Raw genomic sequence first — 72089 nt, forward strand, 5'->3', positions numbered from 1 at the left:
TTTAGGGATTTTGTCTATTTACTTGCACCGTTTGTGTGGATTGTGTTCATATTTTGACAATTTCATGACCAAAGTATTTTCATTCACAGTCAATTTTTAATTAAAATGTTTAAACAGTTGGAACATCTGACTTCTTAACTGCTTTGATGAAAAAAAAAAAAAACCCAGTATTTTAATGAAAAACTAATGTAGTTTTGATTTTGCTGCAAAACTATCAAGTGGTTGTACTGTTCAACCAGATGGTGGTGCCAAAGCCATAAAAACTCCCCCCCAGCAGGTATCAGCAATTGTTCTCTGTTGGTTTTCTGTATCATTCATTATCATTTCCTGTGCAGGACTGTGTCTAAATCACTAAAATATTCGAGCACTAAAAACTGAGCCATTCAATCAAAAACAGGGTTGTGACAAGGAAAGAGAAGGGGGGATGTTGTTTCTCCAACAAGCCACTGTAATACTGTAACATAAACAGATGTATATCTCAAATCCTTTCCTTGTTTATCTCAAATTTCAAGCAGCAAGTCCAGTTACTTCTGTTTTACAGTATTGTTGATTATTAGGTGAGAGGAACTATAGAAACAAACCTCTTTTTTCATCTGGGTTGATTAGACAGCAAACAACCAGTGTGTGTATTAATCAGTTATACAATGTTATCATGTAATTGGATCACATCGGTCCTTACAGCAGTGTTTAACTCCTGCTGGCTGAGATCCAGCTCATATGTAAGGTCGCTGGCAGCCTCATATCAGTGTATAGAGTTCAGGACGGTGGGTGTTGCTCTACATGTTGTCAGTTGTAAGCCTGGCTGTGCAAATATATGTTCCTGTGAAATAAAAGACTGTGGGATAGTGTTTGCTGTTTACAGATGGTGCGTTTTCAACATTTGTGCTAGGAAGAAGAATAAGTTGATGAGTCTGATGTGTGCACATAGCAAGCAGTGTGCACATTCTCCCTTTTCTGTCTCCTCCGGCATCACCTCAACTATGTCAGATTAAACGTGGGCGGCTCTCTGATGGGTACAGTTAAGAGCCATTCCACAAAAACACTTTGCCTCGGTGTATTTGTAGTTCTACCATCAACAAGGGCCAATCAAAGCACACACTGTCGTATGAGAGGGTCACTTAATGAAGCAATGTATAACATAACTTTTTGATTATGTATCGTGTGTAAATGTACTTCAGATTTAAATGGTCACAGAAAATTACTAAGTGGGCCTGTGACTCAAATAAACCACATAAAGTGTATGCAGTTAATGAAATAAAATTCATGGCAACTCCCAGCACATGAGACAGGACAGACACTGAAGAAGCTGATCTCTGATCCATTGGGAACGAATCAGAGAACAACTTTCAATTGATTTGGCATCGAACAGACTCCCACATATGGGACAAGATGGCCGAGACTGCAATAAACCACAATCATAACACTTTACTTTAAGTCCTCCTATTTAGCATTAATAGCAGTGCATAAATATGTCGTCTTCTACTATATTGTCATTCATTATCATTTTATAAACTGGCATCCAGTTACTTTTCCCCATAGGAGGAGTTAACAAACACATTGATAAACACTTACAGCTACACTGTAGTGTGTTAATGCTAAACAGTAAAGTGTTGCTTGTGGCAGAGAAAAGAAACTGATACTGGCTCAGAGGTTAACTCAGCCACAGCCTGAGCTCTTCTTTTGTGTTTCATTGTTTCACATTTATACTTGGCCTGTGATGCATCATTGACATACTTCTGTCACACTTAAAGAGAAAGTTCACACTGATTACTCTTTACAGACATTCGGAGCATGATGTAAATAAATCTGTTTAAACTGCAGGATAGCCTATAAACTGAAGCTTTAAGCATCTGGATTGGCAACTAATTAAAACTCAGACAGACAACTCGAGTAACAAATTAAGGATGCCACTTGGCTTTCTGTTTAGGAACATGTCCTGTCTCCCACCGTGGAGCGGGAGACGGATTGTGGAGGCGACCTTTCTCTCTGTATTGGATTATGGAGATGTTATTTATAGACATGTTCCCATTTCCGACCTTAAACATCTGGATGCAGTCTATCACCCCAGCTTTACGATTTATCAGTAACGATCCACATGGCGCCCATCACTGTGCCTTTACCAGAAAGTGGGCTGGCCCTTCTTCTCTATTTAAATATACACTGCGATTGTTGTTTATATAGATACATATTGTATGTATGTTTCATCACTGAAATTTTGTATCTCTGCTACACCAACTGTATCTGCCCTGTCTTCTCTGTATGGTGACACTTTTGACTGTAACCACATGGTGGTGCCAAAGTCACGTGGATCCATCAACAACATGTCTTGTCCACAGTAGAAAATCCTGTTGCCTTTGTACAGCCATAGTCAGCGTTTGACCTTTTAGCTGTCTGCACTGTGTGGTCAAGACTGCTGTGTCAGCCGGTTCTCAGATGAATAAATACTACTCACCACTGTGTTTTTACTTGCGTGATTCAAACAGCCCTGCCAACATGACCGTGTTTGCAAGCTGGAAGTCACTAATGCATAAATTCAAATATTAAAAAGTGTTGCTTCAAAGTTTTTTTTATATATATTGTACAGACTTTTAAGAACATGTCACAAGGTGCAGAGCAGCCGTGGTTACATTTCCCTTCATGAGACTGGACTTGGAGGCTCGCTCATCCATTCATCGCCTTGCAGAAAAAAAAAAACACAGTGAAAACTAGTTGTAGGCTACACGTCGAAACCTTTAAAGGGTTAAACATGTGGACGTGTTGCTGAACAAAACCTGATAACAGTGACATCGAGGCTCTTACTTGTCTTCAAGATGGAGAGAGTAAGACTTCAGAGGTAGATCTTCAGGTCTGACTCTCTGCACGGATGCGCGCCGACCTTGGAGTCTTCAGACGCACAGCGGAGGATTTTGCGCACTGAAGTAGAGCTGAAGAGAGCGCACAGCGAGCGGACAGCTGTCTGACCGGCTGCAGTCCTGTCACCAGGATACAGGCTCACTTGGCTGCACTTTGCCGCGTGCGTCGACATCTTATTAAAAACATTTACTCCGGAGTGAGTAAGGGGAAATAAAGCCCACAGTTTATCTCGGTTTGGTTTTGATTCACAACTTAGAGGAGTGTTGTTTCAACTGAGCCAAGAGTCCCAGCTGCTCAGGGAGAATTCACTCAGCATCCTGAGAGGCGGAGGCGTTTTGAGAGGATTTTAGGACTCTTTGCCGAAAGTGGATTGAACAATGCTCATTCCAGTCTCCTTACTCAACTAAGTGAGGTATTGCCTTTGCAAAACGGTAAGAAAAAGTTCATCATTTTCTCATACGATAAGATTTAAATGTCCCGTCTTTGCGGCCCTTCCAAAATTAACCACGGGGTTTTTTTTTTTATTATGTGATTTAACATCGTGAATCTTTCTCGCAGGTGATCACAGCGATGTTTCAGCGACATGTGCGTCTGCCTCTCCCCAAATCTTCCAGAGAGGGTGTAAGCGCCGCTCATCTTGAATAAGTCGAGAAGTCATTGAAGATGAGTGCTCTGCAAACGCTCCTGTTTCTTTTCCTCCTGCACCAGGTGAGGCTTGAGATGACTGAATGGTAGCTGATAAAACATGGACAAGTGTGCCTAAAGGCGTTCAGGAGGCTTTCATGCAACAGCAGATTTATCAATCACCACATCATAACAAGGGACTAAAAAAAAAAAAAACATTCCTGGCATGTAATTTTAGTTGACGCAGTCATCAGCAGCAAATTTGTTAGTACTCTTGTCTCAGTTTCACAGCAGGGTAAGCATATTGCTTTTAAATGATCTGAACTTGCAGAGTATTCAGTGCAATACTGTTTATCTTAATGGACCTGAATTCTTTCTAAAACACAGCTTTCCTCAGCACCTCCACAATTAGGCTGATGTGTATAATTTCTGGAGCCTTTTTCAAATATTGTAGAAACAAACACAAAATTTTTCATTTCATTTTTCAGAGTAGGTTCTAGCTTTGTCAACAGCCACAATATATATTTTTTTATACAGAATGCAGTTAATTTCCTTAATAGCATCTGAATTATTCTTATTACTCCTATTTGGCTGTTTTGTTTCTTTTCTCAGGATGTTCAACTTTCTCATTCAGATATAGAAAAGAAATGTGTATTTGTACAGTGTACATCATATTTACATTACATTCTTGGTTAATGAGCATTATTATTATTTATAATTGACATTTCTGCAGTATATCTTAATTGAGAACGTGAGTTAATGTGGTTAAATCAATCAATTTACTATACTGGATAAAAAACAGGATTTACTGATGTGGCAGCTTGAAAAGTTTATAGTTTATTTCCACAGTGGTGGTTTTTTAAAATCTTTTACAGACTGGACTTGGTGTCTTGCGCCCGTCACTTATGGCGCAACAAAACCAGCAATATACGCCCTTCTCTATTCAGCTGTAACACAGGCATATATGTAGTAAAGGATCATTGTAATTTATTTTGCTTCCATTCGTGAACCAGATTAACCTCTGTGTTGAACCCTGGCACCTGTGAGGTGTTGGTACCATACAAAAATTGAGGCCAGAGTATAAAAAATTAAATATATAAATGAAATAAAATGAAAATGACAAATGAGAATAATAGGTGAAAATTGCAGCACTCAGGTTTTCAAGGCCTGCGCGCTTCCTCCTTTATAACTTATACAATGTGATGAAATCATAAATCCCTGTGAGTACATGAGAAATTATTTAGGATTGACCAGAGACTGATTGTCGTAAGCTTTTTGGCATAATCTTTCTGCAGTCTAATTCTGTTTTTATTGCGGGAATAAGCTGGCCAAAGAAAGATCATGAGGTTTAGGGAAACATAAAGTTTTCGTTTTTTTTTTGTTTTTTTTTTTCCAGCAGCTGCTCATGTTGTCCTCTAGTTGAAACCAGTGGGGGTTTGATCACGATCATCCTTGCTTTACGGGCTCATGCCGTGATCAGACCTGAAGAGAAAATGCCATGTGACTGAGGAGGTTCCTCACATCTGTGCTGTCCTCAAACAGGGCTTCTTTAAAGATAGCCTTGAACTGTGCAGATGAAGCGGCAAACTGCTGTCTGCTCTGGCTGCTGTTGTAATCAGCCTTGTGCCTATTGGGAGCTCTGCCTCCAGAGAGAGAGAGAGAGAGAGAGAGAGGGACAGGCTGCCTCCCTGGAGAGGCTCTCTTCATATGCCTCAGTGGCTTCCCTCCCAGTAGACCCGCCACTGTCTGACTGGGGACATATTGGCCCTTATCAATATTCCTCCACCTTTCCTGGGGTAAAGAATGCTTAAATACCAGGCTGACGCTCAGTGAAAGCATGAAATATGCGCACCTAAACTCCTTGAGCTGAAACAATCTTTGTTTTTTCTTAGTATGTCTGCTTCATAGGATAGTTTAAGAGGCACTGGAAGGATGCTTAAGGATGACGTGGGACAAAGTTTCAAGGCCAGATTTCAACCGGGGGAATCATTTGGCATCACAGGATCCACCTCAGACCACTGAACCAGCTGGATAGCTTTGATTTCTTGTTTTAATCAGAGCTTCAGTGTCTGGAGCAACTGTCCAAAATAAGAAACCAAATCACAAACACATTTCTCCCTCTTGCGTCTTTATCCACACTCATACAGAAGACACCCGGAGCATGAATCAAATGGTGAAAATGTAACCCCAGCCCCAGCATCTGTGCCATACCCCAGGGACAAATAAGAGGGTCAAAGCCATCCTGGGAGAATCCATTCTTCCTCATGACATCTGCTGCAGTTATCCTCTGTGCAATGACAGCAGAACAATGTAGATGACTTGAGAGCCCTGCTCTCTGCCTGTCCTGCCCTGCCTCAGTTCCACAGATTGCATGCAGTGAAAGTGGGTTTTTCAAACCCTGGTTGGGATTAAGTGTGAGAAGACGCTGACAAAGTCTATTACACCTTTGTATCTTATAGTCGGGGTAAGAGCTCTTTGGCAATATTATGTCATGACAAAACGTTTACGTGGCCCATGCCAACAGGCTCGGTATTAAAAGTATAGCTACCTTCCCTGTTACTGTAAACGCCGTCCGGGGTCGAACTGTGAAAAGGAAGGAGCAAGCATCCTGACAGAAGGGTGTGACGCATTAAAGAGACAAAGCTTAGCTGGCTACGAGTAAGCTGAACGTGTCTCGTCCTCGGGATCCGCTACATGCTTGCATTTCATCTCTGCAACTTTGATGTGCGCTGATTTAAGGGATTACAAGTCATTCCTCAAAGGATGGGGCATTAATTTCAAAAGTTATTTATTTATTTATTAAAATCTAGTTACTTCATAATTTATCTCGATATCCATCAGTGAAAATACTTAGAACAAGAGAGTTTGAATGTGAATTTGAATTGGTTCATTTTTAGCTGCTAATATTGTTGTAAAATTCCGGCAGAGGATTTTTTTTTTCCCGCTTGCGTTTTTTCTGCTGCAGTGCTGGAGTGAGACAGTGAGGCTCTATTCAAAGTCAAAAAGGGCTCTGGCAAGGACAACAGTTTTATCCCTGTCTTAATAACAAAACACAAATTCTACATAAATTCCCTCTCTAAGGGCTCTTTAACCCTTTTCCCCTTCCCCATGCTCAATTAGGTTTGGTTTTATTATTTATTTATTGTGTATTTAAAGGCAACTAACACTGGGAAGTGTAATAAAATGTACAGTGGGGGGATTAGGAGCAGCGCTTTAATCTCACGCTTCTGATAATACTGCATGGGCTGATTGATTAGTTTTTCAGGAAGCTTATGTCAGAAAAACCTAATCCGTCTTTGGATTGTGCCAGCCTTGTAAGGTTTTCCGCGCTGCCACTTTATCATGGCGGCGAATTACAGAGCTGCTGGGCTGTGATAAGGTCCTCGTCTCTTTTACAGACCCCACCGCCCAACCCCCTGCACCCTCCCTTTTCCTCTGGACAATAAAAAAAAATTGTGTTTATATTCTTCACATCCCTGCTCTGCCTGGTCTTCACATCAACCTCGCCCAGGATTTGCCTTGTAAGAAAGAGAGGGGGGAAAAAAAGAGTGGAACTTAAGTCTTCAAAAACCCACCAGAGAAATTGGGTAGGGAGGGAGAAAAATATGAGAGAAAATGTCAGCCAGACCAGTGGAAATTTCTGTGGAAGTGATTAAACATGGATTGACAGAGTGAAGGGGCCTTGTATGCATGTGCTGCCTTCCAGGAATCATTTTGGAGCTTACATGGTGCTGATGTGTATCTGTGCTCGTATTGGGGTCACAATCTTTCGAGCCAGAAGGCTTGACTAGATAATCCCTCATAAACAATACTGTCTGTGGCATTTGAAGTCCTCCGCCTGTGTGTTGTCTCAGACCTCTGAAGGAAAGGTTGTTGTTTCTTCGGGTTAAATCCCTCAATTGTAACTTGCAGCTACTACAGGTGGTGTTGACTGTATTGAGCCCTGGAACCTGTTCCTTTTCTTATCATCGATCATAATTGTGTACATACTGGCAATAAATCCATGGTAAAGGTCCTGAAATGAAGAGAAAGAAGCTCCTAATGATTGATAGGTGTGACACAATTGCCCTTTGCATTGACAATAACCCTAATCTGTCGGCTGGATGGAGCATTAATGATTTAAGTCGAGCAGTTATGAACAGCATGATTACTTTCCCCAAGCTTCTCTTGTGATGTGTACTGTTGAGAATGGAGTGGAGAGCTGAGCAGCTCTCTCAGAAGATGTCGCACCCACTCTGGTGGCTGCGGTGCAGGGAACATTATGTTTAATATGATGTTGAGTCTCCTGATCTTGGTCCACTGCTATGAATTTTTATGGGCGATGTGCAGCCCGAGGCGGTGTTAGATCTAGAGGCTCGGCTACCTTATAGCATTGTCATTACCGCTCTGCAGGGTCAGAAACATCCAGCACTCTCTGATGCACAACCTCGATGTTTAGCAGCTCCTTTACTGTCTGCATTGCTCTTTACTGCTGCGCTGCAACAAAACATAATGTGGACATCAGCTCATATACTGGCAGGTATTTTGTCTAAATTGTGCGTGGATGATAGAATATCGCCTGAGGAATTGTGGTGTCACGTTTTCTTTTATTCAATCAAATATTGCAATAGTTGTCTTGTTGCTGTCACAGCCGTGAGCTCTCCATTTATGTTTGAACTACCAAACTCATAATAAGCTCCGTAATCACACAAAACCACCACTCCAGCAGGCACAGCAGCAAAGTTTCTGCCTTTGAACACTTTCATATTTCCCAAACACTCTGACATATAAAGTTCTTAATTACCACCTGGTTGGTTCTTGGAGAAGGCAATCACACTACATGTCAGAGAGCAGGAGAATGATTGACCTCTTTAATTAAAACAGCCTTGCTTTCCTGTAAAAGGCAAGGTGTGACAGCTTTAGAATAAGTACAATAAATCTCCTTTCTGATTATTCTCAGTTTTGCATTTCCTCCTCTGCCTCCGGGCTTTGAGGCCTCTCTTTTCAGCTTGTCATTTTCAGCTCTAACAAAGCACTGTCAGCTCCGCTCTGTCTTTGTATATTTCTTGTGAAGTACCTGTCTTCAGAGCTACTCAGAGAAAAAGGAAGCAACGTCTTTCCAACTCTTGTTTCTTCTTCAAAGGGAGCTGTTTCTGTGAAATCAGTCGCAGCGCAATCTGCTTTCAGAACAGAAACATTTGCTCTGTCAAATTCAGTGGACGTATGTTTGAGCAAATCAAGCAAAAACATTTTTGAATAAAAAACCCGTAACGTTTTCAGCATGGATTTGAGGAGGCGAAAACATAAAAATTGACAAAAGGTTGTCAATACAGGAAAAAGAAAATCTCAGTGAGAGAAAAATTTAGATTATGTCGTCCTGGAATGAAAGAAAAAAAAGACTAAAACCAGAACCATTAAGTATTAATTTAAGAATAACATGCCGTTCCTCTTCAAGTATTATCTGTGGAGTTTTACACGCACATATGCCATTGTTGTACAAAGTAGAAGGTGTTAGAAATTAGTCAAGAGAATGATAATTACACTGAGTCCAACGCGCTTTGTGGTATTATCCTCCTGAATCCCTGCTATCAGACATACGGAGGTGCGCTGCAGGTGTCAGGAGCCAGCACAAGAGATGGCGCTTTGACCATGTAAGGGGATTATGAAACTGATGATGCGTTGAAAGGTAACGCCTGCCTAAAAGTGAAGTGTTCAGGGCTTTGCTGCTGTCACATGTGGCAGGTGCTGAGATAACACAAGTATCCAGATTACCTGGAGGCTCTCGTCCCAGAGCCTCCACCCGCTCTGCTTCCTCTCTCCTGGTGGGATCTTTGTTAACACTTTTTGAACATCTGACATCATCGCTGCATTTAAATTTCCCACACCGAGCCATGTTCACTAACTTCCCACTTTCACCTCCAGGGCCATGCCGGCAATGTGGGTGTAAAATAAAATATCAGTTATCTCCTGCCGTTAATTCACAAACTGTCAAGAGACACATTCTTTTAAATTGCGACAACGTTAATGCAGAAATACAATTCAGATTTTTTTGTAGATTTTCGTGCAAGGAGAGGATTTGGATAAACGGGAAATAATCACAAAAATTCTTTCTTCATCTTGTGATTTATGTAATTTATTATTTTCTCAGCGTTACTGATGTGTCTAAATAAATTCTTCATTTACAGGTCTATTGCAGCCTAGAATTTCTGCAACTGTTAAAGAGATATTGTGGCCTTCCTTACATTAAACAGCTGCAAACAGCTGTGGAATGTACTTGCATTTACATATACCTATATAAAAAATATAAAATTATAATTCCAATTATAATAATAATTGGAATTATAAAATGAGATGCATGGCTATAGATCAAACTACCCAACAGAACACATAGCTAACAGTTAATTAGCTCCCTAAAATGCTGCTTACATGTCCATCAGCCTGCAATAGTGATCTAATAATACATTTTAGTAAAGAAAATGTACAGGGGCAGTTGTGAGGCATAAACTCACCATGAAGTGTTTTTTAATGTTAAGTATTTTACTTTTGCTTAATTAAAGGATTTGAATACGTCCATGTAACTTCATTACTGTTCAGTAATAAGCTGACAGTAGAGTCCTATAGGCTAGATGCTGTTTTAGAGGCTTTTTCTATCCTGATACGTGAACTATAGGGGAAACACCTTGGGAGCATATGAGTGGTCCCATTTAGAATTTAATTTAAAGATGCTGCAGTTCAGCAGCGTGACTATTGGCAGCTTCGATATAAAAACTCTTATTTTGATATCCGCCTTTAAAAACCCTTTTACCACAATAAAGGGAAAAAAGTTGATGTTTTTATTCATTTTTGGAGATAAACATGACAAAACACACTCAAGAGCTTGTAGCAATTACTGTTTAAAGAAATACTACAATCACCTTTCACTTCCAGCTGCCTGACAGTGAATTGGGGGCAATCTGGCTTTAATACTGAAGCAATAATACAAAAACAGCCATGCCGTGTTGTGTGATAATGACACTGGTTTGCTGCATCAGATTCCAGCACAGTTCCCTGTCAGTTGTAGTTGGCTTAATGAGAGATGAAGTGGTTTCCTTGAAAGATTGCATTTCTGTCACCTGCTCTGCACTGATGGAAATTTGGAGTCCAACAGATTTCTGTTCACCACTGTCATTTATTCCTGATCAACAGAATAAAACATAAATAATACAGATTACATGTAGCCTTGCAGGTGACTTTAAACTAGTTGCTGCCCCGGCCACTACATCGATGTGATTGTTTGAATGCTCTTGAATGCTCTAACACGAGACTCTGCCACTCATAAGAATCCAAACAAAGTGTGTCAGCAAGGTCAGAGCTAACTGTGTTATAATTAGGAAACACTGAAGCACGGTGTTGGCAGCTTCCACACTACAGGAGAGCCAATTGTGTACAATTGGTTGGTGGTTTAGTGTATTGCTTCCTGTAGGGAAATGCTCTAATATTACCAAATGCTTCATATGAAGACCCATACAAACACGAACAAAAAGAAAAGTCCGTCAAAGTGCAAAAAAGGTCAGGTGAGCTGTCGTGTCAGTCAGTGTCAGTTGTTGGGAGCAGAGGAAAACAGGAGCTTGTGTGACTGAGCAAGAACAGAAAAACACTGACAGTATAAACATGACTAATGACTCACATTATATGATTTATGCTAGCCACAGGAGGGTTATGTTCTGTGTTATAATTTATGCTAATCATGACATGCGAGCAGCCTCGAGTGACATCATGAGCAGTCAGATAATATTTTGCCACAACATGTGTGCAAAAACAGGTTCATCTTCGTCTAATACACTTTAAGATACTATTATAACTGTAATAGCTCAATAGGAGCAAATTTGATTCGTTTGAGTCAGAAGAATCTAGGCTTGAATGGACAGTGACTCTCCACTGAGAACTCGAGTAGTCTGCATATTTGTAATTTCTTGAAGCGGGAAGAAGTTTCTCTATATTTCTCCATGTGAGAGGTCAGAGGTCAGGGACAGCATCAGATCAACAGCACTACAAGTGGTAGAGATACAGCGTCTGAAGGACACAACTGTATGATGAATACTTGATGTCACTCGATGTACAACTCATCACCGGGTAATATTGCTGAAAGAAATCAATAATTTCTTACATTTAAAAATGTCCTTACGTTGTACTGTGTTATGAAGCATTTGTTGTTTGTAAAACACTAAATAGCGGGACTTAAAGTAAAGCTGTAGTATCTGCTTTTAATTTACACAACATATTTCCATATGCCTGTTTAATTTTTATGCTTGCATTAGACCGTAACAAACATTACACAGCTCAGGGAGCGTGAAGGTTCAGGTTACGTTTCCTAAGTGGCGGGATCCCTGTACTGTTGTGGTGCTGTAGGAAAATCTAGTTCTCATCATTGAACAACATGAGAAAAGCAGCCACAGAAGTAACCAGGTTCAGCAGCGCATCGTTTCATAATTTGCACAGTCACGTGCATTGTGCTTTTGTCTTACCATTAAATAATTTTGGCCACAGTTTCCAGTGCATATTTAATGTGAAGCAAGAGACCAAATTTGCACTATTATTATTCAGTGTCTGCTCAAACACCAAAGTTGATGCAGCAATGTAGTGTGGAGATAGAGAACTGTTGATGCTGCTGGGATTATACTAATGAAATCATCAGCATCCTGTTTTCTTAAGCGTGTCATCCCCTCTCCTGTCTCCATCAACACTCAGGCAGTCAGAGTCTGGTCTGGTGTAAATTTAGGGAGGTGATGACAGGAGCTTTTAGGCCTTTGGAGGTTGTATTAAAACATGTAGTAAGTAAGAAAAGAAATACATTACACTCATAGTAGGCTCCAATGATCTGCTCTCAATGTCCACCAGAAATACTCTCAAGTATGTAGATGATGAATTAAGCCACAAATTCAATATGGGATCTTGAGCAGGAGTGTTAAGATATTAGACGCTGTAGCCTGTCTCATTCTCACAGAGGTCAGGGGGTAATGGCCTAAAGGATTATACTGGAGGGGAGTAGATATGCTATATGCACACACACACCCTAACCATAGCCTTCTGTGATTGGTAAGGTGCCCCTGGTGTGGATTTGCTGTTGCGATCCACCACAGTGCTGAAGTGCCTGCCATGTGTTTCCCTGGACAGCCTCTGATTAAAAGTGATGGCTCTGGAGCGTGAAGCTGTTCCAGCGATCAGAGCACCAATCTATTCTTCAGCAGCGTGTAGACTCTCGCTCTGTGCTGCCTATGCGCCTCCAGGGCCTTCTCTCCTGGAACCGGCTCTGGGTGTGAATCATTACAAATGATATGCCCTGTAACATCAGGTGGATGGCTGGGGAAGGACGCGGGGCAGGGGATTGCAGGGTGAGAATGGTTTTAATGTGAGTGGAGCGGCTTGTCATGTTAGATGCTTGAAAGCAAGAAGCTGCAGTCAATCCAGCTCTGCAACAATCTGCGGCCTAATGCTAGCAGCATCGGCTGAGCAGCTCTAATATAGCAGGTGTTGTGTTGCAATGGTGCCGGGGAAGGCGGTGGTGAAGCCGGTGTCATTTCCGTGGGACGTCCAGATTTTTACTACGTAGAAGCGCATCAAGTTAATGAAGCTTCAGACACAGAAAATTAGCAGAGAAATGAATTGCACCACCAAAGTGAGGTCAATTTGCACAGATAAATCCATGAAGAACAGTGGAGTGCATCATTGGAACTGCTCTGCTTGCACTGATGAGCAGGTTAATTGCCCATTTTGTTTATTGTGAGAAAGATGCCTGAAACCAATTTTCCCCAGACGCATATCCCAACCTTATGTGCTGGAAAAAAACCAAGTATGGAAAGCTGAAAAACAGATTATTTTAGCTCACACATACAAGGAAGTTGGTAATGAAGATGATGCAGAGGCTCTCGCACAGAACCAGAAAAGAGAGAGAAAGAAACAGATCGTAGGTGGGGGGCCCCAAAAGTCAACTGCGATCGTTTTAGAGAAACCAAATCAGATTCCATCGTCGCCATCAAAACAGTACTGTAGCCCTGCCTGCGGCCCAGAACCCATCATGGCTGAGCACAATGTCGCCGGCTGCTCGCTGCAAATGCATTTTAACGGCATCTCTTCAGATGATCCAGAAGCCAGATGTCACTGGCTTCTTAATAACTTTCTAGAGGCTAGTTCTGGTCACTGTGGCAATTACCTTTATGTCAGGCCTCTAAAAGATATGTCTACCCACGGGACAAGCAGACAGCCAGCTCCATAATGCTCATTACAGATGAATGTTGAGGCTGATTCATCCTGACTCAGTGTGTGGCTCGCTGCTGCTCAGGCCACTGTCAGTATTTAAGTTCCACTATAACCTCTGGTTAAGTATTGATTTACACGCCATTCAATCAAATATATAGTACATGTGTCGCAAAGATGGAGCATTCAGAAATGATCAATGATCACAATGCATTTGTGCAGAGACGACAGTAAAAATGTTGAAAATTTTAAAAAGTAAATACGATCAGTTTCACACAAACACATACTGTAGAAACACAAGAAATACAAACATGCTCATGAAACAAGAGAGTAGTATTTTAAAGGAGAAACATGCAGCCCATACAATTTAATACCTCACTGTAAAACCTTCAGTCAAATTTCATGCAACATTAAGAGGTTTCCTTCAAGGTAGCTTGTGAAAACACTTAAAAAAGTAAAGGAAGCCCTTGTGCAGTAACAATATTTTGCAGTTAATCCCACAACCAAGGTCCACAGACGGAGAGTTTTAATCAGCCGTGAATGCACTTTTGGCACATGTATAAGAATGTGACAAAAAGATCTAGAGGAATAATTGTAAGTGAAATAAGATAAAAGGCTGGAGATGTAAAGGTATTTTACCCAACTCTGACTCCAGTGTGATGATATAAGAAGGAACTGCTTGTCAGTGGCAGATAGACTAGTGAGTGTTCTTGAACGGATCTTGTGGAAGACGAACTTTCTGAACCCTGAAGTTTTCCCAGCTTTGACATACACGGCTGTGTGCAAAAGTGTGGACTCCCCTGGGTAAAGTCCACATTTTGTTGATTTTTGAAGTTAAAAGAAGTTAATACAACTCCTACAGCAAGATATTACAAATAGACATCTTCAAATGTCAATGCACTGTTCCCTGTTATTAAACGAACTTAAGAAATAAAAAAATGATGGCATCTGCAAAAGTCTTGGCACCCTACTCAGTACTTCGTAATGGCCTCTTGCAAATATCACAGCTTGTGAACGCTTTTTGTAACAACTGACAGTCTCTCTATTCTTGATTCAGGGATTTTTACCTGCTCTTCCTGCACATCACTTAAAGTTCTGAGATATTTTTAGGCTTCTTTGCTCTCACAGCATGGTTTAAGATCCATCAACAGATTTTCAACAACGTTCAAGTCGAGGGACTGAGAGGGCCGTTCAAAAAGCTTCAGCTTATGTTTCTTAAAGTAGTTGATGGTGGATTTTGAGGTTTGCTTTGGATCATTGTCCTGTTGTTTCACTTCCTTTCCGTGCAATGTTTCCTGTGCCACGCAACCCCACAGCAGAATATTTCCACCTCCAGTTGGCAAGGTCTTCTTTTCATCTTGTTTTTCTACAAACACATATTTAACTTAATTTTTGTTTACCAAGACTCTGGTGTATCCAGATGTTGCTTTGCAGACTTCAGATGTTGATGTTTGTGATGAGGTAGTAGGTAAGGATTCCCTCTGTTTGTGCATCAGCGCTGCACAGAGAAACGGTGCACCATCAGCCCTGTCAGCTGAACCTTCCTGTAGCTCCCTCGCAGTCATATGAAGGCTTTTCTTTGCCACTCTGCCCAGCTGATGTGCAGTTTTATCTTAAAGTTTTCTTGGTCTTCCAGATTTTGTCTTGATCTCCACAGTACCCTAAAATTTCTTAATGACATTTCGCACAGTGGAAAATTTCAAGCTCGAAGCACTTTGATATCTTTTTATATCCTCTCACGCTTTGTAGCATCAGTTGGCTTCATTTTCAGATCGTCACTCAGTTTCTTAGAGGAGCCCATTGGTTGTTAAGTTACCACAAAGTTTGAAAAGTCAGAGAATTTATCATCAGCTGAAGATTCCTAATGACAATTCATGACCTGCCTTACAAGTCCTACTGAGTCAATGAAGGCCTAACAAGTTAAGGAAGTTCTGAGTGTTTTAAAGGCAGAAGAATGCCCAAATGTTTGCACATGCCACACATACACTTTAATTTTATAGTTCATAAAATAAAAAGTAGCCATGCATTAACATTTGCAGGCTCCTTTCTGAACGTCTTTTTGCTTCAGGGGTTGTATTTAAGTCTTTCTTACCTCAGAAATCAACAAAATCGATAATTTGCCCACGACACCTAAATAACTATTTTTTGTATTGTATTTTGTATACTGTATTCATGGTGTAGACACCATACAGTGTAGACACTATTTTTGTATACTAATATTGATACAAATATTTGACAATGATAGAGTGGCCAATATAATTTTTTTTTACTTGAATGCATAAGAAAAACAAGAATTTCAGACATGGAGCCTTTAAATGTGGTTATTTTACAGTTCAAAAATTCAAATAAACTTTTCTGTGCTCTCTGGAGGACAAACAATGTAACGCTGACACTCTTTCTAAATGACTTCAGACATAGTTTTGGCATTTTCTTACTGAAAGTTTCTGTGACCGACGATCAGATGACATATTCTCATACTGTTAAATCTGTGATAAGCTGAAACTGGCAGATAACATCGGCCCTGCGCTCATACGGTATAGATCAGTAAATGTGGCCTGATAATATTGACAATTCCAATGCTGGACCAAAACACTACATAACAACCAGTGTTGTTGCGCACTGTTATTTATTAATCAAGGTTTTTCTCTTCTCTTCTCTTTTCTTTTTTTTTTTTACTTTTTGTCCAAATGAATTTAATATTTCAAATTAAATTGAATGTGTTAGGTGGGTCAGCTTCCCTTAAACAAAATAAGTATGACAAGTAAAAATAACAATAGATTGAACTTTAGTTTAGAATTCCTCATCTGACCAATAGTCCACTATATTTGCTTTCAGACAGTATCTTTTAGAATCAAGTAACCTCAGGTCTAAAATCATAACTACTTCATTAATTATACACTTGCCTCAACAATCCCACTAATAGAGGAAAAAAATGCAGAAGTGTTCACAAATCTAACAATGCAATGCATGGCCTTTGCTCCTGAGGTTACTGAGGTATAAATTACAGTTATAGATTGCAAACTGATGATGATTATTGAGTGCAAGATGTATGGTATAGTCAATGGGAGAGATCTATGAGCTGAGTCAAGGAGGAAATACTGTATGTAGTTTGGACATGACATTTAACAATACTGAATAAGTATCAGCTATAAGCAGCTACAGCAGAAAAAATTAAATCCTGTGTCACTATTTTTGTTCATACTGGTAGAGGTGCCATTAAAATTACTGACAGCAATTATAATTCACCCATGTTTATGCTTACTGCTGTATCACTAAGCACACTCTTTAATAAGGCAGTTCTACCACTGACAGCAGGGGAATATAACTGTAACATCTGTGCTGGGGGGTGTAAGGTTCATGCACATCTCTGTGTTTTTGTTTAGGACTTACAGGAAAAGGAAGAAGCGAAACCACACAGACATATCCGCAGCACTTTCCCTTTTGCTGCTGAAATGAGGTCTGGTGTTTTCAGCTCCATAAGTCTGCAGTTATTATCATAATAATGTCTTGTTTCAAGTCGCCCTGAAATGCCTCTAGCACAGCAGCACCGATTAAGAAATCTTAATTAAGCTTTTGTAGATTCTCCTTCATCAGACCTTGCCTCCTTTTTTTTTCCCAAAGCGTCTTGTTATATAAAAAAACTCGGATTCCTTTAGTCTGTTTTTAAGAGACACCACTTCCGCCTAAATGAAGGAAGTGTGTTCGTGTGTGTAGGTGCTACATTTGTGCAGGGAGACAGCGAGAAAGAAAGAAACCAAAGCCTGCGTGTCAGCGCAAGCTTTCAAGTTCCCAGTGCTTCATCTCTCTCAGGGCATTTAAGTATTAGATATCCCTCTGCTGATCCCCTTGTTGTCACAGCAATTTCCCCAGTTGCTCATCATACTTAAACTCCTTTCTCATTTCCATTATAATCACCCTATACAAAGCTCACCTGAGATTTACACTGAAAGACAAAATTCAGTTTCACCTCTGAAGCTGCGCAGCATGACACCCAATGTGAAACGGATATAACAGCTCGGGCTGGAGGGAAGCCGAGTGCCATGTCTCCCTTGTTCACAGCAGTATAGAAATGTTCCTGTTGGGAGCCCATAGTGCCGCAGATTTTATGTTCAGCGTTGCCCGTTATTGTGATGTTGTTATAGTCTAATCAAATTAACAGCTGAGCTCACACAAGGTATTACTAAGTGGCAGTATCGGTGGGGAATACTGACACTGGAACTGGTTGATTAAATGACTGTGGATGTGATGAGCTACACAGAGGGACATTATTACTGCGTTGCCTCATTCATCCATGTTTACAGGGAGCGACTGTCTTGTTTAAGCATTGTGAGGGCCAATAGATCAGCCAGGCTCACTGTCCGTGGGAGACGCATTGATTGCACATTACATATGCAGATAGCCATTAAATTCTGCTTACTATATTAAGGTGTTACTACTCTCTCGGACATGAGTGGCGTAGTAAAAAAAGCTCTGAGGTTTATAAGTGTGAGTATAACAAAACAAACTGTGGCAGACAGACCTGGTTTGTTAGCTTTGTACACATGTGCCTCAGTTAGGCTTACAGCAAAATTATAATTAGTCTGGAAGTAGTGCACAGCAGCTCAGTGAGAATTCAAACAGCCTCTGCTTGGTGCTTTCAACATCTGCTTCTCTCAGTGATCCCTACAACCGGGCCTGGGGAAAGCCGGCACTACTAATTACTAATAAAACTAGCTAAGCTTATTTCCGTGAATTATTAAAGCTTTATCTGAAGTGGACCAGGAATCGCTCCTGAAGCTAAAAGGCTTTGAGGCACAAGCAGGGATCATAGTTCATTGCTGCCTCTGGATTAGCACTTAGCACATACTTTAGCACACTACTGTAGAAGCCGATTTTATTGTTGAGAACCATTATAAGCCAAAGTTCATATGCACATACACTTTATAAGAATAGCATTACTGATCTGAGACCAGCTCACATGTTTAGTTCAGGGGATTTTCATTGTCATGTAATCTGACAAGTCGTCCTAAAATATTAGAAACTTTATGCAAATATGAGCTCTGTGGGAGTTCATCAGTGCATCCGAAAAGCTTCCTTTACACTTCAGTACAAATGTCTTGTTTTCTCACCTTATCTGTGGTTACTAGTTTTAAGAAGTAGTTTCAGTATATGTAATTTAACTACATCTGTATGTATGTTTACACAATTACATTTGATGCCATTCAGTGCAGATAACCACCAGAACTACAACTACAAACAGTTTAGGGTCATGAATGCAATGATTGTTTTAACTAAAGTTACTCTGTGTTTCACCTACTGCACCTTCTTTCTCTTTCATCCTGGTTGCTGTGAAGTACATGACCTGTCAATGCCATTCACACTGTACTGCACAGGCCTGCACAGGCATCCTCAGCCACCTCACACACACAAAAGCATCTTTAATATTATGAAATGAAGGATGTTGTCCACCAACGTTTAAAACAAAAGGTCATTTGTGTAGACAGCATGGTGGCAGGTTGTCTGGTTTAAATGGAAAGTTGTTAAAGTTGTGTCGTTTATTAAAGAGCCGGCAAAACGGACAAGTGAGGCTCACTGTGTAGGTGCTGTGGTCCAACTGCCATCTAAATGTTGAACGTTGAAAATGTTTTGAATGTGTGTGAAAAGTTGTAAAGATTGTAAAAAGGAATATTAAGATTTGAGTTGACAGGAGTAGTTTGGCGTTTTGGGAAATATGCTTTGTTGCCAGAAGCCAGCTGGCTGTTAGCTTAGCTTAGCATAAAGACTTGAAACAATGGGAGAGTTAGCCCGGCTCTGTCCAAAGATAACATGTAAATTTGTGAGCTTTAATGCTGCTAGGAAATTTTTTAACTTTAGACTAAGCCCCGCAAATCCTGCTCTCTCCAGCCTTTATGCTAAGCTAAGTGTCTGCTGGCTTCAGCTACATTAACATAGACATGAGTGCTATTGATCTTCTTTTCTAACTCTCATCAAGAAAGTGATATGCATATTTCTCCTAAGGTTGAAATATTGCTTTGACTCTAGTGACAACATAACAATTCTTAGATTTTTTTGGTTCGGGGAGGAACCAATGTTACATTATTTTTAATGATCTGTAGATATACGTACGTATTTGTCAAACATTGTATTTTTGTTCTTTATCATATCAGTAATAGCTATTTATTCACAAGTAGCTATTTTAATAAACAGCTGAATGCTGTTTTTGCAATTACTGAATTAAGTGAATAATCACTCAATGTCATATCTTTCTGCGTCCAGGATTTAGCAGACATGGGTCTCACTGATGGACACTGCATATAAATGAAAGTTGGCAATCTTTGCTTGTCGGTAGAGAATTTTATTTCAACTACTTTTTCTAAGGTACAGCAAGTTCAGGAAGGCACTTGATTCCTTTAATAAATTTTATTGTGCCAGGGAATCAAGTGGCTGTCCTGAACTCCATGTATTTTCAATAAAATGTCACATTTTCAAAGACAGAGCACTCCCTCAGCAATCTGTTTGAAGTCCAGCATCTGTTTGAAGAACTTTTTGTAAAGCTTTAAATTTTCAAAAGTAAATCTTTAATCTTTTTAGTTGTTTGACAACTGGTGTTCTATGTTCACAGTGTTTTTTTACCTCACCCTCTTTAGTGCTGAACTGCTGCTGTGGAATTTTCACAGTGTAATCACCACAAATAAATTGTCAGTCAGCCAGCGTGAACATAGCTGTGATTTGCTGCATTTAATGGTATTTTGTGCCAGATGTATTGTCTGTGAAAGGTATCACTCTCTGTAAACGACACTGAGCCTTTCAAACTTTTTCTGAACAAACTGGAAACATCAAATGTATAACATCCTGTACACAGATACGCAGTCTGTGTATCTGTGGATTTGTGAAGAGTCCAAACAAACTTCCAATCTTTGTAAGTGCAAAGACCACAACATGTTTTGTCTGACTTAATGTTCTTTTTCTGTCTACCTGTGCTCTGTTTTCTCTGAAGGTCACATGCAGGAAGGTGCACGGAGGGGCCACAGAGCTCATTGAGTGGGGAGACAGTAATGAACAGAGGATTTCTCCCACGGGGGCCAGTCCACGGATCCTCAACCCCCTGCGTTTGTTTGCCAGGGGCTCCCCCGGGTTCAAGAGCAACATGAGGGAAATAACATATTTACAGAACATGGAGGACTTTTGGGACTGGTTATCTAACCAGACAGATGTTCAGGGTGCACAGGCCAGAACTAAACGCAGGCCCATCGTGAAGACTGGCAAGTTCAAAAAGATGTTCGGGTGGGGGGATTTCCACTCCAACATCAAGACTGTCAAACTCAACCTGCTGATCACAGGGAAGATTGTGGACCACGGGAATGGCACTTTTAGCGTTTACTTCCGCCACAACTCCACGGGTCTGGGGAACGTGTCTGTCAGCCTGGTGCCGCCCTCCAAGGTGGTGGAGTTTGAGATCGCCCAGCAGTCCACGCTGGAGACCAAAGACACCAAATCATTCAACTGTCGCATTGAGTATGAGAAGACGGACCGCAACAAGAAGACTGCCCTGTGCGGCTTCGACCCGTCCAAGGTGTGCTATCAGGAGCAGACGCAGAGCCACGTGTCCTGGCTGTGCTCGAAACCCTTCAAAGTCATATGCATCTATATAGCCTTTTACAGTGTAGACTATAAACTGGTGCAGAAGGTATGCCCCGACTACAACTACCATAGTGACACACCATACTCCTCCACAGGATGACCTAGCAGTTATTAGTATGCATCAACTTTTTGTTTTATCTTCGAATAATGTAAATGTCAACTTCTAAGCTCCTTGTCCCCAAATACCTAAATACCTGAGATATGTTGCATGAGGTGCAACTTAAAATGGGACACAAACCGCAGGGATTTGGCGCATTATTACAAAACTTTTGTATGTACTGCACAAACACACAACTCTAACACTTCAGATAGTTAGGTGTCCAGGGACTTGGTTTTAGGGGTTGACTTGGGATTCAGAGCTAGCTTCCAACCCTGAGTGACTCCTTCCCATCACAGCAGCACATGTTCTCTGTAAACCACAGGAATAATTAGTACGTCGTCCAGATGTTTTCTTCGAGGCTAGACCGTAGGCAAGCAGCCTCTCAGTTGGAAGTGTATAGCTGGCTTCTCTGCCAGTGCTGCATTGATGCTAGCATTATCAAACAATTTCTTCACCTCATTTAAACAGTCAGTTATGGGAAGAAATATGACAAGACTTTGAATCATTTTAATAATTACTATACCAAGACATTTGAATTGATATTCAACAGGGCATAAATTTGATATTCCCCATTTGAAACGTCACTACATTTTGACTGATTAGTCAAAATGGTCTGTTCATTGTCTTCAAAGTGAAGCTAACATCCATTTGTACCTGTTAACAGAACACAGGCAGGACAGTCTCTATTATTTCAGATTAGTGTGATTAATGGGTATTTTTTCAAGTAGCTCTGAATAATTAATATGGCCTTACAACCTATCTTTTATCTGTTATCTGTCTCTTGTAGGGACTGAAATAACGTGAATTGATTCATTGAACCCAATTGTAAGTGCCCAAGACGAAATAAATTGATCCAGCAAATCTAATCCAAAAGCAGCCTGACAGCATGATCGTAAATTATTACACATAAATATGTAGGTACCCATCCATGTATAACCTGGCTGCTGCCTTGTTTGCTCCTTAAAATGTGTTGGTTTTCTGCTACAATCATCATAAGGCATGTGTATGCTAAACCAGCCTGAAATCCAACATCTGTGTTTGCAGGATGCACTTTGAGGCATCAGCCTGCCGTGCTACGCCCGCAGTGGATTAATGTGTCAGGAGAGGTGGGGGGGTGGGAGCGATAATTGCAGGACAGGTGGATTTAGTGAGTCTGGCAGACAATTATCAGCACTTTGTCATGGTCCTGCCACAAGCCCTGACATTACCTGTCTTTAATAGGCTTTAATTAGCCTGGGAAATTTCATTTACCTAAGACCAAGAGTGGAGGAACCAAAAGCAAAAGTAAAAAAAAAAAAAAAAAAGGTAAAAGTACAGAATCCATCTGGAATTTTAATGAGAAGTGGGACTACTAAGTTTGAAAATGTCAGACATTTCCCAGTTGTACAGCAGGCTTAAAACGAATAACTTGTGTAAAAGTGGATAACATCCAGTCTCATAATAAATGGTGTAATGTGTTTTGACTTAGCTTTTACAAAAACATTTTTAAAAAGGTGTTGTTGAAAACCGTCAGCACATTAAATGCCATAAGCTGCGTTGTTAGCACATATCCAGGGGTTTTAGGCTAGGGCATGTGCTACTGACTAATCACATGGCAGTTATTTCTGTCAGTTCCTTTGTATGCTGTATCTCATGTCTTTCACCATCTGCTGTAAATGATCCCGTCACGTCACACATGTGGAGAGGTGTATGATAAGGAAATACCGAAATCCAAGTTGATCTATGTTGATGTTTTAGTTCTACTCCTTTGTGAAAATGCTGTGTATTATCGTGTAACTCTAAAACTAAACGTGTTTAATTATGGCTTCAGAGTAAATGATGTCAATTTATTCTAATTTTTTTTCAGAGAAATATATTAATGAATATACTGGTCCTTATTTTTGGTGTTTGTTCAGAGATATCATGTAGATAGATGTCATATTTATTGCTTCTAGTTATAGATTGCTTTGATTTCCATTTTTGTAATCCTTGCAGATTGTATTTTGATTTTTGCTAGCTTAATCTTGTTTAAATGGTTTCCCCTGTAAAATACGAATAAGAGCACTGCTGTGTGTATAGTGTAAGTACAAATGTTCATTTTGGAATATTTGATTTCATAGGGGGTTACTTTTGTTAAATTGAAATTGTAAAGATCAATTTAGGTTTTTATGGCATTAAACCTTATTTGAACTTGGCTCACAGCATATTGTCACACTGAGTCAGCTCCAGTCTGTCGGTGCTCACGCTTGTCTCATTTCATTCCTACAACGACTTCTCAACAGGATAAACACACCATTTTAAGAGGTACATTTCAGTGTAGCTTTTTAATGGGCAATAAATCTGTGTCCACAGGCGTGGATGATACCAGAGGTACACCTCAGGGAGCACATCCATTTTGCTGTGGCCATCAGGGACAGGGGTCTTTTCATTCGCTTCCATTACTCTTATCTGATCAGGGTGAGGCACCCACTCCTTAGGCATCAAGTCACACCAGGCTTTCCTGCTGCACACATCCACATCCTTGAAAAACTAAGAGGAATGTTAACATACATTTCATTTTTCCTGGTTTTCAGTGGTAATATCAATTATTATACAAATAATAAACAAGTTCAATTTGCTAGTTGTTGACAATTAACATCAGTAATTTACAAATGCTGAGCTACAATTTACTTTATCATCAGTGGTAAATGTCAGGTTTTGTTGCTTAAACACTCTGGACTGACAACAATTACAAAAGGAAAATTCATTAGAGATGCAAAAAACTTTTTTTTTTTTTTTTATCCGACTCCAAAACCTGTCAGTCCACAAATGCCAAATGCTCTCTCCAGCCACAGCTGATGTGTATTCCTCATGAACTATAGATGACAAGTTTCTGACCCCGCACTGGGTTTGTCAAAATGTATCCTGGGAAACAAAGGGAACTATGCAATTATTAGAATAAGGGTGAGGAAAATGTTGTAGTTAAAAACCTCTTTGAGAGTTTACCTCAGAATTCCTCCAGGGATGCAGGGAGCACCATAGAGTAAGATTTTGTCTAAACCCGTTACTTCTCTATGTAAGTCAGGACACTGTTCCCTGCTGCAGCCCCCCTTTATAGCCTCATAAAACAGACATTTTCATATTAACAAGCCCATATTCATATTCAAGCATCTAAACTTCTGACCCAGTGTCATTGTTCAGCGCTTGTTTAACGATCCAAATTACAGAACAAATTTTCAATTTTGAGAGTGCCACTGCAGGCATCTTCACTTTCAAGTGTTACGGTTGGTTGCAGAAAGCGAAGGAGGAGGAAGATAGAAGGTTGGAGAGGCGTCCTAAAGCAGAGATGGTATCAGGTATTTTCCTAGGATCTGTGCTGAGAGGGGTGGAGGAGGATCAGCAAGCTGCTGATGAAGACGTCTCTGTTCCAGCAGGAGAGAGCTGCCTCGCGTTCACTTAAATTAGAGCCTGCGCCGAACATTCGCACATAAAACGTGAGGAAAAAATGTCTTTCATGTGTCCTAAAAGGTTCAACATTAAACATGTTACTATGCTAATGCTGTTGAAGCACATTTTCTTTTGATTATCACCAGTAGTATTTTCTTATATTTAAAAGGAAAACCAGTAGAAGAAGAAAACAAATCACCTCTGCCTGACGACCACATCCATTAATATGGTCATTAAAAAGAGACGGTGCGGATAATAATCATCCTTTCACTGAAATCTCTTATCGCATTGACTTCAACAATCTCCAGTTAAAAATAAACAAACCTGGGGCACTTCATACTGCTGGAAAATGTTTTAATGGGTTAATGCAGGCATTCTTGCAGACAACAACTTCATCTTTTTTGCTTCCAACCAAAAGTAGTTTCAACATCTCAACATGACGCTGAATGATGAGTAATATCATGTAAAAATGATGCTACTCTTTTAATTTACAAAATCCTCTGAAGTGTCTGTCACACCACACTACATACGAGACGGACTGAATAAACATGACAACCCCCCCATTCAAACACAGAATAACATTGCCAGTAGAAGTGATGCTCAGCATCCTACAAATATCCAAGCATGTTAGAGGAAATTTTTGCACATACTCAATTCATTTAATTCTGCACAAATATGTCAGATAATTGCAGAAAATAAATTGTTAAAAACAAAATTGGTACTTGGACACTTTCTTTGACAATAACATGACCATGCATTAGTCTCTCCACTTTTAGTTAACCACAATATATTGAGAATATATATTTGCAAGTTGGTGATACTAAGGAAAAAAATTCTTAAAATTTAATCTATAACAGTTCACAGACGTATGATCTGGAATATGTCATTCAAATGGGAGACTGAGTAAATACTTCCATATACTTCCAATGTTCTAATATATTAGGGCCAAGGTACAGACACTTTTCTGTCTTATATGAATCATTAGGTTTGACACTGGGTCTTCATAATGGCAGATTATTTTTCCCCACAAATACGCAATAGAACAGACTTTCTTGTACACTAGTCTTCTGAAGATGGTTCAACTGTCATTTACATAGAAATGGTGCCATCAATATGGGGCATACACATCTTTTAAAAAGTGTAAAGAACTGACCTTGCACTGAAAGTGTTCATGCTTTTTAATGTCTAGTCACAAAACGGGCTAAACATTACAAATATATATAATATTTCCCATTTAGTTAAACCTTTGTTACGTTCCTATAGAACTCCATATCAAAATGACTATTCATGGGAACTAGTGCAACCTGGAGGAGGCCTGGTCTTTGTGACAAGGCAGGCACAGAGTAAAATAGACAAAGTACTCTAGAGCAGCTCCAGAGCAATGGCAGATATATTAAGGCCATTTTTAAAATTACGGGAAAAAAACAGTAGCAGACAGCTTGACTTGCTACCCGGGTTGAACAGAATTCAGCTGGGGAAGCAAAGCAAGCAAGCAACATCGACTGAACAGATTTTTTCCCAATGCATTGATGTCAGTCGTCCACGTGCCAGCCTCCCCACATTCCTGGCCAGAAAGCTCCACTCTTCTTTATTCAAGTGTGTTCAGTTTTGGTGGAAATAAGAGTGGTACCCTCACTAGTCCTTCCTTTGTAAACCCATGCTTCACACCTCCAGTAAAGTCCTGGGGCACAGTCAGGCAGTCACGACTGTTTTAGACGCTTCCTGGGAAGACCAAAGGGTGGGCACTGTGCTGAAGCCAGGGCGCGAAAGGCCTCGGCTACCAAGTGAGGATGGGACTGGATCATTGACTTCCAGCCTGCAGTCTCCATTATATCTGTAGCATGACTGTAAGCACAGGCAAAATGAAGTTAACACTCAGACATAAGATTGTGCACATTAAAAATCAATAAACATAAATGAGATTGTAATGACAAAACAAATAAAGAGGACTTTCACAGTGAAACTTGAAAAGGGTCATTAGTGCTTTATGTATGTGCATAGGTTGAAATTAATGCAGGATTATAACGTCTTCACATGTTGAATACAACAGAGACAGATTTAAGATCAACATTTCAAAGTGTCTTTTAATAACACACTACATCATCTGAAAGAAAAACTTCCCGTTGCGACCACCTCCCTTCTTTTTAAAATTCTGCAAATATTCCATTTCAAGGGTTTATGCAGGTATGAGTCTATTAATAACATGGATACAAAGATATGGAGCTTCAAACTGAAAAGGCAAATAGCACTCTGTCTGCCTGGGCTAAAACAATGAATTCTAATGCATCTGGTTGGGGGAAGAGATAAGAGTGTGTTATTAATCTTGTGTCACATATATCAGCTAATTACATACTTGCTATTCCAGTTCTTTCCATCTTTACAGCCCAGCTGTCTCAGGACACTGCACCTATGGCAAGGAGATAAAAAGGTAAGCATTCAGGGCTGGTAAACAGAAATGGCAGCAGGAATTTATCACTGGAGGTTTTTTTTTTTTTTTTGCAATACTTGCCTGTTGATAAAATCTATGGCTTGTGCTTTGAGCTGCTCGGCACTGTGCAAGTCTGCTAGGATGAGGGTGTCGGCCACATTCTCCACTGAAAGGCTGTTGCACAAGGCCTCTTCACACATGACCTTTAAACGTTCCAAAGCGTACTGGGGTGGCGGCGGGACACACACACACGCGCGCGCGCACGCACATACACAGACACAAAGAAAGCAGCAGTTACATCCTGGATTCAATGAGGATGCTCATGGTTTGAGGTTTTGTTTCAACTACTATGAGAACAAATAAAAGCTACTCATATAACATGTACTGCAATTATAAAAAAAACTGAATCACACAATTTCACCACACGGTGCGTATTTATCAATTTAACAATGATTGGGGTGATTGTTGAGGGGGAATTAAAGTTGTTGCTCAATATTCTGGTTCACTACTCAGTTAAAACACATTCATCAAATCCATGATCAGCACGATGTTCATAGCACACTTACCCTAAAAGAGGGGAAATATTTCTTTATCAACTATTGAAATGTACCGATTATAAATGCAGCCTAACATGAGCTGCACATCCACTGGCAATATGATATCACATTTTAAAAAAACGATCCGAACAGCAACATTTCATATCCGCGGTCTCTTTGAATTTATCAAGTTTTGCTCATGTGTTGCACTGAACTGTCTTATGTCAAAGTTATTTTAGAACAACATGATAAGTTAAGTGAAGTTTTTCTTAAGTCATAAAATATGTTTCCATACCAATAAACAATATATTTCCAATATTCCACACGCCTGCATAGAAGAGAAACTAACTACATCTTCAATCTGTTAACAAGAATTAGCTCTTATCTCACAGTCCCCACAGAAGTTGATTATAAGCATCAAAAACATACAGCAGTATATGTACTGAATTATATTATACAGGTGTTTCATATTTGTTTATGTCCTGCACAAATTCCTTCTAAAAATGGGGAATGAAATAGACATATATTTCTCTATAGTTTATCAGTTATGAAATGATGTCACATTAGCTGTAGGCTAACAGAGAGACAGCAAGCAACATGACCCTCCCTGACTATATCATATCTCAGCTTGAAGGTTTCAGTGATTAAGTGGCCTGATGTTAATACTGACTTGGCATAATACTTCATGATGACACACAAGTCTGAAACTGCCATAAAATAAAAAAAGGTGATATATAACTGAAAGTGCAAAAAATTCAAACTATCATATCAATTATTTTGATAAGAGCTGATGGGTCCAAGTGTTGTACCCTGATATTATCAGCCAACACAAAGAAACATTGGTTTCAATAGTTTGTTACCAAATACTTTAAACACAGTGACATGCTGTCTGACCACAGCTGAGATCAAAAGTGTTTATACCTGATCTAAGCGGCCACACTCAAAAGGTAGAGAGAAAAACCATCTGTCAAACCGGGGGGAAAATATTTATTGTTTAAATATGGGATAACAGTGCACATTTTCAGTCTCTCCTAGAAGACATTGATAGTGTTACACTTGATTGCCCACATAAAAAGTGCCACAAATGAAAAAGGAGAGCTAGAGAGAAGTGCAAAGTCCTTGTACTTTTCTCACCGCGGGGTGAAGTGTATGCCAATGTCAGACTGTTGGTTTTCGAATAGTTACAGAAATGGTCGGACAGAAACCCCATAACATGATGTTGGAGTATACAAACCATCTGAAGTCTAACTAAACACAGGATTTGTCAGGTAAGATTTTTGGCCAAACAAAGCCAGAAATAATGGAAACTGTTTCTAAAGATAAGTGGGAGGTAGATGTTTACAAAAGTATGAACAGAATTTCTTGGGTACTTACTTTATCTGCAGCTGCCAGCAAATTGTCTGCCATCTTCTCCAGGTTTGGGGCCTTTCCTGTATAGATGAAGCCCATCATTTCCTTAAAAACATCTGGGTCCACGTCACTGATGTCAACACGGTTCTGCAAAAAAAGACAAAAGGTTACTTGACTACCACCGAGTTCCGATGATCATCATTAAAAACACAACGAAAGATTTGTGTGGCATTGTACCACTGTGGTCATTAATGAACTAATGAGAATAATACAACATAACCTGTGACAAAAACTATATAAAATGACCAGTTATTCTTACCTTTTTACTTTCTTCCATTTCATGTTCGAACATAGCATTAAAGACTGGTGACCTCGCTGTCAAAGAAATAATTGGACACTGATAAATATAACAACCAGTCAACATCATATTAAGCATGTTAGCAAACCAAATCAATAATGTTTATCAAGACCTACCAACATCGTGTCATGTGACAATGAAAGGAGCCACAATAAAAAAGTATATAACAGCTGTCTGACATAAAAAAGTGCACAAAACATGAAACATTACAAGTGAACTATTACAGCTCTAAAATGCTGCAAAATCTGTACAGCTGCCACTTTGTCAGCATTTCCCCGACCGCTGCAGTTGCCACCATGTCAAATGGAAACAAGCTGCAGAGGAGAGCCAGCCTCTCAATCTCCTGGATCCTACAATCATCTGGGTCAAGCAGGGCCAAGCAGGGGTAGTGGGGTGGATTAGTGCCCACTGCAGAACTAGGCTGCCACAAATCAAGCCAGAACACAGACCCTCTGTAGCCTTTCAAGGTGCTTATGGCTCTCTACGAGAGGGCATTAAGAAGAAGCATAGACATGTCTTGCTGGAGCCAGTTTGGGTTTTTTTCTCCTGCTTGCTGCTTGCTAAAGTGCTGGTGGCCAAGGACGGTCTTACCTGCAAGGATGGATTTGTGGGCTTTGAACTCCTGCCCTCCCACATAGAGGCTGCAGTCTGTGAAGCGGGAACACTCCCATAGGTTCCCCAGGTCATCGGACAGCTGGCACTCAGGTACCTTCAGCATGTTCATGTTGGACTGGCCCGAAATGTTAACAGAGTCCTGGACAACACTTACCTGTACATGAGAAACATCACAGGGAGAATCACACACTGAAGGAGACTCATCAAGGCTAGGCAGACTAACAAATTCAGCTGCAAATATGTCTTACGGCATCAGAGAAAAATCTCTTTTTAAAGTGTGGTTTCAAGGAATCTACAGTGGGAGGTACTCGTTTGCAAAAACACAACCACTTGAGACCAAAATTAATTCACTTTGCTGAAACACCTAATTGATGAGAAAAGGCATTTGTCTTTAATTCGGATGTCATTTATTTTTCAAAGTGTCAGTTTCCCTGAAATTGCTGAATCTTTCTGGAACTGCTCTTTTGCACACTGTCCACTCCTGGCAGTATTTGGCCAATTGAATTTACATCAAAATTCATTGAAACTTAATTTAACTTGTCCCTTGAGAGAGCAATTTAGGAGACGCTTATTCTTCTTGACACACTGAATTCAATTATTTCCAGAACAAGTGTCATTGTAAATGATGGGAAAAGAGGAAGCATTCACTTCCTCAGATTTTAATGTAATTTAAAGCAAATGCCATCACTGTGTTTGTAGTTAAATGGCACTACAGCTTATACTCAGGTGTAAATGCGCAATGACAAGAATTAAGAGACTTTAGCCTTGATTCACTTAAGGTAATACTAGGAGTATAAAAGCTTCAATACCACAATGATCTGCTCTTGATGGCAAAGACTCAATGATTTGTATGCCGCATTCAACAGCAGCTCAGCAACATGACACTGGTACACAAAGGAAAATGAGGCTAACAGAAGCTGAACAGACACATTTGGCATTATGATGCTTGCCATTCCAGACTCATGTCTACTCAGCCAGTCAGCAAAGACAACAAATAATGCTACAAGCTGTGTCCGACGATACAGCATCTTTATGTCTGTTATGTAAATGATGTAAATCACATTTCTTCCCATAAATTATACACAATGACTTTTTTTTTTTGCTAACACATATCCTCGACACTGTAGTCAGTTTACTAATGATTGATCTCCAAACTCCAAATCCTTTCTATTTCACTGAACATGAAACAGGAATATTTACAGGATGGAAAGTGTCTCCAAAAAAAAAGAAAAAAGAGACAGAATTGAGAGATTGCTGTTTTCTGTGGACAGATGAGGGAGCAATGTGTGCCAGCCCAAATCAACGACCTTCCAAAATGAGCGACTGATTCAATGGGCAAAAAAGAGAAAAAACATAATCTTCCCCCATTAGCATGTCAGTAAGGCACTTTTGTAAAGTTCCACCTTCATCGCAGGTAAGGGTGAGTGACGTGTGGCTCTGTGTAAACAGGAAAGCAACAGTATAATAATTACCTCACAGAACAGGGTGAGCTTGTCATCTGGTAAGAGTCCATTGGCTTCATCGAGGAGGAAATCTCTCCTTATAAATTTTTTGAAGCCCCAATCTTTACCTTGGACAAATCTATATGCTCTTTGGCTTTCTGTAAAAACAAGAAAATAATGCCAAGTGCTGTTATTGCCTTTGAAAATAAACAGTAGTGGTGTTATATGTTTCTGTTTGCTTGTACTCACCCATTGCTTTTGTCTCCTCTCTTTTAGCATTCAACAAAGAAAACTTGAACTTTGCCCGGACTTCACTTTTTGGACAACTAACAAGTAGTAAATACAATGACAGATAGTCTTTGCTTTCATCATCAAGTCCTTTTGGATTGACTCGCAGACACCTGGGAAGTAAACACATGCCACTGCACATTAGTAATCTTCCAAACTAGAGAAGACAGTCATAAGTGCTTTTATCACTTTTGTCAAAACAACACTCTGACGAGGCTTCAGGGAAGATTTTCTCTTGTTTTGAAAAACTGTAATTATCACTTTTGTGTTCTCAAACTAAAACAAAATATTCATACTTCTCAAAATACATTGATATTTGTGTTAGGGGAAGTTCAAGAAACTGGATGTAACAAAATTGCTCATTAGAGATAAATTCAAAAATGCATTCAAGTATGGATGCGAAATTCCAAAACTCTGAAGGCCTACATTCATTCACAAGTTATTAATGATTTTCACAGAAACAGAAGCCCTGCAAATAAATGAACGTCAGGGAGAAGTTTAATCTGAGTACTAACCATTTCATTTTGTCATTAGGACCAGAGGAGAATGTTGAGCTCTTCAACACCTCACCCATTTCTTCTCTGCAAAAACTAAAGTTGTTTATGGTCCACATGTAGGAAAACTTCACAACTTTGACCTTGGAACCAGAAGAAGAAACATTCAGAACCATCAGAACAAAGATCTGCTTTTTTTTGTTTTCCATTTTCAAATACAGTGATAACATTTTACTTTGTGACGACACAGTTCACAAAGTCTGGTCTGAAAATTTATTAAGACAGGATGGACAGTTTACCTCTCAAAATTATGAAAAAAGATTCAGTTGGACTTTTTACTGTTCTGACACTTCAGTAAAGCAGGTCTGATTTTTGAAACTTAAGCCCCTACTTATGTCACAGTAGGAAGAGCCCAGTTGCAAATAATAAAACTAATGGCTGAATTCCATTTAACCGTTTGTCACAATGTCATGACTTGCTGGGACAGTTGGATAGAAAAGAGCCAATATTATCAGTAGCACCTGTTCATGTCAAACGGTCTGCTGTGAAAAGGCATTCTAACAAAAGAGGGAGAAATAAAGGTAGGACTATGAGTTGGCAAGGAAATACCAGTGCTCTGGGTTTTCCCTAAACTGTGACGTGGTTTGAAACTATTCACCAAGCTACACCAAAATCTAATCGGCATCTCAAACCTGATCTGTCACTTTTGTGTACATAACATGACACAATTAGTTCCATTATGCCCATACCTGTGTGTAACACCAGCTCTCTGCCACAGGTCCACTTGACATCTCCCCAGGAGGAGGAGGGGTGGGAACCCGTGACATCACCGGCTTCGGAGTACCACTCACTCACGTCCTTAAAGCACTACTTGTTCCAAGACAGTAAGTAAATATCATTATTTTGGCACAAAATTAAAAGCATACATGTCAGTTATTAAATAAATTTACTTTTTTAACCAATGGTTTAATGTGCCTGGACAGAATAAACCTAGCAAATAAATTCTCAAGATGGCAAAATGGCAGGAAATGGAATCAGCTTGTATTCTGATTATGATGCAAGAAAAGGAGTATGCACTCTCACTGCAAAGAAACAATGTGAATTCAGTGCAGTTCAGTGCACAAGTGTAGTGATAAGTGATGCAAATGTATCCATAGTACACAGAAAATTGTGTGGTCTGTGCTAAAATCAGTACCTACTGAAGTGTAAAATGCATTACTGACACAGCTTCAGTAAATCTGCAGTCCCTGTCCATGGCCACATAAATGCACATCCTCACAGCTATTCCTCCACATCATCAGACATAAATAAATGTGAAACAAGGAAATGAGCAAAAAAAGACATCCAATCAAATGACAATGCTGACATACTGCATACAAAGCATGTTTGGGCAGTTGGCATGAAAAAAAAAAAAAAAAAAAGCCAACAAGAAAACCAACAGTGGAGAACTGCATCCAATGTTCATGTCCTTGAAGGTAAAAGAAATGTCATTAATTTCATCACCCCCCACCCCCCAACACTTCATACTAGGGGAGTTGCAGATATATCTTGCAAATCAATTTCAAATCAATCAATATTCTATTACACTTGAAACTATTGAAAGGTGAAGCAAAAACTGATGTGTTATTTACAACTGAGGAAAAATACTAAATTTCACAGTTTCAACAATTATTTAAAAAATTTCCTGGCACTTAACACAAAACAAATACCTAACTACAGCAAAATATAAAATCATCTCCTTCATTTATTGTACTGTAAAGCTTTTTGCCATAATTCTGGCCGACTAGTAATGATCCATTTTTCATGAGGGAGAAATACATAACATAATATACAACATAATATTGCAGATACATCATACATATACAACAGACAAAACGACTTCAAATTAAGTGACATTAAGTGACCATAATGATGGTGGCATAAAAGAATGAAAATAAACACAGTACAAATTTGGACTGTTGTCAATTACAGCGATGCAGCTAAATGTATGTATGCTCTGTGCAGCTTAAACTCATCATGCCAGATGGGGCAGTCTGCTAATCACAAATTAACTGTGACACCGGGGAGACATTCTGTTACACTTTGCCTTTAGTCGCCACTTGTGTAATCATGTGCATAGATTTTCGCATAACTCGAGTATAGTCTCAGATTCATTTTGTAAATAAACAAAAGAAGAATGACACATATGGATCGTTATCTGAACAATTTAACTCTGGATAATTTAACTGAAAACATGCAGTCGAAAAATAACTTCTCATGTCATGCTCTTGACTCAGTGGTGAGGAGAAGAGGGAAGTTACCAAACAGCATTGTTAACTAACAACTGGCCAGCAAGACTGTCCAGATAATGCTGATAAAGCAAACGTAGCATGTTGTTTTAGTCACACAACAGCTATCTTTCATGCCCAAACATGAAATGCACATGTTCGGTAAAGCATTTGAAAGTGTTTTACATTCCCTCCTCACCTGAGACTATGGGGAATGTCTGCACATTTCATTTCACCTTTCCTACAAAGTGAACTTCATGTCAAAGCCTCTAAAACCCTATCATCCCTCTGATCAAGCCATCTCAGAGTAAGGGTATTTCCTGTTACTCTTAAAAGATATAAACTTGGTCCAGAATGTTGAATATTTTTTGAAAACTGGCAAATGAGAACAGAGGTGAAAACCTACAAATAACACAACAGTATCCTTCCTTTAAAAACATACTGTACACAAACTTTTAACATATTGTACACAAATACACTGCTTGATGCAAGAATTACAAACAACAGAGATGTATCAATGGGAAAATGACATGAAGACATCAAAGCCAAGAGAAAGGATGACACTGCTGAAACTACTGTTCTTCTACCAGCTCTCTCCCCAGAAGTTCACTTTCCTGTGAGTGTCTGACAATGTGATTTACAATATACATCACAGAATCCCTGCTTCTCTGAGTAAAACTGAACTACACGCACGCACACGCACGCACACACACACACCTAACATGACTGGTTGTTTCTGTTTATGTATTCTCTATGCCACACGTCTATCTTTTTCCTTTGCTTAAATTGAAATTTTCTTTCATTTATCATTTGTTTTTTTAATGTTCTATTCAAGGCTAAACATATTTAGAATGTGAGACAATGTGCACTTATGACCAAGCAAGCAGGGACTACAAAATGATATCTGTTTCTGCTAATAAGTTTTACACTTAAAACCCCCCATCCATGATTAAAGACTTTCAAGTCACATGAAGGATTATTGATGCAGTAGAGAAATATTGGGCTAACAGGCCTTAAATTCAACAACTGTTTGTACAGTACACTGCTGCAGCCTTCAGATATAATGGTTATATGTGAAATGCATGCATGGATCATGTAACATAAGCAATGAAATTAAAACGTTCTCATCACCTCTTGATTGGTTGAAATGTACAATGATGGAGTTTTTCTAAGTTATGACTGGATCCTTCATGGCCCCATCTCCATGTACCACTCTAGAGATAAAGAAACCAAGATTAGACCTTGAAAATCAAGATGAAGTGCTACTACGTTACTGAAGCATCTGGCATTAAAGTCACACTTCTCACAATAAACCAGAGCTGTCACATCTACCAAGGGATATCAATCATCCAAGTGACACCACTAGAGAGCTTTCAAACCATTCAAGAATGCCACGTTATTAAAAAAAATAAGGTGATCAGAGACCAGATCGTTAGCTCACACAGGCAGTGTAGGCTTTGCATACCTGGCCATGTTCAATATTAAATCATTTTTTTATGCTTTAACGTAAAGACATGCCTATAACTGATTACTCGGCCCATAAACCAGTCAGTTAAATTAGCTAACTCAAGACTCACCGGCAACTTTGTTTGGCTAACACGTTAGCTGGGTCGTGCCACCTCGCCTTAACTACAACAGAAGTGATGCTATCCGGAAAGGCATCTAGCTAGTTTGCATTAGTTGAAAGTTAAATGGTCGTATCCTAATTGAGCTACACAGCTTACTCGAGCCTAACATTGTATGCAATACGAGATGTAAGCAGATGTGACTACGCTTAATACAAAAAATCGAAATCAGCAGAAAGCAACAGCTCAATGTTAGCGTAACATCAGCTAAAGTGTCAACACTAATTCCCAAACCATCAATATCGCTTCACGATATCTCCTCTTTTAAACGCTTATGATGGTTAGCTAAGAATGGCGTTAATAATCCAAAAGGAGAACAATTAGATTTCTCGAATCTGTCAATTATGTGTGCAATACGTATTTAGCTAACCCAAGCTAACATGAATGTTCTCATTAGCAAGATTAATGTTAACTTCACTTTAGCCTTGGACCGCAAATGTTGCTAACACTGATCAGCTAGCTTGTTAACAATACATCCGTCCACATACAACCAGTCGGACTTACGTTAGTTAGTCCTCTGTTGCAACATAAAGTAGCTAACGACACCTCAACTTAAACTGTTAATGTCCCGTATAGACCCCGCATTACCCAGTGTAAAACAAAGGGCCTTCACTGATTCCTGTGGCAGGATGCTAACTAACCAAGCTAACGTAAACCCTCACGTTTTGGTACAGTCTGCTGGTGGGAAAACAACGGCGGCTAAATAGCAGCTAGCCAAAGCTAATCTCTGCACTGATGCTCACAAAAAGTTTAAAAAGACATGGTGACGGCGTACCTTTCAATTTCATACTTCCGTATATATCGGATAACGCATATAGCTTTGTGTCACACTCGCTCCTTTCACCCTCGGTTACTTTAAACTCTTTTTCACTCAGTCTCTTCACAAGGCTTCTTTGTCTAATTTATATCTGTGCTAGCTTACATCTGTCTAGCTGGCTGGTATCTTAACAGGCTAGAAAATATATCTGTGGCGCATGCGCGCAATTTGGATAACATCCTGGTCCATCTCATTTTTTCAGCAGATCCAGACAACTACTTCTATTATTACTGCTACTACCACTGTAGTAGTAATAATAATAATAATAATAATAATAATAATAATAATAATAATAATGGAAGGTAATTGGGTGCATTAAATCAATAGCACTTGTTTCTATTCAGCCAAACTTTGTATTTAAAAAATACTGGTACATTGCTATTTTAAAGAAGCAAAAAATACATGCAGTAGTTTGACCTAGTTCCACATAAACCTTAAAATCAGTAAATTTGAAAGGGACCAATCTCCGGATTAAATGCTTTTATTTTGATATCTGAGTACAGTTACCTGCTTATCTCTACACGTCTAAAAAGAATATATGAAATGACAGACTGTTATATTTTGGTATTTTCCATCACTCAGTCAGATGTAGTGTATGTGGATGTCCTTCTTTTTCACTCCTCTGTGTAAATAAATAGATGATAAGGCTGATTTTTTACAAAAACAAAACAAAACACATACTCCCTAACAGGATATTTTTGGAAGTGGTGCCTTTCAGGCCGGTCCTTGCATCCTCGTAAGGGTTGATATTATACATATAAATGTAGGCCTATTCATTCACATTGCACTTGAGGGTCCTCATATGGAATGGAATGCAAACAATTCATATGTTGAGAGTAGGTGTGCTCATCATCTGCCTATTATATGCCTATAATTGCCCATCTTCATAGGCTACAGACATAGAAAAAATAAGTAAAGAAAGGAGTCTCCAAAGATAAAACCCCCAAATGCAGCTCATTCTCAGCCACTGTCTCTTCTGTCTGCCTCTGATGTTTCTCGTCTAGCAAACACAAAGCAGCTCGGGGTAAGTCATTCTCTGAAACAATACGCCATAAAGACTCCCTGTAGGCCGGTGATAACTAATTCCCTTTCAGATGGATGGACATTGTTCTGCACTATGAGCGATAAATGGCTCCTCAGAACCAATCAGTCCACATTCATGGACAAAGTATGGTACAGTCGTTTGGATTTTTGCACTTCAGAGTGATGACAAACACCAAAACACCTAAGTAAGCCAGTTTTGGTTTGGTAAAATATACTGTAAACACAGCAGCAAAATGTCACATTTTGATACTGGGGCCCACATCAAATGTCTTTAATACCATAGTGATGATACAGTGACCCATCTTGAAGTAGAAGGGATGGATGATAAGATCACAGTTGAAGAGATAAAGGCATACTTATCAGGAATTTAAATCAGTTTAATTTAAGGGCAGGGAGACAGGATTTGCTGAAAGTGTCCACAGACAACACAGTCAAGCAATTCAAGAAAGGCATGGCTCGGGAATGATCATCTAATTGTATTTATTTTGTATTTAATTGTCTAGCACTGAATTAGTGTGCACGCAGCACAATGTGTGCATATGGACACCTTTTAATACAAATTCAAAGCTTTTTTTCAGGTTCACTTCAGTTTGATTGTCGTGTTTCTATTCTTAGTGCATGTTTGGCTTCAGAATGAATGGCAGTGAATACCTGTTCTGTGTCTTTGTCCTATCTGATATGTTCCTCAAGTATGAATAGCCTTCTGCATGAATATCTCCTTAAACAATGGCTGTGACAGTCCTCCACCTCCAATGTACAATACTGTTCTAATTAAGAAGATCTCAAACTACCACCAATATTATTCCTGGCAGGTATTCAATGCCCGCAGTGATGAAGACTGATAGAAACAGAACTTATGAGCAGGAAGAATAAAAAAAACTACAGTGACAAGATGAGCCCCAGTGACCTTATCAGAACATGGTCATGTCGAGAGAAAAATGGAGTCTGACATCGGTCACACTCTTTTTTTTCTCAGTGACTTGGAAATCAAGTCATCATACTGAACAAAGGAGATGATAGAGCCCAGAGATTCCAGTTTCATCTAATTTGATTAAATCTAAGTAATAAAATACATGGTAATATCCAAATGTTGAGAAGATGGAAAACAGCCATTAGTTGATCAGCTTATCAGCAGTCCTGAAAAAGATTTTTTATTCACAATAGCTTCCTATTGTTAAAGATGAATATATCTTTTCTTCTTCTTTTCTTCTGAGGTAGTGAATTAGTATTTTGTGAAGTGCTGGCATTTAAGTTTTAGTAGTATGTGTTTACTTGCCTTGTCTACATCTACACATATGTATTCAGTGCTCCTTTCAGAAAATGAAATGTATCCTTTTGGTTTCTTCTGTGATTATTTCAGTGGATAATGGTTGAATTTTGGTAAAAAAATTGCATTTTTTGATGTTAGACTCTGAGGGACTGACAGCAAAATGTGACATTCATCTGTGAATTTTGAGATTACTGGGATTACTATTATTATTATTATTATCTGTGTGTTATCTATGAAAATAAGAATAAATACACCACAAAACATCAAAATAAGTTCTGAATGTTTTAGCTGTGGATTTTTTTATTTGAATACGGCCGAGTAGCATGATGAATCTAATCCCATTTTAATGAAATGCCAATAATTCTGTAGGCTGTCATTAACTTTGTCTTCCGAATCACCTTGAATCTCCTTCCCAAACTAATCACAGTGATTGTCAGAAAATGTATGGAATATTTCATGAAAAATATGCAAAGTGGAAAATTAGTATCTCCCTCTGCTAAGAACATAAATTTAGTCTCTGTAACATCCAAGGTGTCCTTTACCTCCTGTATCAGAATTTGATGTAGTTCACACTTGTTTTGAAATATGCACACCTCTCATGTACATTCTGGCCTGTGTTAATGAAACTGAAACACATGTGACATATTCATCTTTATCAGTTTGTGCGAAACATAAGCAGCTGGGGGAAGTTGTTGTAAGGTTCAGCTGGCAAGAAAAAAAGTCAAACATCATGTTGCTTCATGGAAGCCCACTCTCTACTATTATCTTCAAACTGAGGTTATGTACAACAAAGTACAGTTGCAGTGGCAGCTGAAGTCCAGCAGAATTTCTGTGTACTATGAATTTCACAGATGGGCTGCTAGTCTAGAGTTGAAGTGCTCATAATCCACGGACAGATTTCTGAATAACCTTATAATACATAATGAGCTTGATCCAGTGGAATCCATTTTTCCCTCATCAACTGCACATACAGCTCTTCAATTACAGTATCAATTGTGTTAAATGTGCAGTGCAGTGTCACACAGAGGACTATAGTTATGCACTGGATATTCATATCTTCACCTTTTTGAAACGCATTGATAATCCAAAAATTCAGACACAAAAAGTTACGGTTTCTAAATAAACGTCCAATTCCAGTGTCTGACAGGAGGTATAAAAAAAATGTATTCAGTCATCGATGAATGTCTGTGTTTGAATTTTGAACACAATACCACTCTCAGGACAGATATTTAAAATGTGAAGCTCCATTGAGCCTGGGCACTGAGCCAGGAGTCCTATACTTAGATATAATCACTGAAAAGGGTTTTAAAAAACGTTTTTCCCCTTATGTGCTTGACTCCCTAAAATGACAAGAAATTTTGCTTCCTTCAGGGAGCTGGTTAGATTCAGATAACTGAGCTGTTCAGCAGACAGTTACACCTATAACATGATTTCCTACAGTCTCATGTATTATACTTTGTAAAATAAAACAAGTAATAGACCCCAAAAACTGTTTTTAGCATGTATAATTACATTGTAATGTTACTTTCTGTCTGCCCCTTAATTACACCCTGTGAGTGAGTCTGACATGGCCAAAAAACCAAGACCTATTTAAAAATATGTCAATTCAGAACTACATTTGTGTGATGAGCCAGAGTTACAACACCAGAGTTTAACACCAGAGTTGGCAGAAAATTAACTGTGAGTAGACTGCATGAGGGTGTGAGTGTAATGAAACTCCAAACAAGATTAAATTACACTTGTTTCCATTTTCGTTCTTCTTCATTAAGTGGTTTCCTTGTTTTCCTTCCCAACAATCTTTGAGCCTTTTCAGGATTTTGACAGGGCTGATTATACAGCATGAAGCAGATGCTCTGTTGCCAAGATGTCCATTGACAATTATTGCTATTCTTCATAGCTCATTTCCCATGGAGCAGTGAGAGAAATTGCACACTGGCTCCATGTTATTAATAGTGCCGCTTGGTATGGAAATGAGACACTAATTTATCCAAAACGCACATTTTTTTCTGGTTTGATTATCAAATGAACTATGACATTCTTGAGAAATTGAATCACAGTTATTAGTTTTAAGATGAACACATTTCAACCACATTCTTTTCATATTTCACTTGATTAAAGAGAACAAACCTAATGTGATCATTTGTCCATGATTCTTTGTATATTTGACAAGCCGATCTTGTATTGAACCAGTTGTGCATGTTTGTTTGTGAATGTTGCTCAAATGGCAGACTACAACTACATCTGGTTAGTCACTCTCTTTATGGGGCAGTGATAACAGGGATGGAAATGAACAGTTCAGTTTTGCCACATTTTACCTCCAAAAACACTGGAAAAGTAGTTTGACTGTTTATAAATAACTTTTGTGCAAGATTTACAGTGAAATGCAGTAACTTTATAATGGTTATTTTTTTCTTGCAACAGATGATAAGATGTACTCTAAATGCTAAATCTAAATGACAATAATAAATCTTCATATTAAATGAAAATGTAAAATCCAAATATTTACGTTAAATCTTTATATTTGATATTCAAACCCTCAAACCATTGAATCCTGTAAATATACTTAATATAATAATATAATCAATATATGTTGAGCCACAACCCTGTTAGGTAAACATATATTTGAAAAACTGATTAGTTCATCATTCACAGTATCTCTCATATTATTCTTATGCTTCTACAGTGCAGTGCAGACAGTATTCACACAATGACACATGTTTTGTCAGTTTTCATTTACAATAATGACAAAGTCAAAGTGCCAAATTATAGACTCAGATTCGACTCAGATGAAGGGTAAATTGTATCCCTCTCTGTCCCCTAATTATAAGACAACAAAATGTAAAAGATGAATGAAATAAAAATTCACTTGCAAATCATTTGCAGTAAATAAGTGGACAGACTACATAACAGACACTTGACACTGCCGCAGTCTTCACCTCTTGCTTGTTTTGGTTGTTTTTACCTTCAGTCTTGTCTAATCCTCACTTGGGTGGAGGCAGCAGACAGAGTGGACCAGTCAAGGACATTTTCGCTTTTGGAGCATCCTTGGTTGCCATGTCTGAATGAGATCACTCTATTAAATTTGGATGGTTGTGTACAAAATGCTATGAGTTTAATTCTGTCTCTCATTTCAGATGTGAACATGAAGTACTATGTAATTAAATGTTATCATTCGCTGTCATCCATAGATGGTATGTTTCATCTGTGCATAAATTGTAAAAAATATAGGTTTGGAAGCTTGAACTGGTGCTATTATGTTCCTATTTGAAATATTTTAGATGTATTCATTTAGAAATTGGCATTTGCATTATAATCAATCATTTTTAGAGGCAAAGCATGAAAGCAAGAAAATCTGTCTGTTTTTTTTTTGTTTTTTTTGGGGGGGGGGTTTTGTTAAATATTAACAGTGGCAAAATGAGGCTGTTAAATCTGAGCAGGCACTGTTGTACAGTCAGCGTCTCATATTTGTAAACAACATGCCGTCTGTCATCTCAGGAGTGAGGTTGATTGGGTGCGAGAGTTGAGGGAGGAATAAGACATCATGACTTGATGACGAGGCGTCTCATTCCTCAAGCAGGGAGCTCACGATAACCTGTCGTTCTTCTGGTCTGCTACACCTGCACGCTAACTGGCTGCTGGGACCGGCTTCTTCCTCACAAGCTCCTGTCTTCTCTGCCCTTTCATCTCCTCGCTCCACAAAAGAGAGTTTAGAAGTCTTTTATCTATGCCTGGGGGTACAGTTCCTTGTCTGCCGAGAGAGGAATTCAACCAATTAAGCCTGTGCTACTATGCTTATGAACCAAGTATCACAGGAAGGGCTCTATGTTTTTCAGTATTTCACTCTGCATAATTGGCAAACCGCTTGTGAGTCACCAAGAACTTACATAGTAAAATTTAACACAACCTGTTGTTTTACTGTGTGTAAATGTGGCTCCTGTATTGTAGTCTCAAGGTTATACTCTGCATTATCATGATTAAAAAATGCTGGCTCGCTGTTAGAACTGAATTTCGACAGAATTTCATTTTCAAAAATAGGATAGTTAGAGTTAGTAGGACATTCTCTTTCCTGACTTTGATGATCAGTCTGACAGGTGTAACATTACATACAGATCTTGCCATCAGGAACATCATGGATTGGAAGCCCAGCAGTCTAGGACACATGTAACCTCTCTCTCTCTCTCTCTCTCTCTCTCTCTCTCTCTCTCTCTCTCTATCTTTGTATTTTCCTGTTACTCTCCGAATATATGTACAATGATGGTGAAATGCTATTTAAATCTTGTCTTAAGTTACATTTTATAGCTTAAAATATTCCTGTGTGGGATGGTACTTGAAATCCTCTGAACTCTCTCCACCCCTCTTTCTTGTATTCACTCCTTGTATATTGCATTTGCAAAGCACACAGTTGTGCGCTGAAGAGATACCCAGTATGGATGCATTACTGAGAGACTGTCGGTGAGCAATTGCTGATCCTGGGGAGTGATAAAGAGAGCTGGGCTGTCTGAAACCTGAAAAAAGAGGCTGGAGAGAGTCATGGAGCGCATAGACCAGGAAGGTCACCAGCTGCCAAAGAAGGGGCAGACCATGTCCAGAATGCCCTCGGCTTCTCCTCTATTTACTGACACTAATGACATTGGGAGCCTGCGGTGGAAGAGCGTATCAGTAAAAGGAAGAAGTATGTTGAGGACAAAGAAAAAACTGCCGTCTGAGGCGAATGAACGCTTGACTGATTCGAAATCATGACACTGTGATCTTGGCCTTTACACGTGAACTCCACAAGTGGATTGATTAGAAGATATGCAAAAGCGATAATCCGCTGGACATCCTCACTATCGCTATCTTTGCATATGGTCATTTTAAGGACGCGCTTATCTCTGGCACCAGAATTTACCATGCTAATAGATTTATTTTCTTACAAACCTTGAGAATCAGTCCCCAATGCATTTGCATTTGTTTCTGGATGCACATCTAAAACTCGCATTAACTGAACTGAGAATTGTACATTTAATTTGTTGAGCTCAAATAAAGCATAATGACTGAGTGTCGGAAGCACCCAGTGTGTTTCATAAATCAGTACCTTCAACACGGTTGTACATTCATCATTTCTCCTCTCTTAGCGCTCTGTTTCTTTGGGATTTGACAGACAATTGGATCTGATTTTGGATCTCTTTTCTTGTTCTGGCCTCCAGATTTTCAGCAGTGTTTAGTCACTTGTTTATGTGCAGGCTTCCCCCAATCACATTTCTAGGCAGGTGCATGGCTGCCCTCCACAAATTATGTCCAGGATAATTTCATATTGATTAATGCAGATGCGTTCCTCTTGGCTCTCATACCCTACCTGCAGTCTATTTGGTATAAATTACTGAAGCCATTTTGCTGCACAAAGCCAGCCCTCTCCAATAAGGTGCTGGCTCATGTGTCGACTGGGGCCCCCAAACTACCCCTCTGCCTGCAGGAACCACTAAAGCTTTTAATTGCCTTCTGTGCAAATGGTCCTTATGCACTTGATAAAGTATCTGGAAAGTCAGGCATCAGGCACGGGCTGGTAGCGGCTTAGGGGAGTCTGTGCACTTGCAGTATGAGATAGAAAGTGTGTGTGAGAGATAGGGAGAGAGAGAATGAGAGAGCAATACAAGTATATAGATAGTGAGACTTAGTGATGGCTGGTTGGTGAATCCTAGCCATGATATTACAACCTTTATGAGCATGGTGTTAAAGTTACCCTTTATGAGTGCAGTCACCGCTCAGCAAAATACTTGAATGGCCCAGCTAGTGGCCCGCAGGATTATTTCCTTCTGTGTACATTCGCTACAGTAGAGTGGCTGATAACCCTGGGTAAAGCGATAAACAATCAAAGTGCGGCTTCAGTGGAAATGATTGCATTCTGTACCCTGCCCCAGAGATGGGGGCCATTATTAACGTGGGTCCTGTCCTGACAATGCTATTTTCTGGAAGGTAATTGCAGATTCAGATCTCTGAGAGCGCCTGACTGAGAGTAAATGCCACCTCTTTAATTATGGTCTCCTCCACGTCTCCTCTATTGAGCGGCGGAGATGTCTATCGCTCCACGGGATCCTGGGGAAAATGACTCTAATGGGAAATGACCAGTGTCTGGGAAGCAGGCTCAGATTAGAAGCGACATTTCTAATTGATGGCTAAAGAAATCCCTGGCCGGATGACTGGGAAAAGTCACTTTGGAGCAAATGTAATTGGAGTGATTGGACTTCTAACAAGAATCTGTGGATAATCTCTACTGATTTAAGCCTGTGCTAACGCAGACAACAAGCTCAACAACAGACAGCGCAGCATGCGCTACTGAAGAAATTCACCAAAGTCTTCATGCTTCATACTGTATAGGGTCAAGGTGACATACAAAATTTAACAATGTATTGTGTTTTTCTTTTCAAGGTGACATGTAGGGTGGCTACGGTTGGGACCATCCATGTGAATTAATATGCACAATGTGGTATCGTGCATTTGTAGCTCCAAGGTACGAGCATGGCTCTCACTTAATTATCATTTTTATCCTACAAGCTCTTATCGGGCGAATGTCGAATCAATTATCAACATTTTCATATAAGTCAATTTTATTGACTTATATAGGAGACATTTGCTACATGTATCAGGACTTTCCATTAAAATACAACTGAGAGTCGTTCTCTATCTAATGCATTGGATGATGCATTGCAAACCACTTAGTCCCCTTTTTACCCTGCATAGTTTTCAAAAGTTTACAAGAAGATACTTACTAAGACCATTCAGGGAATACAGTGTTAGTGGTGAGTGGCTATTAAGGGTTAGGTTTTCCCATTGCTGTATGTATGTAAATAAAAAAGACAAGGTCAGAAAAAGTCTAAAAATAGTTGGAAGATTGCATCACATTATAATATATTTATTCATTGGTAATTAAAGTTGAACACCACAGACTGACGCAATGTCAAAGCAGCAGTAAGTTGCTAAACTTTGAAGACATTCAGGCGATTTCACAATCGCTGCAGATCATGTGAAGGATCATTACCTTACAGGTGAAAATCCCAGTTTGTTGTAGAACTGGACAATCACAGAAATAATCAGTAATCATTCCAATTTTAGAAATATTTTTTAACAGACAGTATTTGCATTTAATGTCAAGTACAGACAGTGGCAACAGTAGTGAGGAATGGCATTATTTTAGAAAACAATGAAAAGCTCTTTGTATGTATAATAGGTTTGATTTATCAATGATGATGTTTGAACTCATTTACGATTTCATAGAGGCGCTTCACTCTGATTATTATTACTTTCTTGTATTAGGCATCTATTTATATCTGCAGTAACACCTTGTGCAGCTTCTGTGTCACTAGACCTTTAAGACTGTCTGCAGGCTGTTGTTTTGTGGATGTTCACCAGTTCTTGTATCCATCACTGCTTTCTGTCAGTGGTAACAAATCTGCTGCTCTTTTCCGACTGTCCGGTCATTAGTTGACATTCTGGTGCAGGGCAACAGGATCTCTGAGGTTCTCCAACTGGTGCAAAATGTTGAAATGACAAAGTAATAACAACATCTGTCTTGTGTCCGGTGGTATTGACATAACATTACAGGTACCAAATTGTTTGTGTTGTGAAGTGTGTCTCGAAGATACCTCAAGCTTATGGCTCTTACAGCTCCAGACAGTGTCAGGTTTTCAAGAGTTGATGGCTGATGATGGTTGGCTAGCAGACAAATAGATAATGGCGTGACAAATGACAAAATTTCCTCTGATACTTGACTGGCTTAAAAGTAACCTTTCCAAGATTTTTGTCTAAAAATACTGCAGCGAGAGACTCACCAGCCAGTTAAATAAACTTCATAGAACTGTTTATACAACTGAAATTCTATTGTCAAACTATGGATTTATCCTAACCCCGCAGTTTCCAGCTTGGAGGTCGGGCCTGTTCAAAGGATCACAAGAGAAATCTTAGGCAGGCATGTTAGTATGGATGGGGATTATATTTACATTAAACTCATGGTGCTAGTAAGCTGCAGTTGTTAAACCGCAGCAAACAGCTTTCATTTCAACTGAGAAACATTGACGGTTGCTGGCTTCAAATGAGAAACCTGCTTTTGTTTCTCTCTGTATGAAATCAACGACCAACTGACTCAAAAATGACTAAGAATTTTGAGAAGCATTCAAAACGTATTCAATCAAACAAATGAAAGGAAGAAAATTACTATTTGGACGACCAGACGATAAGACATTGACATATGCAGCTGCTGTGGGTCACAATTAGAGATCGCTTTATTTAAAGGGGTGAGAAAATGTGACTCACTAACAGTATCCACTGTTTAACTGATTTCCTTTAAAGAATAACAAAGCACCCAGATTGTGCTGTCACCAGGATTTCTGGAATCTGAGGTTAAAAATTTAAGTTACCCCTCTCTGCCATTTGTAGCTGTGGATGTTAAAAGTTGCTGGGTGTGGCTTTGATCAATGGAAACTGCCCCCTCAGTGCAAACACTTTATTCACTTCCCAAAATGAAATATGTGAACTCTCCTTCTCACATATTTTGAAATTATTCTCAATTCTACCTTCTCTCAAAGGTCAACATTCACATCTTATTCAATGAGTATTTACTGACCTTGTCACCTACTTTGTATTGTGTGTGGACAAATGAATTAAGATTCAAGGACCCCGGTAATGGAAAAGTGTTTTAATTTCCCCCTGACATTAAGATGTTGTGCCTCATAGGCATTTGGTGGCACATTACTCGGCGCCTGCTCTCTGGCTCTGCCATTGCCCCCCATGTTCCACTTAAACACTTCAATCACAGCAAAAGATCAAAGGAGCTGTTAAACTAATCAAGTGGAGACACAAGAGATGAAACTCCCCCTGTATTCGCTGTTTTCCCCATTAGCACTCTCCCTCTCTCACTCCCCTCCTATAACCCTATTAACGAACACTGTAAATTCAAGGAGGAGGTTTGCTGGCTCAATTGTCTGCAACATATATAGAGCAAACAACGATTCTAAACAAATGGGCGTGTATTCTCTATGAGCTGCATTATTGAACAAGGAGCGAGAATCATCTGCAGTGCCCAGGGAACAACAATTTCACCATCATCCTCTGCACTTGACACATAATACCACGCCGCACCTGTATTGTACTGCATAGAATGAACTTACAGCTATTATTGGTGACAGCTCCATTAAGACCGAGTGTGTTTCGTTCTGCAACAAGCAGTCTGCAATTGCATCAGATCAAAAGAACGCCTGTACTTTCTAGTATTATTAAATTCTAATGATACAAGTAAAGCCATAGGCAATAAGTGCTAAAATGAAATGAATATATCTGACAGTAGAACATTTATAGGATTCAGATCTATATCTCCTTTCAGACAGCAAGCTTAGGAAGTGAAAGCTTTCCTCTGCAAAATAACCTAAGAAGACAAGACCCAAACTGAATCTGAAGCCGTATGGTTTCATAATAAAACACTCTGAGGTTGAAGGACAGTCTATAGTGATCCTTAAGCGTCCATACTCCAGCTTAATAACACCCTGGTACAGACCCTCTGCCACTTTTCTCTGGCTCTGAAAAGGCTGCCATATTGGATAATAACTTGTTATCAAGCACCTGAAAAAGAGGTGCGTTTTGGAGGAAGAGGTCAGGAGGTGAGCTTCCTTTTATTTTCTCCCACAAGAAAACAATCTCAGAGATCTAACACATCTCATTTGCTGTTAATTCAAAAAAAAAAAGTTTAATAAAGGTTTCAAGAGGCTGAAAATCTCTTAAAAACAATAAATAAAAAAAACCCCAACAAAACATCTGACCATTTGCAGCCTTAATACAAGAATATAAAGTGGATTCGGGTTCAGTGCTTCTCATAAACTCCTGAGTGTTGTGCTACATTTAATAAAGCAGGAGATATGCTTTGTATATATCATCGTCGCTGCAGGCCATTGCTCTTGTGCACAGTAGAACATGATGACATCTTTGAGAGCTTCATCAAGCCCAGACTTATCATTTGTTTCAAGTGTGACCTATATACCAGCATCTTGTGCCAGCGTAAGAAATCATTTTGCTTTAATGCAGAAATGTAATGTACTGGAAAAAGGGTTAATTTGACAGGTCTTTACGTTTCAATCACTAATTAAGTGGTTTCATTTAGGAGCCTAAACAAAGCAAACAATCAGTCAATATATGCCATTGCAGAAATAAACATCTGCAGCAGAAATGAACCAATTAATGGTAAAACACAGAAACCCATTAGTTTAATGGGGAAATTACAAAATAGAATAGTGCCTTGGGTGTTTACGCCATTGTCCGTTTGTTTTGTTAGTTTTTACTGATGATAAATGTGTCTGCATTAATAATATGACTGCATTTAATCTTTGTATTTTTAGTTGGTTTCTTAACTCTGTTATCATAATTGCAATACTCATTCTATTATTGAATGGTGTCCGGATGAGATTAATTCACTCATGAAACATTTTAAACAATTAAGTAAATTTTGCATTTCTAGCTCACAGAGAAGGGTTTTCAGGACACGGTCTTCCATCCGAAGATAGAGAAGCCTGAGAACAACAATTAAAAGCAGAAAAAGTACATGGAAGAAAGAGAAGTTTCAATCTGATTATAGAGGAGGGAAAGTAGCTCCTGACAAGGCACATAAACTCTTTGGAGCTGTGCTGTGAGTCTCCTTCTGCCAGTCCTTTCACAAGGAAGTTAATGATGCTGGCAAGAAGATGAATCACCTCAGACAGCACACAGAGCAGCTCTGACAAGTGAGCACCGGCGAGTCTGACACCTGCAAGTACCAGAAGAAAGACTAATAGTCATGTCAGCTGCTACCTGTAGGAGTTGAGCTATGTCTGTCTGTGCTGAAAGAAACTGTCCCTCTTATCGTAGGTGAAAAGCAGCCTGAGGGATACGGCTGGCTGGACTTTAACAAAACATAAAGTCGTGTAGGCCAATGAGGAGAAATGTTGGGTGACTTTTATAATAGATTTCAAAAGTAGTTTTAGAAAAAAGTATTTGAGTCATGTAAACTCCACGAGGCATTTTATTTTATTTTTTGCAAAACTGCAGCCAAACTGTCATATCTGAGACCCCGTTCTGTACTAATGATATTTTGCTGCTGTTAAAGCACAAGATCTAAATCTAACAATGACTCCCGATCAGCAGTGAGTAAAGTTTAACCCCGAGAAAGCATGACTCACAATAGCTAAAGCTGTATCTTGTGCATATATAGTATATTTTAGAATAAACTATGACAGATGGGTAAACATGGAACTTTCTGAATACATCAAGTACAATATTTCAGGCTGAAGTCACGCATCTTGGATTTGAATATTTCAGTCAGTGCAGTGATTACACAGATTCAGTGAAAGGTTGGAAGAAAGATACAGAATCAGAAATGAAAATAAACCTGTGTGAGGTTATCAAAGCTGTATTAAACCATATAGAGGAAATTCATCAAGTTGTTGTATTTATTTAAATCACTTGACTGTGCGTTGAGTGGAATCTGCAGTTACTAAGGCTGAACAGACGATGTGACAACAGCTCGGCAAACAAAAACACAATGTGATAAATCCTTTGCAATGTGTTGTTACTCCCCACAAATTTCACATTTGTTTTAATGTTCTAAACTTGCAGCTTAGTTGACATCTGTCAGTATATCCCCGACATTATTTTCACATGATGTTTTTTTAATGCCCTCAATAATTTCCCTTTCTGATACAGTAACATCTTATGTCAGAGACAGATGAAGCCTTTGTCCATGACAGATTAAAACACTGTAGAAACAGAAAATCAAAAACAAAGAAGCTTAACCTCAGCGACTGGATGTGCAGATATCGTCCTAAAGCACATTATACATACTCTGTAATATTCAAGTATAATATAATTGACACATACAAGCCCCTTAAGGCAAATATGTGACACTGGGCTGTACAAAACTGACTCTCTGAGTCTCTTATGCTCATTTGTGTATACCTAAGGTTTTATACATAATGTTAATTAAAAGGACATGACTGATGATTATATGTGCATTTCAGCACTGTACACAAGTGCTAACATATTATATATCTACACTATTAGGTAAAAAGTATTTTGATGTATTTCAGGTACAGAAGTATTATTTAAAACCTGTTTGATTGTCTGTCTGCTTGTTTCTTGCCCTGTCTTGATTTCTGTTTAGTAATGTCACAACATTCTTCAACCTTTCTTAGTTATAGATTAGATACAGTTACAGCTGATGAGGTTACCAGACTCCATATACTAATAAGAATATTGTTACAGTACCATGGGTGTGCACATTATCGATATATATATATATATATATATATATAAACAGTAATATTTTACAGCACTAAGGTGCACACATATATTAGTACTGCTCTTGTTATAATGTTATAATAATGAATACGTTTTCAGACTATGTAATGTAATCTTTATTTAATGTAGAAAAAGATTAGAAGTGGTTACAAGGAAACCACCGAGCAAACAATAACACATAGAAAAAGATGCAGTAACAAAGGTCAGTTAAGAACTTCATAGTGATAACGAGTGAAAAAGCTGCCTCAAACGGTCTCATCTAAATTCTAAGGGTTGTGAGGGAAGCTGTTGTAGCTGCAGCTGACCCTGCTGTTGATCACCTATAAATGCAGAGAGGGCTAGTAACAACACTCACAGTGTGAGTATTGTTGAAGTCAAACAGATAAATGCATTCATTTTCGTTTAGCTATTAAAGCTGAATATAATCAGAAATGTTGCCACATAACTATAATGCAGCCAAGACAAAGACAAGACAACATCTAAACTACCAAAGTCATCCCTGGCAATATGATGTATCATATCATGAGATTGATTTTATCGATCCAGAATGTCTTCCAGCTCCAGGTTAAAATACTTTATATTAAAACAGAGAAAATGTTTTTCTTCAGTTTTGTAATATAGTTTTCAAATTAAAAATCTAACACAAAATCTCTTCAATAATTGTTAAATCAAGTTGCCCCTTGGGCTAAGCATAACCTTTTCAATATCAGAGAAACTGAGGGAACTGATCCAACTTTAGAAATAATTTTGAACTGATACAGTATAATGATATTCAGCTCCTGGTTCCACAAAAAGGTGTAGGTAGCATGAATGACTCATTGTTCATGTCAGCTTTAGATATTTCATTTAAAATGATTATATGCAGTCATGACTCAGAGTTCTCTACCAACTCTAACTAAAACTATGCTGAGTATGAAATCAGGTCAATCTTACTCAACTACGACTGAAACTCAAATTGTTCCACAAACCACCCAGCACTTGCTCCTTCCCCCATTAGCAGGAAACATCTGTCAGAGATGCCTGACTCACTCTGGAAGTAGAGTTATATTACGTGATTATATTATTGGTATTAAACAGTTTAATAGTCCAGTCCCTGTCCCTAACTGGTTTTGGATTGGACTTGATGTGGCACCACATGAGCATGCAGATTGACACAGAGTGTCAGACTGGCGACTGTCCTGCTTCAGCTCCTAACCTAACCACCCTTGTGACCTGACACCTGCCTGCACAACTGTTTCCCCTTTGCTGATTTCCCTCTGTTAAAAAGAACTAGATTTCCCAAGCTCTTAGTGGCATTATCACATGATATGAGTTTAGGTGTGGCAATTCAGATGCACTGGATGCATTCACTCAAATATGCTGTGTTTGCTTTCAAATTGCCAACTCACAGGTGGCAACTCATAGGTGGCATTCCCCCTCTGTTTCTTTGGCTTTTCGTGTAATTATTTTTGATATATCCATAACAACAAACAGTTCTGCCAATGAAAAAGATTTAATTATGCACACACTCACAGGGCAAGCTGCTGAGCTGTGTTAGATGTATTAATGAAATAAACAAACAACAACCTCCAAAACTGTGGTATCAAGCAGCAGTTAGCTGCATTAGCCAATTATGAGCTCTTTACACTATTTCTGATATGACTTCCTAGTCTGCTTTTGTACAGTACAGCAGTCTCAAGCCTGAACCAAACTGTACCAACAAAAGCATGAAGCACATTGTGCCACTCTGTGACAGTCCGGCTTTATTAACATTACAGGATGTCATCACAGCTAAAATCACATATATGTGTTAATGAGAAATTCCTATGTGTATCATCTTTTAAAAGGGAGCCATTATCAAAAGCGGTAAAACAAATGTGACAGCCTCGAGAGCGTCCTTTCTCCCCAGACCCTCGTAAAGTCCCCATAGGGATGGTGTGATGAACGATTCAAGGCCAGCTCTGGCCCAGGGATGCTCCACTGAACCATGCTTTGATCTATCATCCGGCCTTCCCATATTAATGATGAGGTCACAGTGTTGAGGGTCACGGCGTTGCTGATAAAAGCGCAAAGCCTGCTATTTGTTATGAGCCCAACTTGACTGATCATAACTCTTTTGATGAAAGGGGACATGATTTTACACCCCCATGCTGTCACACCCAAGACATGGCCGTCTTCCTCATAATATAATGTCGTTTGAGGATCACAGTGAATGAGCCCTATCATAGTCAATGCAGAACTAAATGAAGTGGTTGTCGTCACTCATAGAACAATTATGATGGTCATCTGGGGACAGTTTGCGATTCAAACCCTGCTGATATAACACATATACTTACCGCGTGCACTGTTAAAAAGTTTGTGTGGCAAATGCTACTGTAGCGTGGAGCTAGAAAGCGTCTGACTGAGGAGATAGAGAGAGAGAAAACAGCTTTGGAAACTGTATTAAACTGGTGTGTTCATGAAGTTGTGATTTGGGAAAATGGCATGAGTTTGTACAGTAAGTGTAGATATTATCTCAGCATTATTTTTGGAGCTGTATTTACAATACTTTTTTTTTTTTAACTCGGTACAGGTTGCAGTATCAAAGATTTTGGGGTAATCTCTCTGATAAAACAGACAATAATATTACTAATCATAAGACAGTGATTGTAGATGCATGGTTGAATGAGCTCCAAAACCCAGGCTACTGGGAAAAGCTCAATGTGATATTTGGTTAGTGACATGGTTTGTTGTACGGTAACTTGACGTCCCAGATCATACTCCTTGAGGGTCTAAGGATAAAAGGTGTCGTATGCTGTAAAGCCCCTTAAGGGAAATCTGCGATTTATGACACTGGGCTGTATCATCCCCTCAGTGCACTGCAACACACCAGGCCCAATGTAAATAATCAACTTTACTGGATCTGTTGACCTGTAACATGCATAGTTTAGAGGAAAAAAGTCTGATCCTTGTTTGTAAAGAGAAGACGTCTGATATGGAGCTTTGAATATTGGAGGAGAAAACAAAAGGAGGATGGTAAAATTTACAGACCCACGTCCCGGTTCAGCTTTGACTAGATTAAAGGTGAGTGTGCAAACACAGTTATCCTGTTTAATGAGCTATGATTATTGTCATGGATTCACTCACTTTCACATAAGTCATTTAAATAATCTGGCTAAACAGTTGACCTGTTTACAATATGTTTATGTGCCTTGTGTTTATTGCCCTGATGGTTTTGATATGAAGCTGTTGTTGCCACATCTCAGCATAGACTTTGGTGAGTTTAATGTTATCATAACAAGTATGAAAAGATGGCCAGTTAGTACATCACCTTTGTAAACCCTGCTACAAAGTAGTAGGTTGCATTCATATCTCACTCAAAACCGTAGATATGTGTCACATCCCTTTACCTGCTGTTGACTTCTCCCAGTGCAGTTTGTCTGTGTTTGGCATTCGTTGATTTTCCCTTTACACTTTAAATAAATGTGCAGTGCTTTGACTGATGTTGAAGCAGTTTGAGCACAAATGATTTGGTCTCTTTGGATTTCTTTCAGATGTCATACATTGCTTTAAAAACTCACATATAAAAGTGCTGTTTACTGCTAGCTGACAAATGCTGCTAACTGGCATTCAACCTAATCTGACCCATTTTAGTAGGAGCCACTATAGATGGGATTAATACCTCAGAGTTTAACTCCTTTTCAAGTGTTCAAGTGTTCAAGTGTTCAAGTGTTTCAAGTGTTTATATTTTCTCTGGATGTAAGAAAAGTGTTTGCACAATGTCCCATAAATGCCTTTATCTGTGTGTATTGTTACTGACGAACACAATTACATACATACATTTATTGGGTGTGTAGTGTCCAGAGTTTCTAGTTTGTTAAATCTGTAGAAATGTATTTCTAAACCCACATTGATTGAAATTAAATTAATCTGAAGTGCAGCATTAAAAACATTACTGTAGACTTTTATTATCATATATTTTGGGCCATTATTTTGTGCATCTAAGTCTATATTATATACCATATACTCATGTGTAACAATTAATGGCATGGCAATGGTATTTAGTGCTCTGTATTCAGTAAAAAAACAAAGCATTTAAACCCAGGATGATGCTGAGAAGTAAAGAATTATAGGAAACAGACAGTATATACATTCCTGAGAGCGGATCGGAATACATCAAGTAAGGCGAAGGGTTTCACAATGCACGTATGTGATCAAGCAAATCTATGTCACATCTATCATATCAGAGGCAGATGACTGCCTGTTGACTTGCCATGATTGTGTGTATTTGTGAAGGTGTGTGTGCCTCTGCTGTGGCAGGCATCAGTGTACTTGTAGTGCCTGGAGGTACAGGCTCCCTGTGGTCGGCTGTCAGTCACTTCTCTGACCGTCCGTGCCAACATATGGCCTCATCCCCAGGAAATCAGATCTCACTTGAACTGGTAATGAGAACGAGTGAACAATCCTGACTAACTACAGCAGTTTAGATGAGGAAATCAACCTTGATTTTGTCAGAACAGGTATTAGTCTCAGTGCTGAACAGGATGTGCCCAGCTAACATTTGATGTTGAGGTTGAATGTAGACAGTGGGATGCTGGCCGTGATGGCTACTTAAAGTACATCATTCTTCAGTGTCAGGACTCAAAATGACCTTCAGAAGACTATATTGTGCGGTTATGATATATATAATTGCATTTGCATTGTCATTGAATATGGCTACATCCTATATATCCAGCCTTCTCTCAGAAAATGGCAAATGAAAAACATGTTAATTTCCCTAAGTAATTTCAGGTATTATCATAACATATATTTTGCTTTTGACATTTCATTTGACATATAGTGTCATTTCTGTACTGACTAACCCCCAACCCTGCCCATCCCCCTCCCTTAACCCTAACTCTAACCCTAACCAAATTGGTCTTAAATGACATGTGGGACCTTACAGCATTAAATCCTATACGAAAAGCCTCAAATATGTAGTAGACATGCCACGAAATGTCTGTAAAAGTGGCGTGCTATTTAAATGCACCTCCCGTGAGGTCACGTTAGCTAACATCAATTTGAATTTTAAGTTATTCCATCTAAAGTCATTTCATACTAAAGCAAACTGTGCAACAGCAACACTGAGAGGAAAAAGTGCAACACTTCTGGCAAAGTGGGACCACACCATTTGCACCAATTCACACTTTTTTTGTATTTCTAACCATGCCTGCCATCTGTTTTCCTTTGTCCATCATCCATCCATGAATCTGTAGCATTGCAAACACCAACTGTAACTATGATAGTTTTCTTTGCAAAATGGTGAGGGCTGTTGAAGGCTTGCTTGTATTAATGTTTACTGGTACGTAAGTCACACTGTCATTTGTCTGTTTTAGGTGAGTGACTGAGCTTTAAGCTGATGTAAGCTGATTGTTCAGTAGAGCGAGAGGCCGATTTAAGGGAGGTGTACTTCAAGTGTAGCTGTGTGAAGTTTAGTTGAGACAAGCTTGCACTGTATTTTTTTGTACTGAGTAAATAATATGCTTTCTTAAATCACTGAACAAGACTCTCTCTGGTCTACTCTCACTTTCCCAGACTGTTTGGCCAAGCTTCGTCTCACCGCTATTCAGTTTTGGTTTGCGCTTGTATCACAGGTTCATTCCTCTGTAATATTGTGAAATAACATCAGAATAGGGGGAAATGTACTTCTGAAGTGCCTCTTTAAAATAGAGGAGGGAGGCTGTGAAGTATTTGACAACTAACTGCACTTCCTTCGCTCTCCCTGCTCTTCCTGAGTTGCTGGTACAGTAGGTCAGGTCATATTTAAATGCTGGCGTTATTTCGCTAATGAAAGGAGGAATGCAGCAGGGTCTCTAATGGCTCACTGTGAATGTCAGCGGGGACAGTAAATTAAGCGGTGACATAGCACCCTGACCGAAACACGCATGCTTTCCAGTCAGGTGGAAGTCATCTAACAGGATCATTGTAATTTGTACACATTAACTCATTGATGATTGATATATTAATCTCTCAACATTATTGCTGTGACTTGACTAAACACATGGCAAAGTCCTCTTGAGAAATCCATGTCTTCCATGGGGCCGTGTGACAAGACAGTTCTTTTTCATTATCATAAGCGTATGTTTCTGCATGCAAGCTTTACTGCCGGCACCCAACAGGGCTGATTCAATTGTCTGAGACAAGCTTAAAATGCAACCTGCATTACTTTGTGAAATCAGGCACTCCTGTAAATGTCTTTCTATCTATCTTAATATCCTTTTCGAGTTTCTAAACCCTTATATAAACTTTTAATGTAGCATAAAAATGTGTTCATTTGGACTGATATTAAAGTCAGCCATGAGCACGGTACCATCCACTGAAAGTTGTTTCTTTACCCGTTCTCTATATTCCCCTCTTATGGAATAGTCTTCATACAGATTAAACCCCGTCTATCAGATCTCCCATAAACTGCAACCTATTCTCTCACCCTTAGGGATCTATTGGGGTTCACTGAATAAATCTCAAACATCAGAGCAATCACTGTCTGCGCAGACCGGCATTCCTCTCTCCACTCTCAGTCTAGTAGCCATGTTCCGCTTCATTTGAGCCGACATCCGGCCAGAGAATGATCTGAGCAGCCAGAGGAGTCTTCCCAGCCATTTTGTGGGCGTCTGAACGTCCTGGGCTCCTCTGTATTCATTAGCAGGCTAGTCACAGCAGTGCGATGGAGCATATCCTCTCAGCGGGCCGCAGGGACTGTCAGCAGACTGACGGAGACAGATCGCAGGTGGACCAGTGAGGAGACCTGCCATAGATTAACTCGTCTGCCAGCAGGGGGACTCCGTGGTACCATTTGTTTTCGGCTCAACAGATAATTTTTCTAATTAACCTTTAAGTGCATTGCTTTATGTTGCATTCACGGAGTGGAAAGACCGCCAAGCACCTCTCAGACTTTTCTTTTGTTTACAAAATTAGAAATGTCTCCTCAAGTAAAAAAGACTAGCCCCTCAACTAAGTGTGTCAGCTACTGTAGGTCAGGGATTTGTGTGCATGAACACACTGTAAGCCCACTGCAAAATGTCAGCTGAATCTAGTATTGATTCAGCATATATATATTGAGGGATGTAGATTGTCTGTGTAACTGAGAGAGTAGCAATCAACACTATGCCAGTGTTTCTACCAGTCCACACCAGTCAGAGCAGTTTCACACTCATTCTGAACAGGTGCTTCAAAGCTTTGAGAGGGAAAACAAGACTCCACTCAACACTTATCAGCTCCAAATAACTTTCATAGAAAAGTTATTTTTATTAACAATGGAATATGTAATGTGTGGTGATAAAATCTGCAAAACAACAAAATGAACAGGGATTATAATATATGTTTCCAAGCTTAAGAGAAAGGTGCAGCATTTTGGGAAATACAATTATTTGCTTTCCACCAGAGATAGATATGATGATAGATACCACTCTCCTATTTATCCATTAATATACAGTAAGGCTACAGCAGCAGCCAGTTAGCTTAGCTTAGCAAACCTGGTTCTGTCCAACAGTAACAACATCTGCCTACCAGCACCTCTAAAGTTCACTGAATAATGTCATTATTATATAATATGTTTTTTTGTACAAAAAGCGTAATGTAAAAGCAACAGTTTGCCATTTTTGCGGAGGGTTTTGTGCCAGCTTGTCTTTGCTCAGGACAAGACGATAGGCCAAGAAATAGTAGCACAAAACCTCCCCTTTCTTCTGTATTGATTAAACATGAGTCTTCAGGACCTGCTCATATTCATATATTGATATTTAGGCTGTTAAGTGTATTTCAAACTAAGCAGCAAGGCAGTGTTTGCTTGGTTCCTTTTAGAGCATGCTGGGAAAGTTTGTGGCTTTGACTTATCTCTCAGAGTAGAACCAAGTGGACTCAGGACATTCAGTGTCAAACTTCATATTTACCATCAAATGTGGCCCCCAGGGCAAGAGACGGTCTCCTCTGCAAATAAATCCAAAATGGCTATCCCAAGAAGATTTCCCCCAGCCTAGCGAGGTTCATGCTTTAGATTAAAAAATGTGTAATTCCATAGCCATCTGGCTGGAGAAAAGGAATTTAAGAGCTGTGTGGATGCCAGCCCGATGCCACATCTTGGAAAGGGCTATTGCTTTCCAAATGGCTCTGGGCTGTGTCCCCTTCCATGTATTTGTGCAACAGCATTAGCTTGTTTTCTGTCTGCCCTCCCCTCTTCCCAAAGTTTAAAAAGTAATCTTTTCTCAGTGCATGGCTGTTTTTTTGATAAGGAATCTAAACTAGGCCAAGGACTCAGAGTAAAGTCATTGAACAGTAATTAAAGCACCCGGCGATGCTACAGTTCAAACCATCTCCACCATGAGCTTTGAGATAGAAATCCATTCAAGGATTTGGAGAGCCATTGTTTCACTTTCCTCATGAGTAAAATCATTTTCTTGCTTTTCTTTTTTATTTCTCTGGGAAGCCGAGTCTGTAATTAAGAGAGCGGAGTTATTATCAAGCCACTGGAGAAGTGCTGCCTGGTCACCTATAAAGTGCAATGTCCATTCTTTCAAATGAAAGCTGTTGCTATACTACCAGCATGCAACAACTTCTGCTTGAAAACAATTTGAACAGTACTTTCCCCCAAACATTTCCAATGTTGTTATTTTATCTTTACAATTGTCCAAACCACAGGACATGAATCCTGTTAAAATGTTTCATTTTGAGGGAGTTACATGTGCCTATTAAATTAAAAATAGATATTAAAAAAATTATGCATCAATAAGCATTTTTTGACTTGCTGCAATGCAACAGTTTTGTTTAACAGAATGAGTCATAGTCATATAGACTCAGTTTTGCTGGCTAGCATTAAAACTTGAATAAAACTGATCACTAACTTAAGTTTAGTTGGTTCCTTGTGTGATTCACATTCAGCGTACTATGAAAAAGATTTTATATAAAAATTGGACATTTGAAAATAGTCCGAACAATGTGGTTTGTTTCAGAACCCGACCACTGCTACCAAGTTCTGAAAGTCAGGAGAAGAAAAAATAAACAGAAATATATGCAGATCTGGAACACAATATGTGAACTAATATTCTCACCAATGGGACCACCATTGCCTTGTGAAATTCATAATCCCTCTCTGTAAGAAGATGATATTTGGCAGCCACCTCCATCTACTGTAACATCGTGCCTGTGGTCTTTTTGTTTCTTTAGGACAGCCTCTGGCAGAGCATTTGAAGTTTTTAATCTGCCGCTCCAGAGACTAAGGTCACCTTTCACAATCCCCTTCACTCTCTCTTTTATTTGCTCTTGCTTAGTTCTGGCAACCCTGCTATTTCACACACTATTAAAAGAAATCTGCTAATGCAAGGAGCGAGGTCCTTGGCTTGTGGGATGGAAAATGATGGCATTTCTGAGTTCTGTCTCTCTAAAAAAGACCCTGGGCTTCTTGTGCAGGGTTTATGACCCTAAGATTAGTCACTTTTTGAGGCTGGGTGTACTGCCCTGGGCTATTTCTACCAGAAACTGATTTTCATATTGATGTGCGACGTTGAGCTCTCTCCAGTCCACATATTGGCTCATGCATCACCTGGACTCTGTAGCTGTCAAGCCTCAGTGATAGCAAGTGAAGCAGACAATTCCTCTGTTAATAAATAAACAAGTGAGACACTGCTAGTACATATTATAGTGCTAAGGCTCGAGGCATCTGGCCACGCACCGCTCATTTCATTACCATTAACATTGCATGACGTTCAATCTCAATTTTGTCCTGATTTCCTTTCACAAACCATAATTATGACATTTTTATGTATTACTTGCATGCTAGCAGGAATGCTAATGAATAACTATACAATACCACCACATTTCCAGCTGCCTGCTGCTGCATTACTTTTCCAGTGATTACTTTTTTGCTCACCAATGCACTTTTTTTAAATTTATTTTTTATTTGGTTTTAAGAATCAGGAATGGAATAAGAAAGTATCTGCACAAAGAGAAACCTGTTATTATGCCTTACATGTACTTTTATAACTCATATTCTTTTTAACATTCATATAGTGTAAACCTAACCCTGGCAACAGTGAGAGTGGGTTAAAAAAACATGCAATATACTTCTTACTACTGGTCTTTTTTACCCTTGTCAAGGGAAAAAAAAAAGAGCAGTTGGGGAATTACATGGAGCAGAGCTTTGCATGTATTACACAGCAGAAGACTAAGGAGAGATTATCCAAGGCCAGATGTGTCTCTCTCCAAGGAAAAAACATGCCGTCCGCTAAGAAGCAGCCACATCCTGCCGCTGGTAAGCGTCAAGCAGCAGGGCGTCGGCGGTCGGCTGTCTGGAGCATCACGCCGGCTGTCTCTGAATATGCAAGATTTCAGGTTTAGGAAGCGGTTGCCTTTTAATGTTGTCGACACATCATCCATCATACTTTAGACAAACATTTACCAAGTTGACTGATTGACGGTAATGCAGCATTAGCCTCTGTTTGCTCAGAGGCAAATGTCATTCCTGTTTATGCATTTCTGAGAGGGGAAAATGTGGAGATCACATTTGCCTGCTAACAGACCTGTGAAGCTATTTCCCAGCAAGAGAAAATATGTTGCACAGGATACGAGAGAGCATGACAAAAACTGATGTATCACAAATACTGATATATCACTCTTTATTCCTAATATCAACACACCCACTTTTTTTTTCTGGCTTAATTGTCAGGAGAAAACGTTCTTGGAGGAGCTTCCCAAGGCAACGGCACCTTGTAGTTCATGAGCTATGACTCCTGAGCAAAGAAACCAGCATGCTTCTCTCGCTACAGATTGCATTTTATTGAACCAAGGCTTGTCAGCATTTTTGGTGAGCTGGTAAAATATAATTGTGTCATCCTTTATAAAGCAGTGTTGGGGTGACAGCGCCCACAGAAGCTTCATTACTCTGCTTTTTATTGGGGTGTGAAGAAGGGACATTCTGCTGGTGATGAATAATGTCTCTCTCGCATGAAGTCAAGGTAAAACACACTCACAGTGGTGGTGTGCTCCGCTGGATATACATGGATCATTTAAAATGAAATCAATTCTGCTGAAAAATTACAGCTGGTTGCCATAATGGTTTTATCTGACGCCCATCAATGCCTGTATTGATTTGCGAGTGGAATCGAACCTTGTGAGAACTGAGAGGTGAAAAAAAAAAATGCTGTACACACAAATATCTGATCACGGCTGCAACAAATGGAGCAGGTGTAGAGTGGCATCTGTTAATCCATCCCGATAGTCTTTATACTGCTTGGCAGTTCTACATGCAGGGGAACGCAACCTAACTCCAAAATCCAAACTCCATCATCTTCTCATAATAACATCAGACATATGTTCATAACTTGGTTGCTGCAAATCATCCGCCTGTTTATTGCAGGAACTTAATTGTTGAGTCAAGCTCCAGGTTAATGATTTAAAATGGTTCAGAATTTTATAAAAAATTGTACATCAGAAACACTGATCACAAATTTGCAGTGATTCACTGGTAATCAGTGTTGCAAGGAAACTCCTCAAAGCGTCCCTGTCTCTATTAGAAGTGAGCTAGCTTCAGAATGACTCCCAGCTCCTAAATGAGATGGCGAATAACTCCAATTCACCTGCACCGTGATTTATCAAGTTAAACAACCTTCTTTATTGTTTTTGGATTCTCACCAGGGCTGTGAACACCTTTTTTATGGATGGAAAACAGAACCGTTTGACAATTTAGCAGAACATTTCATTAGGATGGGTTTAGTCAAGAACACTGGCGAGGCCAAATAAAACGGAAGGACCCGGAGAACCTGATCGTAAGTTATTTAGGCAGAGGGGTCGCTCCGGGGACCTGTACTTTAAATAGAGCTCCAAAAAGTTTCCAACTTCATCAAGCTCACACCCACGAGAAGGAGGATATTTAAGAGACAATGAATTGATGTGAGCCAGAAACAGCATTTAATAAAAGCAAAAGACGAGATATAAGGTGATTAATTCACTGAAGAATAATAAAGCCAGAGCAGATCTGCAGGGAAATGTAAGGTCTTATTTTCTTTTTCTCATGACAGGGATTAAGTACAAATATCCCTGCTACTGGTATTAACTTCTGGCAGGATTGCTCTGTCATGATCAGTTTTTAGTGCAAGTCCTGAATCTGTTCACTAACAGAGCTGCAGGAGAGACAGACATCACCCTCAGTAATAAGAGGAATAAAACACAGCAGGGTTCAGCTGATAAGAGATTTTAGCCTCTGCCGATACGCTGGAGTCACTGATAGTCAGTATGGTAATATTCCATATCTTTAATTTGGCCATTTGGATAGAATCATTTCTTAGTGTTTACAGATTTCCGTCTTTGCAATAGCATCACTTAACGAAACTTTATTTTCCTTTATTGAATCCACTGAGAAAAAAAACGAAAAAAACAAAAAGAAAAGACAAAAAAAAGACAAAAAAAAAAGATACATGCAGTAGGTGTGGCTCAATCATTCATATCAGTGACGTCTGTCAGTTAATAAAAAAGAGTGTTTCATTTCTGATAACCGATATATCAACCTAAGCTCAGTCATCGGAGCAGAAACTTCATGAGACAAACAAGTGGCTTTGCATAAGGCGTTCTTGTTTTTCCTTCCACATGCCACAACAGTAAGTGACAAGCACACCCCCAAACACTGCACCATGTGAGGGGAATTGGGGCGTTTGGTGAGGGTAAATGTCACTGAGTGTAATTAAGGAGGATCACACCCTCAGGAACTCTTCCGGTTGACAAAGTGAACAAGTGACAGTGACTCTTTTTTATCAAATGAGCAAATATGGGCTTAAAAGAGTATGGCTTAGAGTCAATATCAAGTTGTTTCTCAAAATCGTTATCACTATTTGTCAGGCACGTATAAAATTCTTCTGAAGTAGCCTATTTTTCATTTCAACTTCTTCCCTCCACATGAGAAGTTTCACAGTTCGCAGCACAAAAACAAAAGGCCTAACCTAAAATATATAATTTATGAATTCACTAAATGTTATGTGTTATCTGTAATTGATCAAGATACTGTATGAACAGAGGGGGTCAATTAATGGCATTTTTGGCCTGGTTTATCTCTCACACTTCCAGTTCAATATGTGGCATGCAGAATAAATATGGTGCCATCGTTTATCTGTGGCAAATTCTCCGTATTCACACCCACAGGAACAAAACTGGAGATCGGACTATAAGGCCTCGAATCGCTAGATTAATGAGACAGACAAAGGTAAACTTGATTAGAGGAGAGTCACCCCATTCCACCCTTTCTGATTTGTGGTTAATCGCATTGGATTGATTTAAGCCTCCAAGTCACTTTTCTGCAGCACAAATCAACATCTGTAAAAGAAAAAAATTCTGAAACTGGAATTTCCATCCTCCCCCTTTTTTTTTTGTACCAATTTAATTGATGTTAGACAGAATTTTAAAAAGGAGACAAAATCCTCTGAATCATCAATCAAACAGCCATATTCTGCAAGACAGCTGCTATATAACAGCAGCTGCTAAACAGGACTAATTCTCCAGAATGAAATATGCTACAGAGGCCAGCCATTTACAGCACCGGTATCAGAGCTATATTTCAAGGCCTGGCTGCAGCCTCTGCCCATTACAGTGTGTGTGATGTATTTTAGGGCCAGTTTATGTCCTGCTCTGGTCTCAGAGGGGTCTAAACACTGACAAGATGGCTGATAGAAGACGCCTCTGGCCTGATACTGGCTCTCCCTACAGAGGGGACCAGGGGAGAGGAGCTGTGTTAAAGAAGATAGACATCTGAAGTGTCAATTTGGCCAAAGTGTGAATATCCAGCTAAGGAAAAATACCAAAATGCCATTAGTGTTTTGCCATTCAAGAGAAAGTGGGATGTAGGCAGCGGTGTCATAAATGTACAGATGGAGGTCAGGATTAAGTTTAATCCCTGTATCTTCTCATAAATTGATGTTGTGTCCGGTAATTATTAATTTAATGAGCTTTTGAATCTATGACCAGAGAGATCATCTGGAAGTGATTTCACAAAACGATGAATTTACTGTATGGGTCCACACTGAGCACATTGTGCAGTATTAACATCTCTTCAGTGTAAAAACATTAGGCATGAATCTATCTTCAACAAAATATCAGGAATCTTTACTTTTGTTTTGTAATAATTTTGTTGGGTGCAGTTGGCGTTAAGGTGGTACATGGTGTTAGGAGGAGTCAGTTGTTTAAGTCTTGTGAAGAATAATGTTTTGTACAGTTTTTTTTTTTTTTTGCAGAATATGTCTTGCTTTACTTTTGTGTTTAAATGGTGTAGGTGTTATTTTCTTTAATGGCAAAATTTCTGTCGTTTTGATGCCAAACCTCATTCATTTATTTCATTTATTCCAGCAGAGCGAAGGCGGCCTTGGTGTACCTGAAGTCAAGGATTTTCTCAGCATTAAGCCTCAGCACTGAAAGGCAACAAGTAGACTCTCAGAAATTAATACATAATACATACAAAATGTATAATACCAAGCTCACCATTAGACATACAGAATGAGCAGCTTATACTCTACATCAGAATAAATAAAGTAAAGCATGCTCCGATGAAGACATAATACGAACACATGGCCTGTTTCCTCATTACACTAAAGGTGAGTAAGGGTACACTAACGAGCACCTCAGAGCCAGAGGCTGGAGGTTCGGCTCTGATCTCTAGACAGATGGACTGAAGAAAGCTGTGTTGAAGAAGAAGGCTCTCACCTGGATGCTTCTCACAACCAAGTCGACGTTTTTTGGCACAGCTGCAATGTCTGACCTGTGTCGTGACGAGGAAGTAGTTATGGATTCAGCACGGTGCATCAGCCGCACAATATCATGCCGGATGAGGTTCATGGGGAAATGTAAACGTACATCAGGCACTCAGGAGAGACATGGCTTGTCATTATGTCATCGGCGAATAAGCATGCCGCAGACAGTAAATAAAAACGATATCCAGCTGTTCAGCACTTCTGCATAATCAGTCACCAGGAAAACGAGGTGATCTGTTAACATCTCATCACATTTATCGAGCAGAGAACTTCTTTGTCTTTGATCAGCCACCAACTGGCATGTGAAGTAAATAGTTCTTGATGAGCATTAGTGGCAAACACTGTCTTGAGGTTGATTATCTCAGTGACTAATACTCTGTCACTCTGTGGTATGAGAGGGCCCATCGAGGACCCCCGGTAATGGAGCCTGAGCAGGTGCTGAAAGCCCACTGACATCAGGGGGGAGTGCACTGACAAGAATTTCTGATGAATTTCAATTACTGACCTATTAAAGCTAATGAGGTAAATGAGCAGCCAGAATACATTTGCTAGATAGCTTGAGACAAGACCTCAGCGGTTTGACGGGATTTTGTGTGCGTGCAGCCACAGCAAACAGCATGGTGTTAGTGCGACGGTTACTGTGGAAATGTCCCTGTGTTAGCCTGCTGAGTGGGAGCTTCAAATGCAGTAGTCAACTAACAAATGACTCCAAGAGAATTATTTTCCACACATTAGACATGCTGTTTTTGATTATGTGTAATAAAAGTTGGTGTTCTCACTCTTGGCTGTAATGCCACATCTAAATGTAAGGCAAGAGTGCCATCTACTGGAGTTACTGCATTACAGCACAGATGCACACTCACTCGAATATTCAGATGTATAGTACCATCTGCTGGATTTATAGTGAGCAGCATCAGAGGGAGACCCAAAAGTCTGTAGTTTTTACTACTTATCCAGGTCTCTCTAATAATACTGGACATTTATTAGTTAGTTTATTATTATTCGTCACAAATGAATTGGCAGCAGTCTCCTTAGTTTTGCTTTTGAATTAATTTCTCACTCATATAGACTGAGAAATTGTAAACAGTGGGTGTATTTTAGGCCGGACAATGAAAGGTGCTCACATCTTCTGAGAAAAAAAACTAGTCTGGTGCTCTGTATTAACATGGCAGAGGGGGTAAGGTTTTGGATAAGCTCGTGTGGTGCTTTAGATTTGCTTTATCACAATGTAAAAGTGTTTTGTTTTACATGAGACAAGAGACACAAACTGCTACCTAACTAGCAGCTCTGTTAAGACTCCCACGGGGTGAATGTCACAGCCCCAAACAAAGCTGCTACTTAACTGGTAGAGACACATGAGATCCCTTTAACTTTATTTACATGCTTACACTTACTCTAACTGATTTAATGTTGCAGACTTGCAAGCAAACAGCTGCCTACTTACACATACAGCAGATACAGAGCAACATTAGCATTCATTTGGAGCCATGTTTCTGACCAACTGATAAATGTAGGTGTAATATTTATTCCTCTTAGCTCTGTTTTTAGCCTCCACTAACGTCTGGAGTCACAGAAAGTCCCATAGAAAAGCTCCAGGAAGCACCCATGTGCTGCACTTTATCAGGCGAGGGGCAGTTAACCAGACATACATTTGCAAACCCAACTAGTTAGTCCTCATCCTGTAAGTATTAATACTGTCTACAAAATGATGAAATTTATGCTTCAGATAAAGCATAAATCTCACCATTATGTCGCTTGTCCAAGTCAGTTCTCTAGTGCAGCAATGGACACAATGGAGGCTGGTACTTAAAGGTTGGTGAGAACCACAGTTGAAGAGGGTGTGGCTATCTGACACAAGAGCAACGGCAAGTTCATTCCATACTTGAAAACAAACTTCAAGCGACACAAAGGTGAGATTTATGTTTTATCCTAAGTGTTTTCAAACTGTATTTTTCAATTTTACAAACGAAAAGCAGGAAGCCAATTAACTGGTTGGGTTTGCAAATGTATTTCTGATAAACCGCCCCACCTCAGTCAAACTGGAGTTTGCAGCCACTTCCCTGCACTTTTCTATGGGACCTTGTGGGACTGGGGCTACCTTTCTAGCTGCTCAATGCTCCACAATTATTACCAACTAGTCACTAACTGATTAAAAAAAAAAAAAAGAAAACTGTGAGAGCAGTGAAACACTAAACCTGCAGTCGTGAAATCCAAAATATTGGCTCTATCATTAAAGGTCATAATAATAAATTTCTCCAAATGTTAGAAAAAGGTCCAACCTAGGGTCGATGAAATTGATTCAAGATTCCTGCATAGCTAAAATTGTGTGTCAGTCAATAAAGACTATTTAGTTGGTTTTCTAAAGATATAAAGCTTTGTAAAGCATGAACAGTCTTTGGCAGCCATTTTAATCATCATATAGTGCATAAATTGTTTTTATTGATAATTTTGTAAACCATCATAAAAGGTTTGGTGTATATAGGCTGAAGAGACTCAAAACTACAGCAAATAGTAAATCTTAGCAACAGGCAAATATAGGTTGTGTCTCAATTCAGGGGCCGCATCTTTCAAAGGACGTGGTCCAGCCAATGTAAGCTGCAAAGGCTGAACTGAAAGGAAACGGTCAGGTCTACAGAGGATTTCTTATTCATCCTCAGCCTCTGCTTTGTTTGTGGAATATTCTTTTGAAAGTGATTCGCGCAATGAATCTTGGGATAGGTTGAGCTGCCAAGGATCTACTTGCTGGATCCTTTGTTGCCAGGGAAATGAGGGACACATTTCTCGGCTGCAGTTGAAGGAGCCTTCGAAATAGGACAGCCTTGTCGTGCCGCTGTGACGCAATCCTTTATTCAAATGCCGCCTCTGAATGGAGACACAGCTACACTGTTAATGTGAAGAAATGTCAGAGTTAACTGAATGTAAGGGGAGTTATGTACTCAAGCATAAACGAGAATGCAGCTCAAACTGCTGTTGAAGAATACCCTGCCATCTTTCTCAGTGCTGCACTTGTTTCTGAGAAGGTCTAACATGCCTGCTCTGATCTCCGGGGTGAAGGATTGGTAGAAGTGATCTTTGGCTGTCATGAAATTCAGCAGACGTTCTCCAGTCGCGCTGCTCATATCGAAGCACTCAGTGATGTCGAAGGTGTTGTGAATGATGTGCTCCTCATATTTCAGACCCTGGCTCTTTAGGCATGCGAGCACCTCCGCTGATGAGCGGTACTCTGTGATGGCGTCGACGCAGAGCTCCTTCCTGTACGTCTTCCACAGGGTGTCCCAGCCACCGTTGGCTTTAGTATGAGATTCAAAAATACATTAATTATAGTAACAAAACGTTTATGTTATGCGTTTATCTTAAAATAAGTAAGTACAATTATTGACCCGGGGAAATGAAATGCAGATTGCATTGTCTTTGCTTTTAAGTAAAGATCATGTGAGGAGGCAGAAGAGCAGGAGGCAATAGGGCTTATGGGAAACAAGGTAAAACTTTCGGTGATCTAGACACATTGATCACGGTCTCACGGTTTTACAGTAATCATATAAGAATTGTAAATATATATTGCAATAATCTGAATAAAATTGTTTTATAGCAGACTCAGATTAAACTGAATTAAAATCTTCTTACCCGTTTCAACGATGATCATAAGTCTGCCATTGTTTTTTAGAAGACTGTGGTAGAACTTGATAGTTTCAGCGAGGTTATTCACATAGTAGATCATCTGTTAAGGAGAGAGTTGTGGGGAATCTTTAATTGGAATTTTCCAATTAAAGGAAGATTGAATATACACAAAGGAATACATTAAATGTGCAAGCACATATTTTTAAGTGTTTTCACTCACTGTAGGTATGATAGGAACACTAGAGTTACAGGATGTCTAACTAGTTGGTGTACTAGTTGTATAGCTTTGTTTGGCATGCAAATGCACTGCTCCCAAGGTGTTCACCAATGAATGCAAACAGCAGCAAATGATGTAGTAGGGAACTGAATAAATCAAATTGCTCGCACAATGTGAGACACTGACATCCTACCAACAGTTTACTCTTTAGTCCACCTAACTTGCAGGACAACATGGAGATAACCAGAGACAAGAAAGTAAACCCACCATCTTCTTGCCATCACATAATTTTTAAACTGAATGTCCAAAAAGCAGAGTTATAACACCTGAATCATGTGTATGAAGTCAAATTTCTTCACGTCTCCCTTTGCTTTCACTTGCTTCTCATAGTCCTCACTGTGCATGACATGCCAAGCGAATGTGATCTTCTGAAGGTTGGTGGTCTTTGATACCAAAGCTAAAAGTTGGATATAAAGAGAACAGAGAAAGTAAAGCAGTCAGTAACACTGAGATACTGTATACTGTATATATACTGTGTATAGTACAATGAAACATTTAATTTCACAAGAAATGACCTAAGCACAGACTATGATCAATACAAAACCAATACAAGGTTTAGCTGCTTGCAATCCATTAGAAGCATGCAGTTCCTCAACTGACTTGCAAAGCTTTGTGGGTACCGAAGTTAGTGTTCGGATCAAAAACCAATGTGGAAATAAGGAAAATAAGAGGTTTGAGTGCAGCCTGAGCTAGAGCAGCAATGATTGCTAAATTCTTGGTTCAGACAATGTGTGGATCCATGATGCTTCGACCCCAAACAAAGAAAAAACAGATGTGTATTCAGATGAAAGTTAACATCAACAGATATCTCAGAGCCATCAGATGTGTCCCCATATGGATATACATTGGCCCCAGAAAGGGCTGAGACTCCTTCCCTTTTTGCACACTTTATTGTATTGTGCATTTCATTTTAAATCCATAAAATTGCCATTTTTGCCGATCATTCTACAATCAATAACATGAATTAAAAAAAAAAATAAAATCAGAAACTGATATCGCTTAATTACCAAAGTGTTCAGACTATAAAATCCAGTACTTTGAAGAAGTTAAAGAAATGACAGCTTCCAGTCTTCTTGGGTAAGTCTCTACAAGCTTTGCACATCTGGATGTGGGTAGTTTATCCCCTTCGTCCTGGAAGATCCTCTCAAGCATCTGTGACCTGCCATCTTCAGGTCTCTCCACAGATGTTGTGTAGGGTTTAAGCCTGGATTTTGGCCAGGCCAGTCAAAGACAGTCAGAGATTGTCCCGAAGCGACTCAAGTGTTTTCTTGGCTGTGTGCCTCAGGTCACTGTCATGCTGAAAGGTGAACTGTCGTCTCAGTCTAAGGTTTTCTTTTTAAGACCTCTCTGTATTTGGGTTCATCCATCCCTCAGTTCTGCCCAGTCTCCCTGTCGCTGCTGAGAAACCCCCCCACAGCATGATGCTGCCACTACCTGGTATAAGCCAGGTGATGAGTGATGATGGCATCTGGTTTACGCCAGACATAGTGTTTGGAGTTCTGCCCGAAGAGTTCTATTTTTGTTTTATCAGACCAGACAATCTTTTTCCTCATGCTCTCAAAGTCCTTTAAACGCCACTTGGCAAACTCTAAGCAGGCTGTCATATATCCTTTACTGGCGTCCATCCAGCCACTCAACAATAAAGGTCTGATAGAAGCAGTGTAGCTGAGATGGTTGCAGGATCTCCCATCTCTGCAGAGGACTTCTGAAGCTCATGGGTTCATGGTCACCTCTCTGACCACGGCCATTCTTGCCTGGTTTGTCAGTTTGGTCCTCCTCCGCTTCACAATTACTGAAGCCACTATACCCCTGGGAACACTCAAAGATTTAGATGGTCTTAT

General features: G+C 39.4%; 3 protein-coding genes across 4 annotated transcripts in view; 1 reads left to right on the forward strand and 2 right to left on the reverse strand.

Moving 5' to 3' along the window:
* Nucleotides 1–3188: 3188 nt before the first annotated feature.
* nxph2 (neurexophilin 2) lies at nt 3189–22491 on the forward strand. The gene is made up of 3 exons (XM_022740865.1): nt 3189–3284; nt 3412–3561; nt 20666–22491. The coding sequence occupies exons 2-3, from the start codon at nt 3517–3519 to the stop codon at nt 21407–21409; spliced, it is 789 nt and encodes a 262-aa protein (XP_022596586.1). The 5' UTR covers nt 3189–3284; nt 3412–3516; the 3' UTR covers nt 21410–22491.
* A 3483-nt stretch (nt 22492–25974) lies between these two features.
* spopl (speckle type BTB/POZ protein like) lies at nt 25975–37140 on the reverse strand. 2 transcript variants are annotated; one of them, XM_022741229.1, is made up of 12 exons: nt 36993–37140; nt 35724–35806; nt 33075–33192; nt 32347–32468; nt 31793–31944; nt 31574–31701; nt 30078–30255; nt 29448–29503; nt 29153–29275; nt 27324–27466; nt 27168–27221; nt 25975–26659 (listed from the first exon to the last, which is right to left on the reverse strand). In XM_022741229.1, the coding sequence occupies exons 3-12, from the start codon at nt 33150–33152 to the stop codon at nt 26515–26517; spliced, it is 1179 nt and encodes a 392-aa protein (XP_022596950.1). In that variant the 5' UTR covers nt 33153–33192; nt 35724–35806; nt 36993–37140; the 3' UTR covers nt 25975–26514. The 2 variants fall into 2 exon arrangements, with proteins under 2 accessions (XP_022596950.1, XP_022596952.1); XM_022741231.1 differs by having other exon boundaries at nt 33075–33195.
* Nucleotides 37141–68194: 31054 nt separating this feature from the next.
* The window catches only part of LOC111218535 (histamine N-methyltransferase A-like), a 6267-nt gene continuing 2372 nt past the window's right edge, over nt 68195–72089 (reverse strand). The window contains exons 5-7 of the mRNA XM_022740877.1: nt 70515–70645; nt 69978–70071; nt 68195–69642 (exon numbers count right to left, since the gene is read on the reverse strand). Coding sequence (XP_022596598.1) covers nt 69290–69642; nt 69978–70071; nt 70515–70645 — 578 coding nt within the window. The 3' untranslated portion in view covers nt 68195–69289. The remainder of the gene's footprint in view (nt 69643–69977; nt 70072–70514; nt 70646–72089) is intronic.

This window comes from Seriola dumerili, unplaced genomic scaffold (genome assembly GCF_002260705.1).
Source record: "Seriola dumerili isolate Sdu_G_001 unplaced genomic scaffold, Sdu_1.0 BDQW01000052.1, whole genome shotgun sequence".
Classification (NCBI taxonomy): Eukaryota; Metazoa; Chordata; class Actinopteri; order Carangiformes; family Carangidae; genus Seriola; species Seriola dumerili.

Coding starts and splice junctions, on each gene's coding strand:
- nxph2 (XM_022740865.1), top strand. CDS start 3,517: ATGAGTGCTCTGCAAACGCTCCTGTTTCTTTTCCTCCTGCACCAG. Junction 3,562..20,665: donor TTCTTTTCCTCCTGCACCAG/GTGAGGCTTGAG, acceptor TTTTCTCTGAAG/GTCACATGCAGGAAGGTGCA.
- spopl (XM_022741229.1), bottom strand. CDS start 33,152: ATGTCACGGGTTCCCACCCCTCCTCCTCCTGGGGAGATGTCAAGTGGA. Junction 32,469..33,074: donor AGAGCTGGTGTTACACACAG/GTATGGGCATAA, acceptor TCTGGTTCCAAG/GTCAAAGTTGTGAAGTTTTC. Junction 31,702..31,792: donor AGAGGAGACAAAAGCAATGG/GTGAGTACAAGC, acceptor TTGTTTTTACAG/AAAGCCAAAGAGCATATAGA.